Raw genomic sequence first — 71,657 nt, forward strand, 5'->3', positions numbered from 1 at the left:
GGCTGAACAGCCAGTCCATCAGCCAGGTTGTGATGTGTCAGCTCCATAGCCCGGCACGGGGAGAGGTAAGTTAGAACTTGTAATAAATTTTCCCCCATGCCAGCTGCAGGATTTTATAATCTGTTGGATTTATACTTTAATACAGATCACTGTGGGCACCATGTCACCAAGGGCAATGGTTTATGTCATGGATCAGTGCCATCTTGGATGCGCCAAAGGACCTTGAGCTTGACTACTCTCTTCTACCCTTAATTTGGAGGTTCTCGCAGGGGAAAGGGGTTGTCTGCTTTAGACCACCCCTATAATCGAGTCACCACCTTCTTGAGAGTTGGACCAGGATCTATAAGGAAGGCGATATACTTCCACCCAGCCATTAATAAGGTTACAGATATGGCAGCCAGATCTTTCTCACATCCACTGTAGTATTAGTATAGTCTATTGTTATGTTATTGACTGTAAATAAGGTAAAATGTATAAATTGCCAAATTGGTATTACCTTCTAAGCCCAGGGGAGGGGCAACTCTCCAGCCATGGCTTCCTCAAGGTTTCCTCCTCAGGGTTTTTTTCCTCACCTGAGTGCTGAAGGGTGACTCTTCGTGAGTTGAGGGGTCTGAGGATTATTTTTTTGTCATGTAATTTTAAATAAAACTGTGACCATGTGACGCCTGATAACAATGTGTTGTGTTTTTATTTTGCGTTCTTTGGTTTCATTCATTTGGCAGTTGTGGGTCCATCACATATTGCAGAACCATAATGGCAGCTACACAGCACTACCACCTGCACAATGAGAAGATTTTTTTCCCCCCTTTTTGTCAAGCAGGGTGGCGGAGTAGACAATACAAATCCTTCATGTGTGCCTTTATCCGTGGATTAAAGGGACAAATAAATCTGGGAAAAATACCGAAGCACAAGTATCACAAAGTTTAGATCAGGGGTGTCAAACTCAAATACACAGTGGGCCAAAATTAAAAAATTGGACAAAATCGCGGGCCAGCCTTGATATTTAATGAAAAGTGCATGTGGCGTTTCTGGCACTTCCTATCCTAAAGTAATTGTCCCCACATGGAAGTTACCCATTATATCCCTGAAGCAGTAGGTAATACCATAATTGTGCCCCATGTAGTAGCCCCCCACAATAGTGCCCCACAATACTAGCCAGCCCTCCCAATAGTGTCCCATATAGTAGCCAGCCCTCCAAATAGTCTCATATAGTAGCCAGCCCTCCCCTATAGTCTCTTATATAGTATCCAGCCCTCCCCTATAGTCTCATATAGTAGCCAGCCCTCCCCTATAGTCCCATATAGTAGCCAGCCCTCCCCTATAGTCTCTTATATAGTAGCCAGCCCTCCCCTATAGTCTCTTATATAGTAGCCAGCCCTCCCCTATAGTCTCTAATATAGTAGCCAGCCCTCCCCCATAGTCTCATATAGTAGCCAGCCCTCCCCTAAGGCCTCATAAAGTACCCAGCCCTCCCCTATAGTCTCTAATATAGTAGCCAGCCCTCCCCTAAGGCCTCATAAAGTACCCAGCCCTCCCCAATAGTGACTTATATAGAAGCCAGTCCCTAAAATAGTTTCTTATATAGTAGCCTCTGGCCTATGAGATTATAATATGGGCGCTCTGAGTGGCCATCCGGACCACCCATATTATAATCTGCTGCAACGTCAGGAGGGCCAGATTTAACACAGCAATGGAAAAGCGTGACGGGCCAAAAATAATGGCCCCGTGGGCCAGAAGAATTTGACATGACTGGTTTAGATGTATATCTGCAAGGTTTGTCAAAAGTGTTTTTTTTTATTTTTTATAATTAGCTTACTACAAGGGGTGTGGCAAATGGAAAAGGGGCGTGGTTTTCACACTACAGTACTCTGTCTTAACATTTATAAGCCAAAATTAGAAGCCTGTCATTAAGTATAACTTGATGTCATCCGGCAAGTCAAAAGTTATTAATGGCAGAGAGTCTCACTGCTGACCCCGCTGAGATTATATAGGTGCAGAGAGCATGACAGTCACGCTATTTACGCACTAATTCCAATAACGTAGCCCAGGGATGGGGAACCTTTGGCCCTCCAGCTGACTATGACAAAACTACAATTCCCATCAGGTCTATGATGGGGCCCAAGGTTCCCCATCACTTATGTAGCCTCAAAGACTTGGGCCCCTTTTCAGATGTCAGGAAAATCTATTCTGATTTCCTGATCCATAGGGTTCTATTAGGCACGGACATCCTTCATTTTTCATGAATAGTGTCTGAGCTGGAAAACAGGTTTGGACATTTTAGGACAGTCCTATTTTTTCGTTACGGATGACACAAAGAACCCTTAGGACCTGTTCACACTGAATAAAAGTGGCGGAAATTCAAGCTGCACCCGCACCGTGGATGCCGCTTGAAATTCAGCCTGTCACTGATTGAATGAAATGCCTCGCACCTCCGCCTAAAGAATGACATGTCGGTGGAAAGTGGAGGCGTGCAAGGCATCGCATGGAATCAATGCGACAGGCTAAATTTCAAGCAGCGTCCACCGTGAGGGTGCATTCACACGTATAGGATCCGCAGCAGAAAATCAGGGTATGTTCGCACTGAGTAAAACAGACAGAATCCCACCTGTCTCAGTGTCCCATAGCCTGTCTATCGGAGAGCGCGCTCCTCCACAGCCACTGCTCTCCTCTCAAAGAAGCGACATGTCACTTGTTCGAGCGGAGAGCGGCGGCAGAGGAGGAGCGCGCGCCCTCTCTAATTCACTCAGGACGCGACACTGAGCACTGCGGGATTTCGCGGTGGAGAGATCAGTCCGGAATTCTGCCGTATTTGACCGGTGTGAACATACCCGTGCTCTCTCCACTCATGTCACTTCACTGAGCGGAGAGCGGCGGCTGCGGAGGAACGCCTGCTCTCCCATTGAGATGATATGACACACTGAGGAAGGTGTAATTCCACGGAGTAGAATTACGCCTATTTTACGCAGTGTGAACATACCCTAAAGGAGCATCTGGAATTCCAGACATCTTTGACTGCACATCTAGAAACTGGCTGAAGTTCCAAATGCACTGGGGCAGATACCACCAGATGCTTCGACTGGCCCTTTAAAAGGGAACTAGCAGCAGGTTAGACAAATCTAATCTGCTACTATCTCTCCTATAGCTCAGGAGACACTGAAGAGGAAGATACGTCTCTTACCTTCCTCCTCGGCTCTGTTCCCGTGCTGTTAGTCGTGTTTCCCATGGTCAGGTGAGACTGTTAGGAGCACTGCCTGCCCTCCCCCCATACACCTTATACTGACTGTCAATTCCACAGTGGAACCAGTCAACTATTCCTAAATGGACCATATCCAAGCTGTAGCAATGGATCCACATCACAGATAAGACATGCTTCTTGCATGGATTTTATAAGCTCGGTATTTGATCCGTCTACACGTAACACAAATACGATCTAAGAAATTTTTATTGATTTACAGTCTTCCAAATGCAACATATCACTCCTACTGTACATCAGCCAGACATCTGTACAAACCTGAGCAAAAATAAGGCAAAAAACACACAAAAACTGGTGCATGAGTATTGTATATTAGTGAGCTGTGTGGTTTGGCAAAGCCGGATATAGCATTTATTTGAAGGGATTGCAAAATGTTCTAGAATAATCTACCAGAATCCATATAACCTAGAAGACGTGTCCACACGCATCAGCACATTACACAGTAAGATTGGAGCACACAGCTGTGTGTCCTTGTGCGTATAGTGTATATGTAATATGCAGCGTGCGGACACCCACCCCGGGTTCCATCTGCTGCAGGAGAGGCGTACATAGACTATAAGGCCACGTTAAACCATAATGGGGGAAGATACAGGCTATGGTTACAGGAGGAAACTGCTCAAATTTAGATTGAGTATAGGCGTTCTGGCCTGAAATATCCCTTTAAGTGCACAGCAGTAAGATTAAAGGGGTACTCCAGTGACTTTTTGTTCTTTCAAATCAACTGGTTTCAGAAATTATATATATTTATAAATTACTTCTATTTAAAAATCTACAGTCTTCCAGCATATACCAATTCCTGCGGTATGTCCTGTAGGAAGTGGTATATGCTTTCCTGTCTGTCACAGTGCTCTCTGCTGCCACCTCTGTCCATGTCAGGAACTGTCCAGAGCAGGAGAGGTTTTCTATGGGGATTTGCTACTGCTCTGGGCAGTTCCTGACATGGACAGAGGTGGCAGCAGAGAGCACTGGGTCAGACTGGAAAGAAATAACCACTTCACACAGGACATACAGCAGCTGATGAGTACTGAAAGACTGGAGATTTTTTTAATAGAAGTAATTTACAAATCTGGATAACTTTCTGTTACTAGTTTTATCCTGCAGGAGTACCCCTTTACAGGGGGATAGCTGCAATAATGCACACAATCTGTGCACAGCTGTGGCGCTCTTTCTAGAAGAATTTAGCCACGTTTTTCCTACTCTGTACAAACCCTTTAGTCAAACATGACAATGACCGATACTGCAGTCCGCAATAAAATTTAGCAGTTTAGCATATTTGCTAATAAAGGGTCCCAAAGCTACTAAAAATACAAGTAACAATAACAAGTCATCTATATGGCTCACACATATTGGCAAAACTAAAATATTGGTCTTGTAAAGCTGCTCCTACTGAGGGAAAGTACTCCGCCTGTACCGATTCTGCAGCAGACGGACCCCCGGCAGGATTTCCCTGTAACTGTTAAATATTTCACCTTAACACAGAACATAAAACACATGGATGAGATCAGACGGGTGCGAGGCGGGCACTGCCGCTGGAGTAAGTGATGGCAGCCGTACGATCTCCCATTGTAACAGAACCTCGTGTCTCCTGGTGGGAGGCAGGACTGTGCAGTCTCCGATGCTCAGTGTTGTGTCCACTGGATGCTCTTCAGGTCGATCCCATCTTGCACCATTTCCCATAGTGGGCTGTAAGAAACAAAGTTACTTCTTCACCAAGTGATACAGCAACATGGGAAGCGGGGGGGGGGCGATGACGGCACATGCCTTCTATCCTCTGCCCCTTTTACACCTAATAGCCCTATTTCACGGAACGATTATCGTTCATAGACTCGCTCCAACGACCGCTCGTTAACGAGCACGTAACGATTTTTTTAAGCGAACGATAACACATAATACGTGTGGGAACGTGAACGATATCTGTAGTGTAACGATTTTTTTGCGGCCGTTACACCGTTACATGGTCGTTTAAAACGTGGGGAAATGTAGGTAGACATTTGAAGAACGACTGAAAGATTTTTTTATTCAACGAAAAGATTCGCGAATTACTGTTGAAAAACCAAAGATTTTTTTTCGACATGTTGAAAAGAAATAGTGAACGACTCAACGACGATTTCGCTGTTGCCGTTCGCTCGTTTACAGCTATTCCACAGAACGAATATCGTTAACGAGCGGTCGTTTGAACGATTTTATGAACGATGATCATTCGAAAAAGTTCCGTGGAATAGGGCCTTTAGAAATCCAGAGAGATTTTCCTGATGAGGAAATAGAGACAGATTTCCAGACCCATAAGGTTCTATTGGGCACAGACACCCTTCGGGATTTTTCTTGAAGGGTGTCCATGCTGAAAACTAGGCCTGGAAATTATAGGACTAAAGGAACTAAAGGACTAAAGGAATTGTTAGTCTCACCATGGGCAGCAGTGTATCAAATGTTAAGTTGAAATTGAATACCTCTTTAATCCTATATAGTAAATGATACACAATATCCGGGACTATCAGTAAAATGAAAACATGAAAGCTGTCACTATGGGTGTACCTCATTTCTCTGAGCCTTTTCACCTCTTGGATGCATTTATTAACTGTATAGTCCACCTCTTCTTCTGTTGTAAAACGACCGATACCAAATCTTTAAAAAAGAACAAAAACACCAATCGGTAACAAGTTATAATAGTAATAATAACAGCCTTTATTTCTATAGGACTATCATCAGCCAGCTCTGCAGGGCCCCAGAATAACATAGGAAGGTGTAGTGTGTCTATAACAGATGGAGGCTTCCCCAACTAGTCATAGCCCTACAGTCCATAAAGGAGAAATCCAATTAAAATTTTTATTTAAGTATTGTATTGTCCCCCACAAGTTATACAAATCCCCAATATACACTTATTCACTGCACTTACTACTGCATGAAGGCTGCACTTCCTGGATAACATGGTGATGTCACTTCCTGGATAACATGGTGATGTCACTTCCTGGACAACATGGTGATGTCACTTCCTGGACAACATGGTGATGTCACTTCCTGGATAACATGGTGATGTCACTTCCTGGATAACATGGTGATGTCACTTCCTGGATAACATGATGATGTCACTTCCTGGATAACATGGTGATGTCACTTCCTGGATAACATGGTGATGTCACGCCCGACTCCCAGAGCTGTGCTGGCTGTGGCTGCTGGAGAGGATGATGGCAGGGGGACACTGAGGGACACAGGGCACTGGAGGGACACTGAGCATCCCCCTGCCGTCATCCTCTCCAGCAGCCACAGCCCGCACAGTCCTGGGAGTCGGGTTGTGACATCACTGTGTTATCCAGGAAGTGACATCACCATGTTATCCAGGAAGTGACATCACCGTGTTATCCAGGAAGTGACGCCTTGATGCAGCAGTAAGTGCAGGGAAAAAAGCCCTTTATAAGCATTTCCCGTAATAAGTGTATATTAGGGATTTGTAAAAGTTTTGGGGGGCAATATAATATTTTCATAAAAATTTTCACCAGACTTTTCCTTTAACCTATCTATACCATACAGGTAATAAAAATGGCTGTTATCATCTGTCACACAGGATTCTATATGATTGACTTCATATTTTACAGTGCAAACCCAAATAACTGATAGATAATATAGATAACTGATATAAAAATACATTAATAAAAAAACAAAACCTGATGGAAGAGTGAGCCAAATCCTCATCGGCTCCAATGGCTCTCAATACATAGGAAGGTTCCAGCGATGCGGATGTACAAGCACTGTGGACGAAATCACACCATGTTACTTATGACGTTCACATAGGGGGTTAGTATACAAGGCCCTGAATCCACTGTATATAAAATTCTAGAATACGCTGCAGTTGTCTCTTATAATACAGCGTGCACGGACATTACATTTACTTCGTACCTTCCAGATGAAAGAGCGACGTCTTTTAAAGCCATCAGCAAACTCTCCCCCTCCACATAGGCAAAGGAAAGGTTTACACAGCCTGAAGAGGAAACGCGTGTTAGATATACAGCATATATGTATACACACTATATAGGGGAGATTTATCAAACATGGTGTAAAGTGAAACTGCCCCTAGCAACCAATCAGATTTCACCTCTCATTCCTCACAGATTCTTTGGAAAATGAAAGGTGGAATCTGATTGGTTGCTAGGGGCAGTTTCACTTTACACCATGTTTGATAAATCTCCCCCTATATGCATATATAATGTACACAGCTACACTGCAACTTAGGTCCATATATGCAGGAAAGTCTGCAGCCTTGTTTTAACCCTTAAGGACACAGCCAATTTTCTTACAATGATATGTAACTTGTATAACTTTTATTTTATTTGATGGCTTTTAACAAATTAAAACCTTTTAAAAAACAAAATATTCTGTAAAATTGCTCTATTCCTATCCTTATAACGCTTTTATCCTGTGGTCTATGGGGCCATAAGATGTCATTTTTTGCGCCATGATCTGTACTTTCTACTGGTACCTTGCTCGCCTATATGCAACTTTTTGATCACTTTTTATTACAATTTTTCAGGATTATTTTTGACAAAAAAAAAATCTGAAACTTCGCACTTTGGTATAATTTGCGCTTATGGCGCTTACCGTCCAAGATCAGGAATGTGATAATCTCATAGTTCGGGCAATTACGCATGCAGCGATAACAAATATATGTATTTATTTTTATTTATACAATGGGAAAAGGGGGTGATTCAAACTTTTAATATGGGAAGTGTTTTTTTATTATTATTGAAAATACTTATTTAATTTATCTACATTAACTTTTAGCCCCACTAGGGGGCAACGTTGTACACTTTACAGATTTTTCATAGGATTCCATGTAGTGTAAAAAAAAAAAAAATATATATATATATATTATAATATATATACACACACACACACACTACACAGAACACATTTTTTCTACAGATTGATTCTAAGGGCTGCCGGGAGGTTACGAGGTAACGGTGATCAGGTTTCCCTGATCGCATACAGGGCAGACTGATCAATCAAAGACAGTTAAGGACATTTAAATGCAGCTGTCAGTTTAGACAGCTGCATTTACATGTCTAATAATGGCCACGGTACCCAGATGCACATAACAGCCAGGAGCAGTGGGATACAGAACGGGGTCACGGTGCAACCTCTCTCTGAATCCCGGGAGTGGACCCATGCTGGTACGGCATGTGTCCTTAAGAGGTTAAAACAAAATGTCAAAAAGTTATACCGATTTGGAATTTACTTCAATTTAAAAATCTCCAGTCTTCCAGTACTTATCAGCTGCTGTATGTCCTGCAGGAAATGGTGTATTATTTCCAGTCTGACACAGTGCTCTCTGCTGCCTTCTCTGTCTATGTCAGGAATACACCACTTCCTGCAAGACATACAGCAGCTGATAAGTACTGGAAGAGTGGAGATTTTTAAATAGAAGTATCTTACAAATGTGTATAACTTTCTTGATTTGAAAAGAATTTCATTCTTCTGCCGGAGTACCCCTTTAAAGCCCCGGACCACATACATTACAGCGACAAAACACACTAACTGGGTTAAACAGACAGATCTCTTTTTACCTGGATACCGCTGCTCAGGGTCTCCATTCAAGACAACCTGTGGTATATTGTCCATTATGTTCTTTACCAGCTTTTGAGACAAATAGGTGATTCTCTTGTGGTCATACTGTGGGGATATAGACGTTACAAATCACAAAGCTTCAATGACAAAAAGCCAACAATGGGAAAACAAATGACCACAATATATGTATATATACACCTGTACTTAGGGAGATCTATAAGTAGCCAAGTATTTTATCATCAACATTGATGCATCAGTATATAATAAGAAGCTTTGCCTATACATATATAAAGCTACATCTAAAACATACTATACATACAGATCATATACCTCTAACTCTTGCTCAGCTACTTCACAGGCTGCTCCAAAACCAACAGTGAGTGGAGCGGGCACGGTCCCGGATCTCAGACCCCTCTCTTGCCCTCCACCACTTATCAGGGGCTCCAGTCGTACTCTCGGTCGCCGACGAACATAAATGGCCCCGACTCCTAAAGTGTCAACATAACAGACAGGTCATGAATAATCATTTCTTTTCTTATTATCTTAGGACAGATATAGGTTTATCCAAAGCATGTTTAAAGGGGTACCAAACAGTTATATAGATTTGTAAACTACTTCTATTTAAAATTCTCCAGTCTTCCTTTACTCATCAGCTGCTGTATGTCCTGCAGGAAGTGGTGTATTCTTTCCAGTCTGACACAGTGCTCTCTGCTGCCACCTCTGTCCAGAGCAGGAGAGGTTTTCTATGGGGATTTGCTACTGCTCTGAACAGTTCCTGACATGGACAGAGGTGGCAGCAGAGAGCCCCGTGTCAGACTGGATGGAATACACCAATTCCTGCAGAACATACAGCAGCTGATAAGTACCAGAAGCGTTGAGGTTTTTAAAAGCAAGTAATTTACAAATCTGTATAACTTTTAGACACCGGTTGAGTACTCCTTTAAAACGAGTCATTGTAGATTTGCCTACTACATCTGCTGGATGTTTGTTCCAAGAATCTACTACTCTTTCAGTAAAACAATATTTTTTTGTGTGTGAACTTTACAAGTCCTAACATTTTGCAATCATTTATTTTTATTATTTCAATGAGTTCTCCTGCTCCCAGGGCGGCGCTCCCCCTCGCTGTCTTTGTGCTGGAGATAACAGCCTTGGCCCCGAGCATTAGGGTTGCCAATTCTGACTGTTATACAAGGACGGCCTGGGGCCCAGCAAAGGATTTCATAACACGTTAGGGCACAGCATAGGTATTCCCAGCAGACAGCTGCTCATCTTGTATGCACAGACAGCACTATGTTATGTAGAATTATTACACCGCATTATAGCTCTAAAAACATTTCAAGGGAATGTGTCATCAGAAAATGACTTATCATTTAAATAATGTTTTTATGTTAAACATATATTTTTAAGAATTTTTGGTGAAATTTTTTCTAATTTTTCATTTTTCTATCTATATTATAAAATAATCCTGATATCTTGCAGTTCTCATTCTCACCACTGGGGCTAAAACTAAGCTGAGACTTCCTGCTGTGTCTGTGGTAATAGGAGGGAGGAGGCTGCTGTAAAGTGATCTATATAGCATTGCAGCGCCATGTGACACTAGTAGATAGAGGAGACAATAGCAGCTCCCTGTGGAATGACCTCTTCACAGGTCACAGAGCGCGCTCAGTAATGTTTCACATTCATCTCAAGGGGACAGAGTCTGTTTATTGCCGTCTATGTCCATAAGTCTTGCTGTAAAGCATGTCACTAAATGCTGTTAAGAACAACCCAGGCAATATGGCCGTCCCCAGAACAATGCACAAAAACTCATATAAAAAAAAATTACAGTCAGAAAATAGAAATAGACTAAAATAAAAGAACAAGTTTTAGTATTAGGCTATGTTCACAATTTGTATTAGACCGGGCCGTTCCGTTCACTGAATTGCGGCCGAGAACTGACATGTGAGTTATTTGCGGGTCCGCATGGGATCCCGGCCGGAGCGTATACGATGGCCGGGATCCCATTGAAGTAGAGGCAGTGTTCACAGGCGCATAAAGTACGGCCGTTGGCGTACTTTTACGTAGTGTGAACATAGCCTTAATCAGTAAAATAAAATTTAGGTGATACAGTCCCTTTAAATATTACAAATATTCTAACTTTGGGATGACTTTTAGAAAGAAAAATTGACTTAATAAAAAAAGCATATTCCATAGAGGCGGAGAAGTGTCAGTCCCTTGTTGTACGGGTGTGGTGTATCAGTGCAGGCACGGCGTACCTTTAGGACCATAGACCTTATGAGCGCTTATACTCATCAAGTCGATCTTCATCTGATTGACATTCAGGGGTATCTTCCCTACAGCCTGTGCAGCGTCTGTGTGAAAGAAGACTTTTCTGGAGCTACAAAGATATCCTGGAGACAAAGAATGGGATTGTAGTTATACATCAGATCTGATACCAGAGAGAACTTAAAATTTCATCTACTGATAAAGGGGTACACTGGAGGAAAAGAACCGTTTTTAAATCAACTAATGCCAGAAAAAGTTATATAGATTTGTAATTTACTTGTATTTAAAAATCTTCCAGTACTTATCAGCTGCTGTATGTCCTGCAGGAAGTGGTGTATTCTGTTCAGTCTGACACAGTGCTCTCTGCTGCCACCTCTGTCCATGTCAGGAACTGTCCAGAGCAGGAGAGGTTTTCTATGGGGATTTGCTACTGCTCTGGACAGTTCCTGACATGAACAGAGGTGGCAGCAGAGAGCACTGTGTCAGACTAGAGAGAATACACCGCTTCCTGCAGGACATACAGCAGCTGATAGGTACTGCAAATAGAAGTAACTTACAAATCTGTATTTGAAGTTGATTTGAAAACATTTTTCCCTTTAACACTTAAGTTCGGCTTACATATACGATACACAGTATCGCCTAGGCCAAAAGAGTGTGAGTGAGTGCACAGTAACAAGCTACTCCTAACAATAAATCCATTGGTTATTGTTATAAAGTACAAAGTTGAAAATTACCTATGTCCGCTATAGGTTGCTTCACTCCGATTTCATTGTTCACAGCCATGACAGAGACCAGGCTGGTATCCGGCCGTATGGCATCTTCCAGAACCTGCGAGAAGCGATCGCTACACGTGAGAATACCGTCCGTGATTATAGAAGGCAAAAGAAACAAACAAATGTAAGTGACCAATCACCTTTAAATCCAAGAGACCGTTCTTCTGGACCGGCAGGTAAGATACTTGGAATCCTTCAGCCTCTAGGGAGCGGCAGGAATCCAGGACGCACTTGTGCTCGGTCTGAGTGGTGATTACGTGTTTTTTCCGAGACTTGTAGAATCTGGCGACACCCTTCAGGCCACGGAGAGAAAGAACAACAAATAACAAAAATATATATAAAAATAAATCATTACACCCTAAATCGGATGGACTGAGAAGATATTTTTTTAAATGTGTTTTTAAAGGGGTATTCCCATCACCTAAACGTTTGTTAGCTGATAAGAAATGCAAAAGAAATCTATTCGTCAAACGCATTACATTAGCAAAGTTGCTTTCTTTTGAAGTTTGGCCCCTTTCTCTCGCTGTCATGTTGCATAGGATCCCGACCATTGCTGTCAGCTATGAAAGCGGTGGCCGGGCAGTGACTGGGACTGGTGGTCGGAAGCAGGTAAGAATGATTTTACTACTTTTATGTCCCCCTCTGACACATGTCTTGGATTGTCCCTGGAAGCAAGTGTAATGTTAGAAGGAGAATCTTAAAGGGGTTGTTTACCAATTTTTTTTTTCTTTTAGGTCAACTGGTCCCAGCAAGTGCCAGAGATTTGTAATTTACTTTTATTTAAAAAAACATCAGTCTTCCAGTACTTATCAGCTGCTGTATGTCCTGCAAGAAATGGTGTATTCTTTCCAGTCTGACACAGTGCTCTCTGCTGCCACCTCTGTCCATGTCAGGAACTGTCCAGAGCAGCAGCAAATCACCATAGAAAACCTCTCCTGCTCTTCAGACTGGAAAGAATACACCATTTCCTGCAGGGCATACAGCAGCTGATAAGTACTGGAAGACTGGAGATTTTTTTTTAATTGAAGTACATTTCACATCTCTGGCACTTTCTGGCATCAGTTCATTTGATTTTTTTTTTTTTTTATGTGAACCCCCCCCCCCCTTCAGAGCTGAGCCATTCTTTATGGGGCTTCTAACTATTTCTATGTTCACAAACCGCATCGTTTGTTTTTTTTTTAACACAGTCAATAAACAAAATACATCCTTGGAACTCCCATACTGCTGTTAAAGGGGTTATCCAGTACTACAAACCATGGCCACTTTCTTCCAGAGACAGCACCACTCTTGTCTCCAGTTTGGGCGGGGTTTTCCACTTAGTTCCATTGAAGTGAATGGAGCCTAATTGCAAACCGCACCTGACCTGGAGACAAGAAAGGGGCTCAACACAATGCAGTGTGGTCCAATGGAATCGTAATAACTTGAAAGGATAGACGTGGACTGTACCAAAACAAATATCTCTTCTTTATTAAATGATCCAACAGGTCACATGGTGCAGACAACACAATCAGGCGACAGCTGTTTTACACGTATTGTGCTTTTTCACAGCCCTTTTTTTTTTGCACACCCAAAAACGTGGTCAACCGTGTTTTCGTGTACACACAAAAAAAGGTGCATTTTGATCCTTTTTTATCTTTTTTTTTTTTTTTTTAGAATGAAAAGGCAAATGCATCCGTTTTCTGCATAAACGGATAAAAAAAAAAAAAACGGATTGCAGAAACACAGTGTGAACCCAGCCCTATACAACATGTCATGATAGAAAGTCAAAATAAAACAAGATTTCGCCCAATAACTACAAAAAAGAAAATCTTCTTTTTCAGCTTTAATATCCAACATACCTTGAGAGCGAGATTGTTCGACTCGGTTGCGCCACTTGTGAATATGATCTCTCTGGGATCGGCTCCGATCAGGGAGGCCACTTGCTGCAGAAGAAGAAGAAGGACTCATCAGACAAATACTTATTACATCTGATAAATACAAAATATAAAGTATCCATAGATCTGGACCCTTCAGCCGCTGCAAAACTACAATTTCCATCATGCCTGGTCCAGGCATGATGGGAATTGTAGTTTTGCAACAGCCGGAGGAAGTTTCCCCATCCCTGCTGCAGGTCTCACCTCTCTAGCTGTCTCCATCGCCTTCTCGCTCTCCCAGCCATACGCATGGGTCCTGGAGTGCGGGTTCCCATAATAATTCACCAGATAGGGCAACATCCGGTCCAGTACTCGGGGATCCTATCATATATAACGGTATAGCAGAGTGCACCGACAGCCATTTATTTATACAGCATTATTTTTGGAAAAACTCATAGCCACATCCTAGAGACATGTTTGATCAGATCGATAATCGGACGAATCTGCCCTATCCGGCCGATTATCGTTTCGTGTAATAAACACAATGATCAGACGATGACAATGATCGTTGATATAGGTTTGGACCTATAATTGTCGGGCACCGACCGCGCATTGCTACATGTAATAGTGGTGTGCGGCCGGCAAGTGCCGATATGCAAAGTGCATACATTACCTATCCATGGTCCAGGGCTCCTCCTGCGCTCTGCAGCTTCACAGCGGCCTGTCTCAGCTGACAGACCGCTTAGCCAATCACAGGCCGGGACCGCCGCGGCCAGTGATTGGCTGAGCGGCCTGTCAGCTAAGACAGGCCACTCTGAAGCTGTAGCGCAAGGGACCCGGGGAGAAGCAGAGCGCAGGAGGAGCCCTGGACCATGGATAGTTAATGTATGCAGTTTAAGCAAGGGCTGCAAGGATATCAGTAACGATGTCTGTGCAGCCCTTGTTAAATGATTATCGGGCCGTGTAACAGGCCCAGTAAAAGAGCGCCAATCTAGCAGATCGGCGCTCATTTACAGTTATTCTCGGGCCCCTATCCCCCCGTGTAGTAACACCCTAAGAGTCTTGGTGTTCAGGCCACCACCGATCTCTCCCAACTCTGTTCTCATGGCAAGAGATGGACGTCTATAGAACGTCTATGGGCCCATCTCTTACAGCAAGTCAGGGAGTGTGGTGGGGTCTGAGCACGTCATGTGACGTCCCCATTAACTACCCCTAACTTCCCGCAATTAGGAGAGAAGAGCTCAGCTGAGCGCTTCTCCTGGCTTGTTCTAGTGATGGGTGGGGGACAGATCACCCAGACCCAGATGGACAGGTCAAAAGTTGTGGTTTTTTTAATGAGGGGGACACCTTAGAACCCCTCCTGTACTATTTGTGATTACGTTTATTGAAACTCACCAGTGGACTTGTTGCCTGAACGTCCATATACAGCGGCCTGGGCTCTGGCTTCTCCAAGTGCTTTTCATTATGCCAGTCTGTAAGGAAATACATCCGTAAGTATAATACCTACTGCACTGCACAGACAAAACAAATGACAGTCTTAGAGGGGAGGAGGGTTAGTTACAGCGGCCCTTTAAAGGGGTTGTTCACACAATTATTTTTTTGTGTTGGTCCTAGAAAGTGCCAGAGATTTATAATTTACTATTTAAAAATCTCCAATCTTCCAGTACTTATTAGTTGCTGTATGTCCTGCAAGAAGTGGTGTATTCTTTCCAGTCTGACACAGTGCTCTCTGCTCCCCCCCTCTGTCCATGTCAGGAACTGTCCAGAGCAGCAGCAAATCCCCATAGAAAACCTCTCCTGCTCTGGACAGTTCCTGACATGGACAGAGGTGGCAGCAGAGAGCAGTGTGTCAGACTGGAGAGAATACACCACTTCTTGCAGGACGTACAGCAGCTTATAAGTACTGAAAGACTGGAGATTACTAGTACGATTTACATTTTCCGGAAACGGATGCAAATACGGATGAGTTTATACGGACCACGGAGTAAAAATAGCCGGAGGTTTTGCGGTCCGGAAAGATGACTGAACGTGTGAATGAGGCCTAAGCCATTTGTTATAGGAGGACTCCGATTAACCCATTGTAGTCCTGATTCCTCATGGCTGATGGGAAATGTTCAGGCTACTTGTGTGGACTTGTATAATATCATGTGCAGGATGACTAAGCGAGATACAGAACAGCGAGCACGGATTACTATGTGATCACTGCAGGACTGGATATTTCCATACATACATTATATATACAGGGTGCAGGGCGCCTGGGTTTTTGTTGCACTCGCATAACTATTGGGGAGCACTGACCTAAATCCCCCCAGCGGCCCCGACCATGTGATGTTACTGTACGTCTGTGCTGGATTATCAGATTGTCTGGATTCATGGACACTAATTCAGTAACTTTCACTGGACTGATCCATAGATGGGGGCTCAGTGACGGGGCAGTCTCCTCTGGGGGGGGGGCTCAGTGACGGGGCAGTCTCCTCTGGGGGGGGGGCTCAGTGACGGGGCAGTCTCCTCTGGGGGGGGGGCTCAGTGACGGGGCAGTCTCCTCTGGGGGGGGGGCTCAGTGACGGGGCAGTCTCCTCTGGGGGGGGCTCAGTGACAGGGCAGTCTCCTCTGGGGGGGGCTCAGTGACGGGGCAGTCTCCTCTGGGGGGGGGGCTCAGTGACGGGGCAGTCTCCTCTGGGGGGGGGGGCTCAGTGACGGGGCAGTCTCCTCTGGGGGGGGCTCAGTGACGGGGCAGTCTCCTCTGGGGGGGGGCTCAGTGACGGGGCTGTCTCCTCTGGGGGGGGGGGGCTCAGTGACGGGGCAGTCTCCTCTGGGGGGGGGGGGGCTCAGTGACGGGGCAGTCTCCTCGGGGGGGGGGGGCTCAGTGACGGGGCAGTCTCCTCGGGGGGGGGGGGCTCAGTGACGGGGCAGTCTCCTCTGGGGGGGGGCTCAGTGATGGGGCAGTCTCCTCTGGGGGGGGGGGGCTCAGTGACGGGGCAGTCTCCTCTGGGGGGCTCAGTGACGGGGCAGTCTCCTCTGGGGGGGGGGCTCAGTGACGGGGCAGTCTCCTCTGGGGGGGGGGGGGGCTCAGTGACGGGGCAGTCTCCTCTGGGGGGGGGCTCAGTGACGGGGCAGTCTCCTCGGGGGGGGGGGGCTCAGTGACGGGGCAGTCTCCTCTGGGGGGGGCTCAGTGACGGGGCAGTCTCCTCTGGGGGGGGCTCAGTGACGGGGCAGTCTCCTCTGGGGGGGGGGCTCAGTGACGGGGCAGTCTCCTCTGGGGGGGGGGGGGGCTCAGTGACGGGGCAGTCTCCTCTGGGGGGGGGGCTCAGTGACGGGGCAGTCTCCTCTGGGGGGGGGGGGGGCTCAGTGACGGGGCAGTCTCCTCTGGGGGGGGGGGGCTCAGTGACGGGGCAGTCTCCTCTGGGGGGGGGGGGGCTCAGTGACGGGGCAGTCTCCTCTGGGGGGGGGGGCTCAGTGACGGGGCAGTCTCCTCTGGGGGGGGGGCTCAGTGACGGGGCAGTCTCCTCTGGAGGGCTCAGTGACGGGGCAGTCTCCTCTGGGGGGGGCTCAGTGACGGGGCAGTCTCCTCTGGGGGGGGGCTCATTGACGGAGCAGTCTCCTCGGGGGGGGGGGGGGGCTCAGTGACGGGGCAGTCTCCTCTGGGGGGCTCAGTGACGGGGCAGTCTCCTCTGGAGGGCTCAGTGACGTGGCAGTCTCCTCTGGGGGGCTCAGTGACGGGGCAGTCTCCTCTGGAGGGCTCAGTGACGTGGCAGTCTCCTCTGGGGGGGGCTCAGTGACGGGGCAGTCTCCTCTGGGGAAGGGGGGCTCAGTGACGGGGCAGTCTCCTCTGGGGGGGGCTCAGTGACGGGGCAGTCTCCTCTGGGGGGGGCTCAGTGACGGGGCAGTCTCCTCTGGGGGGGGCTCAGTGACGGGGCAGTCTCCTCTGGGGGGGGCTCAGTGACGGGGCAGTCTCCTCTGGGGGGGGCTCAGTGACGGGGCAGTCTCCTCTGGGGGGGGCTCAGTGACGGGGCAGTCTCCTCTGGGGGGGGGGGGCTCAGTGACGGGGCAGTCTCCTCTGGGGGGGGGGGCTCAGTCACGTCCTTCCTAAGTAGCAGTTACCTATAGATGTATATACCATTACTATCACTCACAGCAGAATGGTAACACAGGTCACTATATACCTCTCTGTACACATTATTATACCAGTATAGTATATACCACACCTCACTATTATACTGTCTAGTATATACCATCACTATCCCACCAGTCCTGTATATACCATCACTATCCCACCAGTCCTGTATATACCATCACTATCCCACCAGTCCTGTATATACCATCACTATCCCACCAGTGCTATACACGTCCCTCCTCCCCCCCGGTCGGTCCCGGCGCTGTACCCGTCTGCTCCCCGCGGCTGGCGGCTCTGACAGCCGGGCCCCTCGTACAGCTCCCCGCGGGCAGCAGGCTCCTCAGTGCGGCCCGGTACAGCATGTCTCCCGGCAGCTCGTTTGTTGTGTAACGGGGCTCGGGGGCGGCGTCACCGGCTACAAGAGGAGGGGAGCGGGAGCGGACAGCTTCCGGGGAGGGCGGAGCCAGCCGGGCGTCATCAGAGAGCTGCGGCCTGGAGCGCCCGACACAGCAGAGGTGAGAGCGGCCGGGGGAGCGGGTCACGGGGGACACACGAGTGGGGGAGGTCGGGCTACAGCTCGCCCGCCATCACCGGGGGCCCGGGAGTACATCATGTGATAGCAGTAACGTGTGTGTCACCGTTATGGGGGTCACGTGGGCCGCTCTCTATTATATAACGGGAACAGATTATTATATTGTTACTGTAATGTTTCTTCTTGTTGGTCTGATGTGTAGTAATGGGCACCCCCTGCTGCTGCACCCTCTGCTCCCCTATATCCTGTGTGTAGTAATGGGCACCCCCTGCTGCTGCACCCTCTGCTCCCCTATATCCTGTGTGTAGTAATGGGCACCCCCTGCTGCTGCACCCTCTGCTCCCCTATATTCTGTGTGTAGTAATGGGCACCCCCTGCTGCTGCACCCTCTGCTCCCCTATATCCTGTGTGTAGTAATGGGCACCCCCTGCTGCTGCACCCTCTGCTCCCCTATATTCTGTGTGTAGTAATGGGCACCCCCTGCTGCTGCACCCTCTGCTCCCCTATATCCTGTGTGTAGTAATGGGCACCCCCTGCTGCTGCACCCTCTGCTCCCCTATATCCTGTGTGTAGTAATGGGCACCCCCTGCTGCTGCACCCTCTGCTCCCCTATATCCTGTGTGTAGTAATGGGCACCCCCTGCTGCTGCACCCTCTGCTCCCCTATATCCTGTGTGTAGTAATGGGCACCCCCTGCTGCTGCACCCTCTGCTCCCCTATATCCTGTGTGTAGTAATGGGCACCCTCTGCTGCTGCACCCTCTGCTCCCCTATATCCTGTGTGTAGTAATGGGCACCCTCTGCTGACACACACTTGCAGATGTATGGATGTCAGACGTCTGCTTTATCACTATACAAAGATGAGCTCTAATCTGTAGTTAGGCCCCTCTGTGCGCCCCCCCGTACAGTAGTTGGGCCCCTCTGTGCGCCCCCCCGTACAGTAGTTGGGCCCCTCTGTGCGCCCCCCCGTACAGTAGTTGGGCCCCTCTGTGCGCCCCCCCGTACAGTAGTTGGGCCCCTCTGTGCGCCCCCCCCGTACAGTAGTTGGGCCCCTCTGTGCGCCCCCCCGTACAGTAGTTGGGCCCCTCTGTGCGCCCCCCCGTACAGTAGTTGGGCCCCTCTGTGCGCCCCCCCGTACAGTAGTTGGGCCCCTCTGTGCGCCCCCCCGTACAGTAGTTGGGCCCCTCTGTGCGCCCCCCCGTACAGTAGTTGGGCCCCTCTGTGCGCCCCCCCGTACAGTAGTTGGGCCCCTCTGTGCGCCCCCCCCGTACAGTAGTTGGGCCCCTCTGTGCGCCCCCCCGTACAGTAGTTGGGCCCCTCTGTGCGCCCCCCCCGTACAGTAGTTGGGCCCCTCTGTGCGCCCCCCCGTACAGTAGTTGGGCCCCTCTGTGCGCCCCCCCGTACAGTAGTTGGGCCCCTCTGTGCGCCCCCCCGTACAGTAGTTGGGCCCCTCTCCATAGTACTTAAGGGGTTGTCCAGCGTGGGGGCTATTTTTTCATATGGCTGGGGAGGAGGTGGCTGAAAGAAAAGACATTCCCGCCGCTGGAACTGGGGAGGTGAGTGAATGTCTTTTCTTTTAGCCACCCCCTCTCCAGCCATATGAAAAAATAGCCCCCACGCTGGACAACCCCTTTAGGCCCCTCTCTGTTCCCCCCATATAGTAGTCAGGGCCCCCTCTATGCACTAGATGTTGAGGTCTTTGTTGGACGCTCAAACCCAAGTTACTGCACTTGATTTCTGCTCTGGCTAATGAAGAACTTAGGCTGCAGTTTTGATCAGGCCTTCCATCTATGGGGTGTCCCTAGACTTGCTGACCGCACTTAGGCGGGGCTTTGGATTACGTGCTGTAATGTTCTGGTTGCTCTCTTCTACAGATGCCAGTTGCAGTCGGTGGGCCCTATGGGCAGTCACAGCCCAGCTGCTTTGACAAAGTGAAGATGGGTTTCATGATGGGCTTCTCAGTAGGCATGGCGGCGGGGGCATTGTTCGGCACTTTCTCGTGTTTAAGGTGAGTGAACAAAGTGCAGTCGATATCGCTCCTGATCAAAGTACAAGATGAAATAAATATTGCCCAAGTCACCCGAGTGCAAATAGATGAATAATGTTAGGGGAAAAAAATCAATGAAAAGCAAGTGTAATTTTACTTGTATAGCATGCTGTAGATGGATTATCTCTATAATTAGAAACCTAACATTAGAGAAAGTTTAAAGGGGTACTCCGGGCAGGGGGCTTTTTTTCTCTATGGCTGGGAAGGGGGTGGATGAAAGCAATGACGTCCAGGTAGGTGGATATCGTTGCTTTTATCCACCGCCTCCCTGGCTATAGTGAAAAAGAACACTCCTGCCTGGAGTACCCCTTTAAAGTGACTGTACCGCCAGGCCCAGGCTGAAGCACTGGAGGCGGGCCCATCCACCCTTAGTGGGAAGAAACCCCTGCCCCTCCATGACGTGACTCCATTAGAATCAATGGAACCCTATCATAGAGGGGCTAGGGTTTCCTCCCATTAAGGGTGGGTCGGCCGCCTCCAGTGCTTCAGCCTGGGCCTGGTGGTACAGTCACTTTAATATATACCTGCTGTTATATACAGTAATAAAGAGCCGATGCTTACCTCTCTGTGCTCCTGCGGTGTCTCCAGGTCCAACTTGTCTCTGGAGTTACAGCCAGCTCAGCTTGTCACTGGCCACGGCACTGTCCCTTCTTAGGCCCCGTTCCCACTGAGCAAAGCTAGCGGAATTCCGCGAAGGAATTGTCCGCCACGGAATGCTGTTAGCCTCCCACTCATAATGGGAGTCTATGGGAGGCGCGCGCTGCTGCTCTGTACGCGCTGAAGAATGAACATGTTCATTCTTCAGCGCGGAGACAGAGAAAAACTCACACAGATTTTTGTGTCTTCAGCAAAAAGCAGCACCTTAGAACTAGGGGAAGGAGACTGATTAGGTAATTATGGAAGGAGTTTATAGTCTCACAATGGGCAGCAACATATAAAAAGTTATGTTTAAGCTGAATACCCCTTAAAGCTCCCCCTCAAGTAGGAGAGCCCTCACACAATTGAATTGAAGGAAAACCCATAACCCCCTTTGTAAGCATTTAGATGCCATCATCTCATCTGACTGCAGCATTTTAGTGATTAGTTGAGATCTGAGTTATCTCCAATCCTGGCTGCTTCATAGTGAACAGCAGACACCCACTGTATATGGAGAGCACAGTATGTATGCCCTCCCAGTATGTCCTGTATTTATACACAGGTATTCTCATTTAGCTTTGGCTGTCCAGGCATGATGGGAGGTGTGGTTGTGCAACAGCTGGAGGGCCGAAGGTTCCCCATCCCGGAATTAGGGATTAGTGGAGGTCTGACCACTGCTGATAGAGCAGAGTGGTGGTCGGTAACCTAGACACAGAGCTGACAACAATGGGAGGGAAAGAGCAGCATATCAGGAGGAGGAACGTTTGCTAAATCACTGTATTCGTTGAGTCCTACAAGTATAACTATATAATTATTGAGATGGGACTATCCCAACTCACTGGAGACTTTCCCTAATTGAGCGCTGTGGATATAAGACATCATTAAATGGACAGGACTTTTGTTTTACAGATTCGGAATGCGAGGACGTGAACTTGTTGGCGGTATTGGGAAGACCATGATGCAGAGCGGCGGCACATTTGGAACGTTTATGGCCATTGGGATGGGGATTCGATGTTGATCTACCTGTAGTTAATAAATCTCTGCACTTGTGCTCACACCGGGTCCTAGCGTCATTATTGCGCCAGTGTCTTATATTATGGGATGAAGTTAAAGGGGACCTGTCACCCCCAGCTGCCAGGGTGAAGCCTGACCCCCTCCTGGTGGAGCTCCTTAAACATACCACTTCTCGAAGTCCTGTACCGCATCCCGCTGCCGAGAAATCCCTGTCGTCAGCCGTGCGCATGCTCACCAGAGATGAGCCTGACGCCATAGAGAATGCCCACACTGAGAATCGGTGACTGAGGCAGGACTGACTGCCTAAGTGGGTAGTTACTTTGGGGCAGTGAAAAAGCAAGAAGTCTGGAGATTCAGGAAACTGGAAGCTGCGGGGGCACAGGGACGGGTAAGTATGGAGCAGTCATTCTCTATGGGCGTCGGACTCGTCTCTGGTAAGCATGCGCCCGGCTTCCGATGGGGATTCCTCGGTGGTGGGACGGGGTCTGGGACCAGAACTTCGAGGAAGGGGTAAGTATAAGGGTCTCCACGGGGGGGTTGGCAGACTTCACCCCAGCAGCCGGGGTGACAGGTCCCCTTTATTCCAATGTCTCGCTCACTACTTACTTGGGGGCTTTTGGTTCTGTACAACTTTGAGACCAATAAAGGTTTAATATAATGACCTAAAGAATTTCTCTTCAGTTTGACCTATGACCTAGCTGTTGTCACCTTTCTTAGCACATCTACACTGTGTATGAAATAAGAATAACCCTTTTAGGTTTCATAAATATGAACATTTTAAAGGAGTACTTTTGGGCAACAGTGAAAAATCTAGGGAGATGGAGGATATAAATCATACTTACCTGTCCCTGTGCCCCTGCAGGTCTTTTACCATCCAGGCTCCTGAATTTCCAGACTTGTTTTGTCACTGCCCCAAAGTACCTACCTGCTCAGGCAGTCAGTCCTGCATCAGTCACTGATTCTCTCAGTAGGCGTTTCTTAGCTGGGGATGCCACAGAACTGGGAGAATGGGAATAGGTAAGTATGATTTATTTTGATACCTCTGGATTTTTCACAGTTGCTCTTAGTACCTCGATGTAGTTTAGTAAAAATGGACGGCTTAGGCTGCATTCACACGTCCGCAATTTTGCAGACCTTACGGACAGGAAGGCAAGTAATGATTAGTTCCTTGCAGCGGGGAAAAAAGTTTGACTCTTTCATTACAGTGCTGTGGAGATTTGAACAAACATTTTTTCCCCTCTGCCGGCATTACATTGATACTTCATGCCGGGCGAGGAACTAATCTATTGTCTTTCCCCGTCCACAAAATAGCAGATGTATGAATGCATTCTTAGGGCCCTATTACACGGGACGATTATCGTCTGAAAAAGTGAAAATTATTATGTTAATTTGTTTTCCCTAAGACCCATTGGCATCACAACATTGGGGTGTTATCGCCCCTGCGAGCCCCTGGGACGAAGGAATATTTAATGAATATTTAACAGTAAACCTTTTTAATCTTTATTACTCCTCCCCCAGGAAGTATAAATAGACTCCACCTCCCCACACACCTCAGTCAATTATAAAGCATATAACATAGGGCGGGTGTCTTTTGATGCCAATGGGTCTTAGGGAAAACAAATTAACATAATAATTTTCGCTTCCCTATCGTCCCATTGGCATCACAACATTGGGGAACTAGCAAGAATGCTCCTCAATGGGTGGGTTCTCGATTATAGCTGCAGACAATATTGATCTTGCAAACGTAGTTCTTGTCGCACAAGACGTGTCCAAGCGATAGTGTTTCACAAAGGTCGAAAGGGAAGACCAGGTTGCTGCCTGACAAATCTTCTCCAAGGGCACAGCGGCACGCTCAGCCCAGCTAGAGGCTACTGCCCTGGTCGAATGAGCCTTAGTGAATTCCGGAGGAGTGAGATCGGCCATCGTGTAACAAAGCGATATGGCATCGCAGATCCACCGAGATATTGTAGGCTTCGATGCTTTTCTTCCTTTATTCTGACCAGAAAAAAGTACAAAAAAATTTTCCTCCTTGCGAAAAGAAGCCACTCTGTCCAAGTAAATTCTTATTGATCTTGATACGTCAAGAAGAGAAAGATCCAGTTCTTCCTGAGCTGATCCGGCCGGCGAAAACACGGGCAGTACCACTGATTGATTAATATTAGTAACAGTGGCTACCTTTGGAAGAAACCCTGGAAGAAATCGCAAAACGACCTTGTCCTGAAAAATCACATAAGGCGGAGAGGAACCGAAAGCCTGCAGTTCCCCTACTCTCTTGGCAGATGTAACTGCCAACAAAAACGCAACCTTAAAGGATAGAAATTTATGATCTGTTTCTTCCAGAGGCTCGAATGGTGGAAGACATAGGCGTCTTAGCACCAAGGACAAATCCCAAGGGTCCGCCTGTCTGACTATGTTAGGTCTTAATCTTGTGACAGCCTTGATGAAGTTCTTGATCTCCATGAACTGGAATAGGCGTAAACTTAGATGTGCTGAAAGGGCCGCTATTTGGACTTTGATGGAAGCAGGCTTGAGTCCTCTGTCAAACCCCTCTTGTAGAAATTCTAAAATTTGAGGGGTGGAACTCTTTGTTGGATCAAATCCCTTAACAGCACACCAATCCTGGAAAATGCTCCATATTCTTAGGTAAGATCTATTTGTGGCTGCGCTGCGTGCATGAGAGAGAGTCTGCAAGACTCTCTCCGATAACCCAGGCTCTAAAATGGCCCCTCTAGCCTCCAAGCCGTCAGGTTGAGGCTGTCCAGGTCCCTGCAAAGATGTTGCCCCTGGACTATTAGGTCTGGATGGCGAGGCAGTTTCCACCATTTCCCTCTGCTCATGATCATGAGCAGGGAAAACCAAGACCTCTTCGGCCAGAAGGGGGCCACCATGATCACTGATGCTTGGTCGATCCTGATCTTCGTCAGTACTCTGGGAATCATGGAGATTGGTGGGAAGATGTAGGCTAGTTGAAAATCCCACGGAATTGTCATAGCATCTACCACCGTCGGGTTGTCCGATGTGTACAGGGAACAAAACCGCGTCAGTTTGGCATTGTTTGCTGACGCCATGAGGTCTATCTGAGGAAGTCCCCAACGATGTGTTAACTGAATGAACACTCTCCTTGAAAGTGACCATTCCCCTGGGACTGTAAGACCTCGACTCAAGCGATCTGCTAGAGTATTGTGTATTCCCCTGATATGCATTGCAAATAAACTGGACACTCTGGTTTCCGCCCATTTGAAGATCTTCTCCACTTCTCTGAGAAGTGAAGGGGATCTGGTACCTCCCTGCTTGTTCAGGTAGGCTACACAGGCTATGTTGTCCGTCCTGATTCTTACCGCTTGGTGAAGAATGGCAGGAGTAAAATGAAGAAGAGCAAGATAAATTGCCCTGAGCTCCCGAATGTTGGAAGGAAGAGCAGATTCCTGCGGGTTCCAGATTCCCGAGACCGTGTTGTGTAAGAGATGAGCACCCCAACCTGTCCCCGAAGCGTCTGTTGTTATTGTCAACCAATGTGGTTCTGATATTGAAGCTCCATGTCTTACTTGCCTCCACCACATCAGGGACTGCCGCGTTGGTGTGGACAGGATATGTGTTGCATCTAAATCCTCCAGCCTTCGATTCCAGACTGCAAGTACCTCTGTCTGGAGGAGTCTCATGTGCCACAGTGCCCACGGAACGGCTTCTGCTGCCGAGGTAAGTAGACCCAGGAACCTCATTAGAGTTCTTATAGACACTTGACGCGGAGGGATCAGAAATTGTGCTCCTGCCTGGATTCGTTGTATTCTGGGAGCGGAAAGAAACAATTTCATTTGAAATGAATCTATTAGGAAACCTAGAAAAACCTTGGTCCTGGATGGGGTAAGATCTGACTTCTCGTGGTTGATAAGCCATCCTAGCTGTTGCAACATGTCCTGTACATAATTCAACTGCTGACTCAGAAGATTCTGAGTCTGAGCCATAATCAACCAGTCGTCTAGGTATGGTATGATCTTTATTCCCTGCAGACGGAACAAGACCATCATTGAAGACACAATTTTTGTAAATACGAAAGGGGCAGAGGTTATCCCGAAGGGGAGAACCCTGAATTGTAAGTGCCTCACCTTTCCTTGAAGTTGTATCGCGATCCTCAGATACTTTCTGTGAGCCTCCAGGATCGGAACATGGAGATATGCATCCTGAAGATCTATGGATGCCATAAAATCCCCTTCTTGGAGGACTGATCTTACCGATTTTATACTCTCCATGCGAAACTTCTTTTTTACTAAGAATCTGTTTAGATAGCGCAGATCTATAATAAGCCTCCACCTTCCGGATGGCTTGGGCACGAGAAATACTGGAGAGTACACTCCCAGACCAATCTCTGCCGGCGGAACGCTCTCTAAAGCCCTTATGGAAAGAAGATGAAGAATCTCTCTTTCTAGAACCGTCTGCCTTTCTGGAGCTAGTTTCCTTGATAGGAGAAACCTTGGGGGAGGAAGAAGAGAAAAAAGAAGAACATAGCCACTGCTTATAATGTTTATTACCCATTGGTCCTGAATCAGTTTTTTCCAGGCTGGGAGGAATAGGGTTCCCTTACGTCCCATTGGCATCACAACATATGGGGTAAATTCGCCCCTGCGAGCCCCTGGGACGAAGGAATATTTAATGAAAAAATAACAATTAAATTTTAATCCCCTCCTCCATGAAGTATAAATAGGCTCCACCTCCCCCTAGACTTCAGTCTTTTTTTACTTCGTCGCTGTTAGCCCTAGGGGACTTTGTCCCTCCTCCGTTTTTAGGCTTTGTTAACCTGTTGCATTCAGGTTTTCTCTCCAGGTAATGATTGCTGGGATGCCGCTGGAGCCGGTGTCCAGGTAGTATCCTGATATTTGCTTCTGCAGGTCTTAGCTTTTAAGTTTTTCTTACCTAGTGCGTCTTGGAACGCACTCTGCGTGTCACCCGAGCCGCTGGCTTTTCTTCCAGTCGTGTTCGACTGTGGAACGCATCAGCGCTGCGTGCGTCTCAGCACTGCGGCGTCATGTCACTTCCGGGGGCCGGCAGCGGCGTGCGCTCTCTGCATGCCGGATTAGCTGTGTGTTCAAGGCAGAAGGTAAGATGTTGCTACCTCTAGGTCTGGCTGTCTTCCTCTGGAAGGATTTTCTGTGGCTCATTTGGATCTAATAGAAAACATCTGAGTGCAAAGTGCTGTGATCTCTCTTCTATATACTTAAAAGTAAGTGTTGCTGCCACCTAGTGTCTCTTTCCGGTATCACTCTAGCCAGGCTAGTGGTTTATATGTATTGTAATACATTGATTATTTGCAGATGTCTGAAATGGAGACCAGTCCTGCTGCTGGCAAAGACCTTCTAAGGAAGCACTTCATGTGCCGAGTGTGAGACTCCACTACCTGACGGCTATGGATACCGTAGGAGGATCATTTTTTCCAGATAAGATTCATCCTTTCTTTCATAAAAATATTTATGAATGCCTAAAAATATTTATAATGCCTAAGTACGCTGTCCTTCATGCAGACCTAAACCTATGAGGAGCCTGATGTTCAGGATGTAGTTTTATGGGTCAAGGACTATGTGCAAAAGACTTTAGCGGCTAATGAGAATCGCCGCCCGTGTCCTAAGTTAAAGACCAAATGGAGTATTTTTCTCTCTATTCCCACCCTTTGAGTATATTACTTTATGGCTGTAGGATTATGGTCATTTTCAGTTTTTACTGTGATTGATGAAGTTAAGTCATCATCTTCTTCTGAAACCTCTTCTACTTCTGAAGATGAGAAAGAATTATTCAGGGGGTATTTCACAGCTGATAGAATTCACAAGCTCTGCTAAGCTGTGCAAGCTGAAATACACCCTGAGGAAATAGAAGAGGATAGGATTGGTCCTCCTCAAAAAAGCCTAGGGCTTTTTCTGTGGGTAAGACTTCATTGTCTATGTTACAGGCGGAATGGAAGGAACCGGAAAAGGCTCCGGGTTTGAGCAAGAGGTTTAAGACCTTATATGTTCTCAAGGAAGAACAATGTAAGGACTGGATTGAGCCTCCAAAGGTGGACCCGGCCATAGCCAAACTGTCGAAATGTACTGTGCTGCCTGCGGAGGACGGATCCAATCTTAAGGATCCGATGGATAGAAGGGTGGAGGTAGCCCTCAAGAGATCATATACGGCAGCGGCAGCCCAAGGGGCAGTCTCCATTTCTTCTTTGAGGTTTCTAGAAGCCTAAGAAGATGGCTGGCCAAGGTCCAGGAAAATTTGGAAGGTAGAGCTAGCAGGGACAAGGTCCTTCGCTCCTTAAAAAGGTCATTATGGCCATTGACTTCCTCTGCGATGATCATCTCAGGGAACCAGGTTAGCGTAAAAAAACTAGTACGCTCTCGACCGCTGCCGAAGGGCGCTATGGTTAAAACCCTGGGTTGGAGATGCTAACTCCAAAATTCAGCTCTGTAATATGGAGTTCCAGCCAGGTAGGCTGTTTGGCTCTGAGCTGGATAAATTAATGGAGGAATAGTCTGACAAGGAGGGGAAGTCCCTACCATGGTCCTATAAGAGCGGTGATTCCTTTCGCAGAGCAAAATCTCCTCAGCAAGGCAAAGGGAGATACCAGTACAGAGGTCGAGGAAGAAACTATTCCAGAAGAGGTTCCGGGAAGCAGCAGAATAAGGACACCAACAAGAAACCAGACTTCTGACGCAGAAGCTGTCCAGTGGGAACACGTCTGAGTTTGTTTCTCCCTGCCTGGCAGCTACCTGGTCGTCTTTGACTACCTTTGTGAGATATTTCAGGCTGGATACTTCTTTCTTGTCAAGAACAACCTTTGCAAGATCTGTTCTTAATGCGGACGTAATAAATAACCCGCCCATTGGGGATAATGCTTGCTAATTCCCCATATGTTGTGATGCCAATGGGACGTAAGGGAAGCTAAAATTATTATGTTAATTTGTTTTCCCTGAGACCCATTGGCATCACAAGACTCCCTCCCTGTGTTTCTTTATAATTAGACTGAAGTCTAGGGGGAGGTGGAGCCTATTTATACTTCATGGAGGAGGGGATTAAAATTTAATTGTTATTTTTTCATTAAATATTCCTTCGTCCCAGGGGCTCGCAGGGGCGAATTTACCCCATATGTTGTGATGCCAATGGGTCTCAGGGAAAACAAATTAACATAATAATTTTAGCTTAATCGCCCTCCCACTGGAATACTTCTGGCGTCAGAAGTCGGGTTTCTTTGAATCTTTATTCTGCTGCTTGCCAGTTGTTCTCCTAGAGTAGTTTCTTCCTCTCCCTCTATACTGATACCTGCCTCTCCCACGTTGAGGCGACCTTGCCCTCCGAAAGGACTCACGTGGTTTATACGAGAGTGGTAGAGATTTCCCCTTTTTATCAGATAGCTCCTCCATGAGTCTATCTAATTCGGAACCAAACAACCTTCCTGGTTGAAATTCCATGCTGCATAACTGGAATTTGGAATTAGCATCCCCAAACCAGGGTTTTAACCAAAGCGCTCTCCTACCTGCAGTGGAGAGAGCCATAGTTTTTGATGCCAGCCTGGTCCCCTGGGAAGCTGCGTCACAGAGGAAATCTATGCCCATATTTATTTTCTTGAAGGAGCGAAGGACCTTGTCCCTGCTCACTCCTGACTCCAGGTTTTCCTGGACTTTGGCTAGCCACCTTCTGAGGCTTCTAGAAACCTCGAATGAAGAGATTGAAACTGTCCCTTGGGCAGCGCCCGCAGTATAAGATCTTTTAAGGGCAACTTCAACTCTTCTGTCCATAGGGTCCTTTAGATTTGACCCATCCTCCGCCGGCAAGACCGTGCGTTTAGACAGTTTGGCTATTGCCGTATCAACCTTGGGAGGTTCTATCCAATCCTTGCTTTGTTCCTCATTAAGAACATACAAGGTTTTAAACCTTTTGCTCAGGACAGGAGCCTTCTCAGGCTTCTTCCACTCTGTCTGTAGCATAGACATAGAAGTCTCCCCCACATAAAAGGCCCTAGGCTTTTTTGTGGAGGAGGTACCCTCTTCCGCTTCCTCTGGGTGGATCTCCGCCTGCACAGCTTTGCGAAGCTTATATATTCTATCTGCAGTGAAGTATCCCTTAAACAGTTCTTTTTCGTCCTCTGAAGTAGAGGAAGACTCAGAAGAAGAGGAAGATGATCTCTTCTGATTAGCAATCTTCAATTCAGACCCCTAGGGTAGGAATATATATATATCAGAAAACTGACCCAGAGAACATACTCAGCAATAGGAGACTTACTTACAGGCTGAGAAGTAGAGGGAGAAACACTGCGTTTGCTCTTTTTCTTAACCTGACGGTTATCATTATTTTCAGCAAGGGTCTTTTGGACATAATCCTTGACCCAGATGACCACGTCCTGAACATCCGGCTCCTCATTAGGTCTATCCACCGGTTTAGGACGACAGGATGTACATCGTACTGCAATAATATTTATGCATAAATACGTTGCTAATAAAAAGAACCAAATCTTATCTGTGTCGCAGATTCCCTACGGTATTCGTATCCGTCCGGGAGAGGAGTTTCACAGTCACCGCAAGTGAAATGCTTTCTTTTTGACGGTCTTTTTATAGAAGGGCTGGTATCCATTTCCGACATCTAAATACAAGAGGTAAGTTAGTTTAATAGACCTAGTCCATAACCTGCAAACTCTACTTTGGCCACAAGGTGGCAGCATAGTACTTACATTGTATTCACACAAGTGAAATGCTTTCTCACAGATGAACTCAGGATCCACTGCTTTGTAGAAATCCACACAGCAGCACAGATCAGATGATCTGCCTGCTGTACCTCTGCAGCCTCCTTATATAGTGAGGCTGCAGCTGAAACGCGGCGCACGCTACGAGGCGCCGCCGGAAACACGGAAAAACCAGGTGGAACGCAATTTGCGTTCCACCTGACGTCACTTCCGGAACCCAGGTCCGGAAACCGGAAGTGCCGCGGCCGAGTGGAACGCATGTGCGTTCCACAGCAATCGGCCACAGAAAGAGACACACAGCTCTTCAGCAATGTGCCGGATTCATCCTGAGGCACCTCTATTTACCTCTACCGAGGTCTCCAGCGGGGTACATCATCGAACACCGCCTACAGGTACCTGAAAAGAGAAAAACAGGGGGGGGAGGAGGGATAGTCCCAAAGGGCTACAGAAACGAAGAAAAAAAGACTGAGGTGTGTGGGGAGGTGGAGTCTATTTATACTTCCTGGGGGAGGAGTAATAAAGATTAAAAAGGTTTACTGTTAAGTATTCATTAAATATTCCTTCGTCCCAGGGGCTCGCAGGGGCGATAATACCCCAATGTTGTGATGCCAATGGGACGATAGGGAAGCGTTGTTTGAATTTTTAATGATCGTTCTTTGTAATTGCAGGCAATGAATTAAAAAAAAATAATTTGTATGTTTTAGATCTGAACCTAAAATTATTGTTAATCTTTTGCTTTAAAGAGTTAGTTGTTTTTTTTGCAGAAATCAATAGTCCACGCGATTTTAAGAAACTTTGTAATTGGGTTTATTAGCCAAATCTGCCATTATCTGAATGTAAAAAGCATTTTCCCAGGTCCCCCCCTCCTTCCCATCCACTGCAAAAAATCTGAAAATTCTGACTTGTTGCATGAGTCGTACCCTGTCTGCTCTAGGGAGGGGGGAGGGGGGAGGGGGGAGGAGGAAGGAGAGAGTTAGCCGATAGAGGATTACAGGCACAGAGCTGGGTGACAGCTGTAATCTGAGCTCAGACAGGTCAGTGCTGACTGTCCCTGGAGTGGGTGAGGGATTTGTAGATTAACTCTTTGTTGTCCTGATTTGGTCTTTTATTTAGCTCTCTCCATAGGAGAACAATGAAGACGGGGGGAAAGCTTCAACCTGCTTTTTCATGATAAAAATGCATTTTTGGCTAATAAACCTAATTACAAAGTTTCTTAAAATCGCCTGGACTATTGATTTCTGCAAAAAAAAAAATTCACAACAGTGACACTTTAACCCCTAGACGACCCAGGGCGTATAGTTACGCCATGAAAGTCTGTCCCCAGACGACCTAGGGCGTAACTGTACGCCCTGGGTGTTTCTCCCGCTATGAAGCGCGCTCCGGAGCGGAGCGCGCTTCATAGCAGGTGGGGGCCGGCTGCAGTGAGCAGCCGGGACCTCACCGGTAATGACACGCTGCAGCGATCGCGGTGCGACCGCGGTGTTTAAGTGTAAGTGACGGGGGGAGTCCCCTGTCACTTACCGATCGGGACCCCCGCAGTGTGACTGCGGGGGTCCCGATCGGTAAAACGGATTGCAGGAGGTCTCTCACCTGCCTCCATGCGGTCAGATCGGCGATCTGGCCACTAAACCTGCACAGGCAGGCTCAATGAGCAGATCGCCGATAACACTGATCAATGCTATGCCTATGGCATAGCATTCATCAGTGTAGAAATCAGACTAATGTATGTAAAAGTCCCCCAAAGGGACTTCAAATGTGTAAAAAAAAAAAAAGTTAAAAACACTAACACACAACCCCAAAACCCCTCCCCCAATAAAAGTTGAAATTACCCCCCTTTCCCATTATATAAATAAAACATATAAAAATAAATAAATAGATAAACATATAATATACCGTAGTGTGCGTAATTGTCCGATCTATTAAAATATAACAAGCGTCATTGCGAATGGTAAATGGCGTACACGAAAAGAGGGGAAAATGTGCGCGGATTACCGATTTTGTTACATTATATATTTAAAAAAATTAATAAAAAGTGATCAAAACGTCCGATCTTCACAAATATGGTATTAATAATAATTAAAACTAGAGATCATGGCGGAAAAAATGACACCCCATACAGCCCCGTAGGTGAAAAAATAAAACCGTTATAAGCGTCACAATAGTCCCATTTTATTTATAATTAATTGCCCAAAAAAAGGATTTCATTTTAAAAAAATAACATTAGAGAATCTGTGTAACCTGCATATGGTTGTGTTCAGACTGACCTATAGAATAATTGTATCATGTCGCTGTTACCATATAGTGTATTACGTAGACACAGGAACCCCCCAAACGTTACCACATTGCATTCTTTTTTGCGATTTCACCAATTTATATCTTCATAAATAATATATTTGGGATTCCATCATACATGTTATGGTAAAATGAATGACGCCATTACACAGTACAACTATTCCTGTAACAAATAAGCACTTACATGGCCTGTAGATAGAAAACTGAGAGTGCTAGAGCTCTTAGAAGGGGAGGAGGGAAAAACGGAAACACTAAGATCAAAATTTGCGCGGTCCCCTGGGTCATTTTGGGCCTGGTCCTCAAAGGGTTAATCCCACATTTGTTCACTAATCATTTAGTGTAATTGCCCATCGTTTTGCTGGGATCAGAAGGAATAAACAATCATAGTCACGATCGCAATAGTTAAAATAGGACCCTTAAGTCCCTATTCCACGGGCCGACTGGAGGAGCAAACGAGCGCTGTCAGATCGTCTGGGCAGCGCATAGCATATAGCAGCATCTGCTGCAAACGCTCCGATTCCACAGAGCAACGGCAACAGATCACTGCTATATGAGCAGTTGGTTTTTCAACATGTTGAAAAAAAACCCGACGGTGATGATCACTCAACATGAATGATGTCGGCTGATAGTTGCCTTCTATTCCATGGGACTTATCAGCGATAATCGTTCTGTGGAATAGGGCCTTGAGTTGCTAGCCATCTTTTGCCTACACTAAGTGATCATAGCACTTTGACCACATGCTTTTTTCTGCCACCTCTGACCCATGAAGCATGTACTGGAGCCTGCTGAAGTTGCCCTGTGAGATGTCAGAATAGCCTTAGCATGAAATCTTAAAAGGAGACCTGTCTCCCCCCCCCCCGTGCCGGGGTGACAGGCTCCCGATTCCTCTATACTCACGTGATCCTGCTGAGTCCAGCTTCCTGAGCCGGTCGGGTCATGAAGATATCAGCGCCCGAAGCGTGCGCTGACAGCAGAGTCAGCCGCCCATAGAGAATGAATGGGGAGTCCGATGCTCCGTCATTCTCTATGGGCATCGGACTCTCCTGTCAGCGCACGCAGGGCTTCGGGCGCTGATATCTCAAGTGACCCGACCGGCTCAGGAAGCGGGACCCGGCAGGATCACGCAAGTATAGGGGATCTAACAGGGGTCCAGAGTGGAAGGAAAGCGCTATGCATCAGCCATTGTTGCATTTGGTGGTGGTGTTACAGCGTGAAGGGTAGGTGGGTCTAGTCCATACAAAACTGCCCTACACTTTGTGAATGGAATGGTGACGAGCCCATACTACATGATCATTCCACTCGTTGTGCCTCTGTATGAATAACACAGCCGCCTAAAGTATTCTTCATGGAGGACAATGCTCCATCTAATCACAGTCGCATTAGAAAATGACTGGGGAACCTCACACGCTGCACTTTCTCCAGACACAAATCTCATAGATAAACCTATAGGATCAGCTGAGTCACTGTAGAGGTTCATAACTCTGTTCCCCAAAGCCTCAATGACCTGAGGGCTACTCTACAAGAAGAGTGTGATGCCATGCCTCAGCAGAGCATTAGGAGACTTATAATTAGCATGAAATGTCATTGTCAGGTGCTCAAGAGCACATGACAAGTTAGAGGCATAGACACATTGTTGGGGTATACCCACCACTGGGGTTGGCTTTTGTTTCATTTAAGTATGTGAGATGAGGAAATCACCGTGGAGGCTATTACTTCTATACCCCATGATATAATAATAGATTATGAGTCAGTGTTCCTCAGTCAGTTTGTTCACACTGAGCAAAAGTGGCAGAATTTCAAGTGGCGTCTTTGATTTAATGGAATTTCTCGTCCGCCACCTCTCTCCACCCAAAGAGTTGACATGTCTAGGCGGAGAATGGAGGTGTGAGAAATCCCGTTGAATGAAATGGGACAGGCATAAATCGCTTGAAATTCTACTTTATGTTTGCAAAGTGGTAAGACCCTGCAAGTTCACAGTCCCTTTTGATTTCACACTAGCTTGACCTGGTAAATACACATCTAGAAAAGCAGCCAGATATTTAATAAAAGTCTGGTCTGTAAAGCTACAAAAGCCTGACTCCTATAATACCATCACAAAGGTTATCTGGCAGTAGAAAAAGCAGCACTCTGTCCTCAGGTTGTGTTTAGCATAAGCATTTAAAGTGTAACTATCATGTTTGGATTTCTTTTTTTTTTTTTTTTTTTTTTGCACAAGTCAATAGTACAAGCAATTTTAATGAACTCTAAAAGGTTTTACTAGGCAAAAAAACAAACTTTCTGTACTTAAGCAGCAATTTACCAGCCTCCTTATCACTTATCTGTGCATTATCAGGCATATCAGTCTTCATTACAGAGAAGCAAGTGAAGACGGGTTCTGCTGTGTACATTATATCCTATAGAGGGGCCGAGGAAGATGAGTGAACAGGAAGAGGAGGAATGAAGGTCAGCTGTTTGGAGACTGTCTGGGCACCTAAGGTCAGTGCTCATCTAGGAACTTGCTGAGAGAAGATTGCAGGATGTAGTGTTGTGCAGGGCTGCCTTTTCTCCTCTGTGCTCCCTCACCCCCTCCCATCTCCATAAAGCATAATGGACACAAATCCTTTTTCTGCAGTGAGGCAAGAGCTAGGAAAACAGCTTGAGTACAGAAGGAAACACTTACTAAATAAAAGAGGATTTTTTACTCACCGTAAAATCTCTTTCTCGTAGTCTTCATTGGGGGACACAGATACCATGGGTATAGGCTGCTGCCACTAGGAGGCGCTGACACTAAGAGAAACAAAGGAAGTGACTCCTCCTGAGCAGGATATACCCGCCCACAGGCACTGAGCTAAACCAGTTTGTACAAGAGCAGTAGGAGAAGTCAAGAACAGGTAAAGTAGGAATAACACCAAAAACGGAGAAAACTACCATACCGAGGAAAAACCCCAAAAGAAAATGGGTGGGTGCTGTGTCCCCCAATGAAGACTACGAGAAAGAGATTTTACGGTGAGTAAAAAATCCTCTTTTCTCGTGCGTCTTATTGGGGGACACAGATACCATGGGACGTCCAAAAGCAGTCCATGGGGTGGGAAAGATAACCGCTAGACAAGAGCGCTTGGTGAGAAGGCACAGAATAGCACCAACACAACCATCAACTAGGAATAGAGCAAGGGATGATGCTGAATGCATCAGAGAAAACCCCTACAGGTCCGCAGCAAAGGAAAAAATGTCTAGTCCCTGGAGCAACGTGCTGCACGGCAGACAGAGTGGGTTGTGTCCGTCCTGGAAGCCAGCAACATGATGTAACATCGAGTCCAACAGAACTAGTAGGCTAGATGTGGGGAAAAAAAGCAGACGCCCAGCCAAGTGGGTGACCACAGGCGGCAGGGACTTACTCTGAGGTAGAATAGAATAAAAGGCAAATACAACCATGACGGGAGAGACTGGAAAATGTTTCATGGCACATAGAGGTCTAAGGCGTCAAATAAAGGAGAGAGAGGACTGAGCGTCTCTCATAGAAGGTGCCACATGAGATGCAGGAGAAGCTGCGTCCTTGACTATGGAGCTGGGAAGAATGGCCAGGCTGGAAGCTCCATGGGCCTAGGAGTACAGTCTTCACTGAGAAGACAAAACTTGAGCACAAGAGAAGCCATGGCCTATGACATGAGTTATCCCATCTGAGAAACACATGTTAATAAGAAGAATCAAGCTGTCCAAGCATAATGCAGTCCAGGGAAGGAAGGAAAAACAAGATCAGAATCTTGAGTAAGTTGTCCTGGAAGGAGTACAGTAGTACCTGGTACCCCGCAGTGCCCGGCAGAAAAGAGGAGCAGAGGAAAGCCGGTAAGCCGGGGAAAAAACAACTCCATGGGCTGTTAGAGCCTTAGAAAGGAGGTTGATCATATAAAACACTCCGCTCCAAGGAAGCCTAGAGGTACTCGAGAGCCTGGAGTCCCCGAAGAAAACTGTCAAGGGAGGTCAAGGTAAGGCTGATGGGCATGGGAGTTGTCACAGGACAATGGGCACAACAGGTAATACATAGACTAGAGTCCATATGTAAACTAGATCCAGAAACCAACGCCTCAAAGGGTGAGCAGAGACGTTGCTTGGTAAGAGCAGAACAGCAAATGTAAGTCCTGCCAGAATGGGCCAGTGAACAACCCTGTTTCCAAGGAGAGGAAACCCTTAAGGGATTAAGTTCTCAAGGAATCCACATGGGAGACAACATAAGGGAGGGGGATGGCCAGTCAACAACAAGACCAAGGACAAGGAATTCAAGCAGGAGTGCTCATAGAGGCCAGTGAGGGTCAGAAACCCACACCTGCCTGTCGGAAGAAGCTATTACGGAATAGCAGTCCTCAGGAGGATACTTATACTAAATATTCCATCCTCCTGGAGGAGGGAAGGGCTGCTTGAAGATTTTCTGACTGAGTGGTAAAAAACCAAACCCAGGATGGGGGGGTCATGCACAACAGTGCATTAAGCCAGGGAGAAGGAGTAATGGTGTAAGCGGGAGCACTGCAAAACCCTGAACTGAGAGCAATGCTTCATAGTCCATATGGCCAAGCAAGGACACCTGGAAAAGCTAGACCACGAAGAGACCATACACCTATGCTTAGGATGGTAGAGAAACAGTGCAGGCAGTAAACATGAAATCCTCACCCTGTGACACTGCAGCTGCCTAAGAGAGAAGACTAAATACTTGCCATGTTGGCCATAGGCAGATGCAGAAGGAGAAGTCCTAAAGTAGCACTGTGATAGACATGTAGGCAATTGATGTCCTACATACACCAGGGGTAGAAGAAACCCTTTACTGTTTTACCTGAGGAGCAGAGAGGCCTCACTTCATCCAGATCAAAGAGGGGACGGCCTAAGCAATTCAAGCCATACTACTGGGGAACAGCCAGCGAGACAAATGCCAGAACATGGTAGTTATGCCCAGACAAAGGACAGAAGAACTACCCTGACAGTACCAGGATGAAATAGTGACCGGATCTGTATGCTGCCGGCCACTCAGAGGACCAGAGTATGAGAGTCCAACAGTCCAGGGGCAGGTAAAGCGAGGGGTTCTGTACCTCGTGTAGTGGGACACGTAGCAGGATGCTTGGGCTTTAGAAAGGATACAGCCCAAGAGGAATACAACAAGGTTACGCTGCCTGAGAGCAGGTAATGAGACTTGTTAGTGGAAACATATAGAAGACAACATGGTGTAGTAACAAGTTACCCCATGATGATCCCCTGAAGTGACAGGCACAGATCATGGAAGTCCTACGAGGATGAAAGGTAATATACAGGGTAACACGAGCAGAGTAGCTGCAAGCAGTAAGTAACAGAAGACCAGCATTCAAGAGATACAAATACCTGGACTGGAAGCAGGTAACGTGCCTGGTCAGACCTGTAAACAGAAGCCTACAGTGTGTGCCCTGGGAGCAGGGAAGAGATCAGGACTGTGTCCCTATGTAAATGAGGACTGGATACGAGAACTGCCCAGCATCACCAGGATAGTGAGCAAACCTGAAGGTTGTGTATTACATCGTGTAACAGAATACCACAATCTGTGCACACCGAACTACAGGTAATGTAGTTGGAGCCATATCATGCAGCAGAGGGGAGAGGTCTGAATAACCTTGTACCACCACCTGGGAGGGGGTAACATGTCCAGTTCTATGTCTGTGACATCATGTAGTAAAGGAATCTATGTCATGAAGATGAGAGGCAGGTCTGAAGCACCGCCCGCTAATGGGTGATGTGAGTGACAGGACTGGAAGCTCTGAGTAACACCGGAACAACGACTGGCAATGGGTGATGAGTCTGGTCCCATAACCTGTCTAACAAACCATGTAGCAGACGGTTCTGTTGTGAGAGCACAGGAACACAGCATAGTAATAGGTAATGTGTCTGGTTCCATGTCCTGCTTGCGACATCATTTAGCAAAGGATTCTGCCTCAAGAACACAGTAGTCCCCTTAGGAACGGTAATGTGTCTGGTCTCATGTCCTGCTTGTGAAACCATGTAGCAGAGGGTTCTGCTCAGAGATAGTTTGTCAACGAGTAACGTGTCTGGTTCCATGTACATACCGTGACACTGTGTAGCAGAGGGTTCTGCTCAGGGCACAGATACACTGTCTGGAAACAGGTAACATGTCTGGTTCCGTGTACTTACCATGATACTGTGTAGCAGAGGGTTCTGCTCAGAGCACAGATACACTGTCTGGAAACAGGTAACGTGTCTGGTTCTGTGTACTTACCATGACACTGTGTAGCAGAGGGTTCTGCTCAGAGCACAGATACACTGTCTGGAAACAGGTAACGTGTCTGGTTCTGTGTACTTACCGTGACACTGTGTAGCAGAGGGTTCTGCTCAGAGCACAGATACACTGTCTGGAAACAGGTAACGTGTCTGGTTCCGTGTACTTACCGTGACACTGTGTAGCAGAGGGTTCTGCTCAGAACACAGATACACTGTTTGGAAACAGGTAACATGTCTGGTTCCGTGTCCTGCTCGTGACACCGTGTAGCAGAGGGTTCTGCTCAGAGCACAGATACACCACCTGGATAGCGGGTAACGTGTCTGATTCCATGTACTTCTCGTGACACCATGTAGCAGAGGGTTCTCAGAGCACAGATACGCCACCTGATAGCGGGTAATGTGTCTGGTTCCATGAACATCTCGTGACACCATGTAGCAGAGAGTTCTCAGAGTACAGATACACCGCCTGGATAGCGGGTAACGTGTCTGGTTCCATGTACTTCTCGTGACACCATGTAGCAGAGGGTTCTGCTCAGAGCACAGATACACCGCCTGGATAGCGGGTAACGTGTCTGGTTCCATGAACTTCTCGTGACACCATGTAGCAGAGGATCTCACTGAGGGCACAGAAACACTGTATGGTGATGGGGAATGTGTCTGTGCGTATGTGGTTGGAGGGGAACCAGAGTGTCTGTATATAAGTATTAATGTAATCTTATATATATAAAATCTGACACAGAGGTGTCAACCAGCACCAAAAATGCTGGATCTGCAGACCAAGGGTTGCTGGAACATTATATGGAACATTGGCCATAATAAAACATGATGCAAGCCATTCTCATATATGTAATGGTGTAATAACCACTTCCACCAGTAGGTGGCAGGAGAGATGCATCAAGTGTCCCAAGCTGCTGGAATAGAAGGGTAGTGTGTGTGGTAGCTCCATCAGGAGACCGCACACACACACATGGCAGGGGGAGGGGGAAGCAGCATCCCTCAGTGCAGGCTCTGGAGAGAGCCAAAAGGGGGAATGCCACGGTCCGCGCTGCACCCGAAAAGGGGCGGGGCCTACCGGGAGGGGGCGGAGCATCTTACTGTGAAGGCTCCACGGAGAGCCACAGGTAAGATTAAGGTGGGATGCTGAGGCCCACCCGACTCCCGAAGGGGGCGGGGCCTGCCGGGAGGGGGCGGAGCATTCCAGTGCAGGCTCCACAGTTAAGAAAAAAGGCGCAATTCTCCGGGCCGCGCGGCACCCGGAAGGGGCGGGGCTTACCTGAGAAGGCGGGGCATCCCCAGAGCAGGCTCCAGTGAGAGCCAAACATAATGAGAGGTAATGAAGAGGGCCGCGCAGCGCCCGAAAAGGGGCGGGGCATATCAGGAGGGGGCGGAGGTAGCCCTGTGTGTACTCTGGAGAGCCACAATATAGGGAAAAAAGGGCAGGATGCCGCGGCACCCGGTAAGGGGCGGGGCTTAGGGAAAAGGGGCGGAGCATCCTTTAGTATGGTCTCTAGAGCCACATGAAAAGGAAAAGTGCGGGAAGCTGCGGCCTGCGCAGCACCCAGTCAGGGGAGGAACATCCCTCACAGTGGCACCCAGAGAGACACTAATAAAAATAAAATGGTGGAGAGGGCTGGCCTGCTACCGACTGAGGGGAGAGGAGTATCTGCCTGGGGAGGGCTGCAAGTGACTGGAGAGGGAGAGCTGCCTATGTGGAGTAAAATGGCGGCCTGGGAGGGAGGGCAGGGGGAATATACTCACCTATATAGGAGCACATACTCACCATTGTCGTCTTCAGCCGGTGGGTGCCTCACCTTAACGCGCCAAGCTTTGGGGGGCGAGGCGGGAAGGGGCTGTGCGGATACAGAGTCCGCAGAAAGGCGACCAGATAGTCAGACTGATCTGGGGCCCTGGTGTCACGTTGCCGGCCGGTGGCGACCGAGGGGTCACAGCCCATTTACATTTATGGTCTGTTCCCTGGTCGCATAGTGGGGGGATCAGGGTGAGTTTTAGATAACCCACCGTGCCCAAGAATCCATAGGACCTAGAAGGAAAAAAGAAAAACCAACTAACTAAACATAAAGGAAGAAACTGGTCTGGAGAACCCAGACCTGTGTCTGCCTCCTACTGACACTAAGCTAAACTGGTTTAGCTCAGTGCCTGTGGGCGGGTATATCCTGCTCAGGAGGAGTCACTTCCTTTGTTTCTCTTAGTGTCAGCGCCTCCTAGTGGCAGCAGCCTATACCCATGGTATCTGTGTCCCCCAATAAGACGCACGAGAAAACCTATTACAGAGTTTCTTAAAATTACTTGTACTACTGATATTTGTTTTCTGAAAAAGGACAGTTACGCTTTAAGCTCAATTCATTACAACTAAACTGAACTGCAAAACCCCAAATCCAACCAGACAAAGGTGATGCAGTTTCTGGAAGAAAGCTGCCATGTTTTTCTAAGCCTGTATAATCCCTTTATTTTTGCACATAGCTAACATTTACATGTTTCCATTTACCCCCTCATTGCAGTTATGGATTCGAATAAAACTTACACATACGATTTGTTTCAAAGGATTTTTATTTGAGAGCTTCTTTACAAAGATACTTGAAATATGAAAGTTGTTGGATAGAAATATTAAGCAGTCTTGTCAAACACACTAAATTAACAAAAAATAAAATTATTTTTAGAGCTCACAGAGCTTAAAGAGCAGGAGATTATATGCAACCAAACAAAACGTCCCTGCGTCCCCTGGCAGCCGTCCGACACAATAGCTGGGTCTTAAAGCATAACAATTCCTGCCTTGGAACACAGGTGAGATTTTGTTTGGTATAGAAGAAATACCAGAACTATGTACAAAATAAATTTCACAGATATATGAGACTTAAAAACTGCAGTTCTGCATTTCCCTGCTTTTCCTCATTTGCTAACTTCTTGAGAAACGTTAAGCACTAACTTCTTCCAACGTTTGTAACAGAGGTCCTGATTTTAACTCCCCCCACCCACCACACAAAACAGGTCAGGTTTTTTTTTTTTTATTTCTTCCATTTGCCTCTTTTCTTTTTGCTGTCCTTGTTATCTTGGACAGTAAGGCAGCACAGCAAATTAACAGGCTGAATGCTGGTTAGCCAATGCACTGCATTCATCCATTTTTAAGGTTTTTAGATTTGTACACAAAAAATTACATTACACCCATTCCTTTCCAACTTCAACTAAATAAAACAATCCCTACAACACTCTCTCGAAAAGTTATGTAAATCCTATGTACAAAATATTCTGAATCAGAATCATCGGCGAACGGGAAAGAGCAGCTGAGTAGATGTCATGGAATCTGGGAAGAGGCTGTGATAAGTAGGAAGAGGGACGTATGCAGCAGTGATCATCTTGCCTACAGGGTAGAAAAATAAAAATTTAAGTTAAAGTAATGTAAAGGTTTTGAGAAATAAATATATAAAATATATATAGCACTGCAACCTGGAGCAGTGCTGCTTTGCTTATCTACACACACACATATATATATATATATATATATATATATATATATATATATATATATATATATATATAATATATATATATATATATATATATATATTTTTTTTTATTATCATTTTATTTAATTTATTTATTTTTTATAGTAACTTACCAGCAAACCACCTTCCATGCAAAGCATTAACTGCTGCAATTGCAGCTGCAATGGTTGGACATTTAACATAAACATTACCCTGTAAAACAAAGAAAAGATTTTAAATGATAATGCAATCATCTTAAAGGTTAATTTTATTTAATATAAAGCTATTTGATAAGACACACAAAAAAAAAAAAAGGAAACGGCCGCAAGCTCCAGATATTCATGATTCACAGGTAATACTAGTTATACCATAAGGCAACAGATTAATCTCAATAGCAAGAAAGTGAAAACACTATCATTACATCACTGTACTAGATACCCATTCACACTAGAGGCCTATTGCCTATTTCAGTCACACCCATTGCACACAAGTCCATATCAAAGCATCCAGTCATGTAGGCTGTAAGTAGTCAAGTACAAGGTCACGTGGCAAAAGATCAGAACAGGACTACAAGTGCCATCTAACTTAAAAGCATTGCCTGATAAACATGATACATCTCCACTAACCCCTAAAGGATGCATCCAACTTTCATTTTTATGTTTTCGGTTTCCCTCCTTATGCTTCAAGTATAGGCAGTGCACTCTATGCAGTCGTAAAACACAGCCACTTATGGGGACAGATTCTCATTAGGGTCTAAAACCAGAACCTACAGAAACTTACCTGTGGTGAACTCTTGTCTACATAGATGTGAACGACTCCTCCATGTTTGTTGCATTCTTCAATTACATCATCTTTTATCTCCGTGTCCCAACCTGGCTCGTCTTCCCTAATTAAAAAAAAAAAAAAAAAGAAAGAAGTGTGAATGATACCATATAGGTTCACATCCAAACAAAGGCTTAAAAGACTTCTCTGTGAAATTGGTGAAAACTATTTTCAATTCTGGTAAAATGAAAGCTGAGCTGTGATTGGCTGCTGTATGCAGTTTTATAAGCCTAGCAGTTTTACCTAGGCAGTGTCCACACATTGCAGCCATGTTATTTTGCATAAAAGTCTCTTTAACACAATACAGAACTATATATTAGTGTAAAAATAGCTCAGTTTTATTGGACAATAATTAACAGGGCAAAAAAACAAAACAAATCACTTACGTTTGTGGGTTGAACATGTTTGACAGCTGGAAGCATTGTGTAGCAAGTGGCTGAGTGGTTGCTGGGGCTGGTAAAGTGGATGAGGATGATGATGCCGACGATGATGATGATGATGCCAGCGTGGTTATGGCGGCAGCAGCAGCAAGAGCTGTAAAGTACATAACACGTTATCGATCCCAGTCCTTTACAAAGAACATGCACATTTATTCACACTACAAAAAGACTAACAAGAACTTAACACCTACTTGATATGCAACATGCAAAAAAAAATAAAATCCAAAATTCTACAAAAAAAAAAAAAGCCAAACAGTCCAAGAAAAGAAAACAAACTGCACTATTATGCTTAACCCCTTATCCATAGAATAGGATTAGGTGACAAGACGGGGTGAAATGTGCTACTGTGCACTTCACCCAACCCAAAAAAAATTCTTAACTTTACTGTCTGTTTGATGTCAAAAGCTAGTGTGTCTGTCACTAAAAACTTGCAGTATCAGACATGTCAAGAGTTATTGATCACTGCTGAGACTCGCTCTGATCAGAAGATAGAACCAGGGAGAGATCGTAGCTGCACGTAGCACTCCATGGCTCACTGAGCTGTATGTCAATATTAGCAATTTAAGTCTATGAGAAAATATTTATGGAATGAGGGGCTGGGCGGCCAGAGGGTCTCGCTGCCACACTATCTTCTGATATGTCTCAGCAGTTAGGCCCACTGATCAATAACTAACTTGTCTGATGAAATGTAAAAGTTATTTTTGGTGACTGTCCATTTAAACATAGAAATATAGAAGATTGTCGGCAGAAAAAGTCTGCCCTTTTAGTATTTTCTTTATCATCATCTTAGGATAAATATATGTCTATCCCAGGCGTGTTTAAATTCTGTTATTGTTGATTTACCAACCACCTCTGCTGGAAGTTTGTTCCAGGTATCTACTACTCTTTCAGTAAAATAATATTTTCTCACATTGCTTCTGATCTTTCCTCCAACTAACCTCTTGTCCTCGAGCTCAGTTTTTTTTTTTTACTAAAAACAATTCCCTCCTGAAACTTATTTAGTCCTTTAACATACTTAAAGGTTTCAATCATGTCCCCCCTTTCCCTTCTTTCCTCCAGACTATACAGATTCAAATCTTTAAGTCTTTCCTGATATGGTTTATGCCTTACACCCTCCACCATTTTTGTAACCCGTCTTTGGACCCGTTCAATTAAAGTTAAAGGGGTATTCCGCTCAGATAATCATCCCCATCCTGAAAACAATTCATTCTATACTTACCTTTTCAGTCTCCTTCCCACAGTTCTGAACCTGCTGCTTTGTGCTAAAGACTCAAAACTGTGTGTAAGCTGTTCTCTCAGTCTACCCCACCTGCCTTTTGAGACTGCTCATGTAAACAGCTGTCTCTGCACTCTAATGCCAGGAGGGTTAGTCACAGTAAGGTTAAAAGCAATTTGACTTCATATTAACCCTTCAGGTATTACACAGTGCACACACTGCCAGGCAGGTATCTGGTAACATAAGCAGTCTCAGTGGTGGGGCGATGTGGAGAGAACAGCTCACACAGTTTTCTGTGTTTTCAACAAACAGCAGGCTCAGAACTGGCGGAATGAGACTGACAATTATGAAAGGAATTGTTAGTCGACAGGAGGGAGGGTGAATCGCTAAGTATTTTACCCAAGTTGAAAACCCCTAAATGTTAAATGAAAAGTTAAATGACAGTACTGCTTTAAAAAGGCATAATATAACTGTGCTGGCTTTATCATATATAATTGCAACCAAATATTACTAGACAAAGGGAAAACATTTTTAAAGAGAACAAACCTTCACTTTGTTGAGTAATTCTTGACTGAAGATCTGTATACAGAAAAATGAAAACTTTATTAGCCAACTTAAAAGACAAAAAAAAAATATTTGTGGAATTACAGTATACCTCAAGTAATATAGAACACTTAGTGCAGGAAAACCTAGTTTGTACTGTGTCTAAACAGCAAAAGTAGAGATAAGCGGATTTACAGTAGTGCTTCGTTCTTATTTGCATTCTGCTCATCAAGCTGCAGGCTTTAAAGGGGTTATCCAGCGCTACAAAAACATGGCCACTTTTCCCCCTACTGTTGTCTCCAGTTCAGGTGCGGTTTGCAATTAAGCTCCATTTACTTCAATAGAACAGAGTTTCAAAACCACACCAAAACTGGAGACAACAGTAGGGGGAAGTGGCCATGTTTTTGTAGTGCTGGATAACCCCGCTCCGCTTCATGCAGCTCCTCCTCGGGTGCTAGGCAGGACTGAATACAGGAGCTGCATGGAGCAAAGCAGACTTCAAAGCCCTCAGTCTAAAGAATTGAATGCAGATAGGAACAAAGTGACTTGCTTTGCTCCTATTGTAAATTTGCTCATCTCTAATCAAGAGCATCCTCTGTCCTGTCTTTAGTACTGGAGCCAGCACTGTATGACGCAGAATACATAAAGGAAACAGGAGCCCAAGAGAGCAGCACCTCTCCATTACTGAAAACACAAAATGCCCCCCCAAAAAACAGGCTACAGCCAGGCTGTGTAGCTCTTTTGAAAGTAAATGTCAATTTCATACCTGCAACAGCGCCAAAAGCCAAAGAGCCACTCATCTGCAATGCTTGCTGTGCAGCTGGAGGTATCTGCAGTCCAGTGCCTGCCAAGGAAAAAAAGATATTCATAAAGTTGTATATACATACTTTGTATACAAGTTCTTTTATAACCACTCTAATTATAGAGTAGCAAAAAGCAGAAAACCCCCAAAAACAGCAAAACAGTGAATTTCCTTATAATACCAACCTTCTGCAAGCCTTGCCATCAGCTGAAGTCTTCCAGTTGTACCAAGGTCTATTCCAGTTCTTTCAAGCTCATCACTATCCAAAAATGAACTGGCATTTGAAGCATCAGTACGCTCCGTTACGTGGCCAACCTTCATAGGACGCCCAGCCAGTTCAAATCCATTTAACTGCTCCAGAGCTTTTTTGGCACATTCAGAATCGGAGAACTAAAAATGATAAAGGAAAAACTATTAGCTAAACTGTATAGTCTATAACTCATTTTATTACCAACACTTGTAAATGCAACACTTACAGTAATAAAGCCATATCCCTTTGAGCGACCAGTTTCACTATCCATCATAAGCTGTATACTCTCAATCTAGAAAAAAAATATATATACAGATTAAGTTTGATAAAATAAAAGCCACAGCAAAAACCAGAGGATTTTCCTTTTTGCACACACTCACTCTGCCAAAGGGTTCAAAGATCCCACGCAGCATGTCTTCAGTTATGTTAAAATGCAAAGATCCAACATATAACCTCATTGGTCCTGCAGTGCCTTTCTGCAAATTATTGGCCATTGCAGCAGCTCTGTTCTTCTCTGCCTGTAAACAAAATGAAAGCACAAGCATTAGAATAGTTACCACAGTCAACTGATGTATGTTATAAGCGTGCACAGTACCCTGTGCACAAAGCGTTTAGGCCAATTATTTCTTTGAATTACTGCCAATTTTAGTGAGGACATAAATTAAACAGTTTCCTACATTCTATGGATTTCTTGCCCTAAAATGGCTTTGAATTTTCCAAACTATTAATGGTTTAACTTAAGGGATTGTTTGGTTAGGGGAATAGGGAAGCACTTTATGTTTGGAATCTTTTCAATAAAGAAAATCTTGTTAAAAAAAAAAAAAAGTTTAACTATAAAGTATGCATAAGCATGGTACTTACCTGAGAAGCCTGCACAATTATGGGGACTCCCAAGACCCTTTGTCCTGTTAAACCAATTGCTAGGGGTACAGAGCTAACATCAACAAACTCGACATAAGCTATCCCTTTAGAACGCCTGGAATTTCTGTCCGATATCATCCTCACATCACGAACCTAAGAAGCAAGGTAAGAAATTTTTCAAAATTTAAGTCAATGTATACAAAAAAGTCAATTTAAAAAAAACAAAAAAAAAAACAAACAAAAAAAAAAACACTGTTTCCTTACCTTGCCAACTGTTGAGAAAAATTCTTCTAGGTCTCTTGGACGGATCCTTGCTGCCAGCTGCATACAAAACACAGTGCGAGCATCTCTCTCTTCTGGTGTTAGATTATCAATTGGTCCTCTGAAAAAAGTAAAGGTAAAGGAGGAGAGATTAATACAGAAACCATTTAAAGGGAACCAATCACACACAAATTGGCCATAAAGATAAGGAAACGTGCTGGTACATCAGCCAGCACGCTTCCTAACCATCCCCCTGTCCCCTCCGTCCCATGAACATTCAGCCCGCAAAGTTAGTTTAATAGTGTCCCGCGCTGTATGCAAATTACCATGTAAGTAGTCAAGGTGGGCGGGCGGCTGGTCAAGTAGTCCCGGTGGGCGGGGGCTTCGTCATGTAGTCACAGGCTCCTGGGCCGCCTCCGGTGCTGTAATCACGCCCCTCCGGGCGTGTTGTAGAGCGGCTCCTGGTGACGTCACTCGGGGGGGCCGGCATTGCACGTCGGCCACGCCGACGTCTTTACTAAGCTGCGCATGCGCAGTGCAGCCTGAGGAGACGCTGCTGTACTGCACTTGCGCGGCGTAGTACAGCAGCGGCTTCACCCACTGTACTGCGCACGCGCAGCTTAGTAAAGACGTCGGCGCGGCCGACGTGCAATGCCGGCCCCCCCGAGTGACGTCACCAGGAGCCGCTTTACAACACGCCCGGAGGGGCGTGATTACAGCACCGGAGGCGGCCCAGGAGCCTGTGACTACATGACGAAGCCCCCGCCCACCGGGACTACTTGACCAGCCGCCCGCCCACCTTGACTACTTACATGGTAATTTGCATACAGCGCGGGACACTATTAAACTAACTTTGCGGGCTGAATGTTCATGGGACGGAGGGGACAGGGGGATGGTTAGGAAGCGTGCTGGCTGATGTACCAGCACGTTTCCTTACCTTTATGGCCAATTTGTGTGTGATTGGTTCCCTTTAACAGTTTGTGCAAATTATTTACAATCTTTGATCCATATCTCATTAAAAATAAATGCGTTATGTGTTCAGTGATTTAGTGTCAACTACTACAAGGAGATCTGAAAACGCTATTAGTGAGCTATATGATGGGACATACCTCACTGGGCTTTTCTCTCTCTTTTGTGGACTTCTGCTCTTTGAACGACGCCTTTAAGGAGAAAAAACATTTTTTTAACATGTTATCAATATGTCCAGTCAACTCTCCAATGTACTCCCCATGCAAGCAAGCAAACAGTTTTAGCAATTTGAACCAGACAGGGTAAAAAAAATTTACAATTTGGAACAGTTTATTTTAGCCATGGAGAATTATATAGTTTACTGGTACTTAATTTATTAGCAAAAGACAGAAATACAAAAATAATCAATTTGAAGTGTGCTTGCTTCTACTAAGGCGGCACATTCAGAGGGCTATATTGTTTTATATTTTAACAGTCTAATGACATGAACAAACATCACAGTCCTGCAGTTGGGCCTTGACTGTCTTGGTTCAGGTAATCAGACCTGTAGTTGCACAAGCACTTGGGGCTATATTGTTTCGAGAATCTCTTACCCACAGCAAATTGGGTCTAATGCTTACTAAATACACACAAGGCTGAAGTCAAAGAACACAAGATTTCATTTTTTTTCAGGAGTCAAACGCTATGCTGTTCCCACCAACAATCCTGATAAGAAATAGGCCTTATGCACACGTTCCGTAATTTACGGATCCGTATTTACGGATCTGAGTTAGTGCACATTGATGTCTATTGGGCTATTCACACTATCAGTAGCAGAAATGGATGAAAATCAATCCTGAAAAAAAAAAAGAAAAAAAGGACATGTCCTAGTACGGACCCTGATTTTTTTTTTTTACGGATCCTCACTGAAATCAATTTTTTACGGATTGTAACATGTTGGCATCCGTATTTCCGCAAAAAAAATACAGATGAAGTGCATTGAAAAGCATTAGAGTAGTAAAAATGGATTTTCGGAAATACGGATGTCCAATCCGTAATTTTTAGCGGGTTGTTTCAGGACCAGAAAAAATTACTGAACGTGTGCATAAGGCCATGGGCTGCAGCACAGCATTACTTCAATCCTGCAAAGTTGTTCCCCCAGCCACATGCTACACTAGGAATTTATAGAGTATCAATCACCCTTCTCTCCATCCATCCCTTACTTGGTTGAAATTGATGGGAGTGTACAGACTATGTAATTATGTAAGTGACCACCACTGATTCTCAGAATTTTTAATTTTAACAAATTGTGCTAACCTTAGCTTAACGTTGTGTGGTACTCCCATTTTGCCTCGCATGGAGCTGCCAAATTTCGGTCCAGAACTGTAAATGAAAATATACAGTTAATATCTGTAATACAAATTATTCTAAAATACAGTTAAAAATTTCTGAATGCATTCTCTCAACACCCACTTTGCATATAACAATTTTTTTGACTTAAAAAAAGTTTAGCTAAAAAGTCATATAGCCCACAGTTAAGGCGTCTAGACTGATTATCTTGCTACTCAACACAGCAAGAGATCTGTCCAGCCATTCATTGCTGCAAAGTCCTCTCTTCTCCTGCCCATCACCACATGCTATTGAGGTGTCACACAAATAATACCACAAGCGGTATAATAGAGCTGTGCGAGTGCACTTGGGTGTAGTAAAGCTCATTGAATTGAAAGATTGAGCCCTAGGTATAAATCCATCCATAGGACACTCCTGAAGACCTGTTACATATTGCACTTAAGAGACTATATGTAACCATACAGTTATGTTCTGCTAATCACGCCTTACACTCACCGCTTTATACAAAGGAACAGTGGTCAAATAAATTAATTAGCATGGTGGATGTAAAAGACTGACATTATGAAGTACACTGCTACGTCCAATAATAATGCAACCAGTCTCCCACTGACTGAAATGTTACTATTGTATTTGGTTAAGAACAGGTTAACTTAACTCCTTTGGGACTGGAAAAATTAGCATTTTCTTCTTTTCCTTCTCACAATCTTATGACCATAACGCTTTCCTTTTTCTCCATCTACAGAGCCATATTAGGGCTTTTTTGCTGAAAGAACTGTACCTTGTAATGAATATATCTATAGCTATATATCTAGATCTTTGTGATGGGGAGGTGTGTTGTTTCATTTATAGGTCTACGGAGCTGTTTGGGGGTTGAGACAGTGTTGATGCACCTATAGCAAAGAATCAATGCCAAAAGGAAGTGCACTTTAAACAGACCATGTGTGGTTCATAAATCTTTCAAGCACTTCATCCTTGGCAATAGTCTTCCAGCCAGTAACCAATGTTAGAAGAGTGTTGAAGTAAGAAAGTGTCTTGTTCTTGTATGCTTTCTGCATCAATGCGATGACATACTACACAAGCCTATATACATACTATGGACTTCGGTAACGGCCTCTGAACCGTCGCTCTTTGCTCCTTGACCGACTTCTCTTCCGTTCTTTACTGCGACTGCGTTTCCTTTCTCTGCTTTTACTTTTTTTCCTCTCCCTGCTGCGCTTCCTTTCCTTGCTCCTGCTACGCTTCTTTTCACGGCTACGACTCCGGCTTTTACTTTTCTTTCGCCTTAAAATTCAAACAATATTTTAGTAATAAAAAAACTTTAAATTTCAGACAAATGTGTTATTAGGGTTCATGATCACTTCATTGTAATAAAACCTGAAACAGTGTGCCATTTTCAGAGGGATATGCTCTGAGCCCTGCCAACCAGGCATTGGTGGGATATGCTGGTGTCTATGATAAAAGGGATTTTGATGAATTCTATTTAAACAGAACCCTTTTTTGGTTGGAAAGAAAATGCACCCACTGAGCAATATAAACTATTTTGCTTCCATTTCACTTTTCATACAAACTAATACAGTGCTAATGTTAGTCTATGGGACTATTCACAAGTGCAAACTTTAAAGTAAACCTCTCTCGATTTGCATGCAGCCTGCTGTTGCCAGAATATCAGAATACCATGGATATGTCCAGTGCGTGCTAATTCCCTGGGCATGGATAGATCCATAACAAAAAAAAAAAAAAAATCTGCTGGTGAGAAGTGACTGCATGCCGTTTGCAAAAGGGCTGCATCATGACAGGAATGCTTTAATCAGTTCAATAGATTGAAAAAACAAAGTAAATCTATGGAGGGAGAATAAAATATGGGCATTTCCCTATGTAACCCCTATGGGTGATCTGTATTGCAGCTAGGTTTGAAAATAGGCTATTTTCTAGGCAGGAAAATAAACTATCAGTATTTATGTCACAAACACTGATGCAATCCCGATAAAATAATTGATATCTGGCAAACAGCAAGCAAAACGTGCACTAGAACAAGGATACCCAGGTCCAATGTTTCAGCAAAAATATTGTAAGATATGAAAGCGAATTTTATAATGAGATAAAAGATCAGTAAAAAATTCCATTGAGCCTTCACCAATCTATCGTCAATGACGTTAAAAGTCAGAAGTCTGCACACAGTAGGGAAGATCAGTCATGGTGGCTCAGTTGCCCCTAGCAACCAGTCAGATTCCACCTCTCATTCCTCAGACTCATTGGAAAATAAAGGTGGAATCTGATTGGTTGCTAGGGGCAACTGAGCCGGTTTCACTTTACACCATGTTTGATAGATCTCTCCCCCCCCCTCCCCCCCCCCCCCCCCCCCAAGATGTTCTCTCCAGGCTCTGTGTTGTGAGATGGACAGTCACATGTAAGCCAATAGGGATGTCCAGGCTGGGGAGAGGAGCATCTGGCAGCACAGTTGTCTCCCCACTGGTTGCCCTGATCGGTCATGGTCTGAACATTCAGACCTTGTCCAATCAAAACGTGACATGTCAAAAGTTTTTGTTTCTAATGACAGGTAGACGCTAAAGGGGTATTCCAGTTTTTCTTAGAATGTAGTGCCAAGGTAAGGAATAATAGAAATAAATGTAATACTTACCAAGCCCTAGTTCCCCCCACAACCCCAATTCATCTCCGTTCAGCCCCACAGTTTGTCATCTTCCTGCTTCTGAGACGAGCAAGGACCTGCTTGCTTAGCCAACCCCAGGCTGAGATCACCACTGCAGCCAGTCACTGGCAGAGCAGGAAGGTCCTGCTCCAAACTGGTGTCACAAGCATGAACGTAAGATTGGTAGGCTGGATAGAGCTGAACAGAAGCTGCAAGAGACCGGGCCTGTTCAAGTCCTGTTTTGAAGACGTGTGTACCACAACAAGTCCACCACGTCTGTGCATCATCTTAGAAGGCCATTCAGATATATAATAAGCGAGATGCTGCTAAGAGTTCATTCAAAACTACACTGGATAATATGCAAAGGATTAGTAAGGTATTAGAACAGCAACAAAAGACCAAATATGAAACAGTGGCACCTACTTCTTGCTGCGCTCCTCATGTCCATTGGCACTGTTCAGTTTGTTCTCGTCCTAAGCAGGGTTGATAGAAGAACATCATGAGGGCGAAGAGGAAATAATTCAACAGGGGCAAAGGGTAAAGGGGATTGGAATGAGAGAATAAAAAAAAAATTTAATGACTAAATAACTAAAAAATAAAAATCTTGTGTGTGCGGCTAAAAAAAAGAAATATACATGGTAACTTGTTTTAAAAGCTCCACTACAATGTCAATAGAAGTCTATAAAAGCTACAAATATCTAGTGCAATTTGGTTTAGTTTTCTATACTTTTCATGTAGTAGAGCATCCTGTGACTGTAAATGCTGGAGTTTTGTCTACATGTGGAAAGTTGTATTGATTTAAACACTGGTCCTTAGGGTCAGTACCAAGGCTATCGTTTGCCTAAGCCCAAAGTGGCCACGCTAGCAGCAACCACTATCCATTTCCAGTGACCGATGCCATTCCTTTGATCTTCGCCCATTTTCGTTGGTGGGTTGGGACTGTAAGAGCTTGATGCCACCTCTGTCACACATCTCGCCCTGAAGCAAACAGGGATTCACACTGCTTTAGTAACGTCGACTCCCAAGAAAAATCAGCAAATTATGTACCTGTCAAACCTAAACATTTCCCTATGAACACGGAAATATCCGTATTTAATAAAGGCTCAGGGAGCCATTGCATTATGCCCAGTATCTTCATTATGAGGGGGTAACTGCCAATACATAAAGAAGCTTATTAAAAAGTGATGTGGTTAAAGTACCACAATCCAAACACAGGCATTTCAATGCATAGCCTACAACATCACCTCAGTCATACTGAGCTTTTCTATGCTTTTTCTGCATGCAAATTACAGGTTAACGGCCCAAACATGGTGAGGATCAGTAGATCTGCATTTCCAAAACAGGAAGTTTGCATTATGGCTACAAAGTAACATATGCACCAAAAAGAGTACACGAAACCAGTGTTACAAAATGTTGCTGAACTTAAAGGTACAGTACAGCACAATAGCCATCAGGTCATTTAATAAGGGATAAAATACAAAAATAAAAAAAAGATTTAGAGGGAGATCCAAGAATCTGGCCATGTTTCTTTATTCAAAGGCTGGATGCTTCCCATGTCAAACTTTCCACCAGTTTTGTTTCCACTTTTAGTAATTAAAAAAAAAATATATAAAAATGACAAAATATATTGAAATTTGCAGATTAGAATCTGCTTGAACTGCCCTGATCTTTGGTGAAAGTGGATATTCTTGGAACCCCATTTCTTTCCCAAAACCACTCTATTCACCTTGTTGCTAAGCCAAACCGAAGCTCGGCAGTTCATAGGCAAGTCTTTTTACCTAGGGGACCACGGTACAGCGATACGTCACTCAATTACTACCTTATGATTGACAGTTCACACTGGAATCAAAGGTGAATTCATGGGAGTAGAGGTGATATATCGTTAGGCAAGTCTACAAAAAGAGATAGATGGGCATTTATTTATCACGCTGAAGTCAAACTACTGCACAAAATCATCACATTCACAGAAAATATTTACTTTTCAAGTTATGTAACATCTCCAAGGGATAAGTCACCAACGCTCCAGGGGGGTTAGTTAACATTTTTGCAGTAGTTTCAAGTAATAACTAAGGTTGAAAAAAAAAACAAAAAAAAAAAAAAAACACCATGTGACAGATCTTTCTCACCTTCCGGTAGGGCGCTTCCAGCATTGCTTCTATATCAATGTCATCAGCCATTTTGGTTTATCTAAAAAGAAAAGAAAAGATAAAAATGTAAACTGAGAAACTGATGAAAAACCAAAAACAGGAGCAAACTATTATTCAACAGCAATATATATATGTATATGTTATATTTAATTTTTTTTACTCCCATTTGTAACATTTGTATAACAGTCTCATCTGTATGGGGAAAGTGACTTCCAGTCCACATTATAAACTGGTGTTGAGCCACCACACAGGGAATGCAGGCAAGGGGCTCATTTGAGATGGGATGGTAATGAGAAGATAGGCAGCCACATAAGAATGATCAGTGCTGCTAGTTACCAGCAGAGTAAAAGAAAACAATCCCTGGAATGTTTCTTTGAAGGGGAAGTCCGGCAATTTAAAAAAAAACAATGTCAGCTGGCAGGAGGGAACAGAATAAGGCTAGGTTCACACTGCGTTTTCAGCATCCGTTTAACGCATCCGTTTTTTGCAAAAAACGCATGAAAAACGGATTGCAAAAAACGGATTCATTTGTGTGCATCCGTTTTTCCATTGACTTCCATTATAAAAAAAAACGGATCCGTTTTTTTGGCGGACCAAAACGGACCAAAAAACGTTGCTGACCCTATTTTTTGTGGACGTTAAAAAAAACGGATCCGTTAAACGGATGCTGAAAACGCAGTGTGAACCTAGCCTAACCAAGCACTATTTACCTCTTCCCGTGTCCGTGAAGCACTGCCCCACTGGCTCCCGGACCCCCGCCAGAAGACATCCTTACCCTGAATTGTGACAACGTGATGAGTCGGGCTAAGGGTACTATTACACGTAACGATAATCGGCCCGATTCGGCCGATTATCGCTCCATGTAATAAATACAACGATCAGCCGATGTCAACGATCGGCTGATTGTTGATATAGGTTTGGACCTATTTTCCTCCGGCGCCGACCGGGCACCACTACGTGTAATAGCGGTGCGCGGCAGTCGACTGACGATATACATTATTTATGTACATTCCAGGGCTGCTGCTGCGGTCTTCTCCCCGGGTCCTGCGCTCTAGCTTCAGAGTGGATTGTCAGCTGACAGGCCGCCCGGCTAATCACAGGCCTCAGTGGTCCCAGCCTGTGATTGACAGGCCACTCTGAAGCTAGAACGTGCGGGACCCGTGGAGAAGACCACCGCAGCAGCAGCCCTGGAACATGGATAGGTATTGTATATAGTTAAGCAAGGGCTGCAAGGACATCTGGCGCTGGACAGGGACGGGTGAGTAATGGTGGTCATTATGCTACCTCCCAAACTAGTGCAGACTTCTTTAAAATGGTATTCCCAACTCAACCACCAACTGGCCAGTAGGGGTCCGACAACAAGAAATGTTCAGAAGCCCCATAGAGAATGCCCAAAGCACTGGCCCTGTACTAATCAGGGAGACCTTTGTTGTGGTCATTCCCTATCCAATGCACACGGAGATAACTTTTTAAATAAGGAATACTCCATGTTGTATAAATGCTACATATGACTAGAGATCAGGAATAATGCATTACAACATAAGGCTTTCTGACGTAATCTTCCAGCACAGAAAGTTATTTATCTTGTGGTTCACAGCAATTTTATTGTGCAAATATTTCACAATTCACAAGTGTTACACATCACTTCCCCTGCTGACAAATGCAGAAGGGGGGGGGGGGTTACAGATTTATTTTTAACCAATTTTATTTTTTTTAGTTTAGTTCTTCCAGAAAACAACAAGGGTATTGTGTGTCCCAGAAGACAATGCTACCTTACAGAAACCTCTGCGGAGACTAAACACATTGTTACTACTCGTTTTGCAAACATGAGTTTTCGTCTTGCAGGCAAGTGACTCACAAAGGGCAGGCATCTCATTTCCATATGTGTATTCCTTGTCCCAGGGATGGGGAACCTTCAGCCCTCCAGCTGTTGCAGAACTACAATTCCCATCATGTCTTGGCAACCAAAGCAAAGCCTAAAGACATCCCTACCCTATCCAATGACTAGAGAGATAATATTTGGAGTTGGGAATACCCGGTGTTGTACAACTGCTAGATTGCTGTAAACCATTCCTCCTGATCTGAATTCATACAAAAAGTTCTACTCCAGAAAAACAATGTTTCTTTGTCAAATGAGGGAAATACTTTGGTTTAGTTTTGGTGTTTAGTGGGCTACAATATAACACCACAAGCGGATTGTGTCGGGATGTAGACATGTCTGAACACTGCCGGGTACTTCACAGCAAATTTGACTAAACAAACATGGCTGCCTTCAACAGTAGCACACCTGTCCACAGATTATGACGGACACCACAGCTCAGCCTTGTGCTGCATTTCCCACATGCCCCCATATGGTCGTCAATTGTCAGTCCCAGCAACACTGCTGTTATTGTGACCGCATGAGGCCTGGGTTTCTGCATCATGCTGTGACCGCAATATAGGAATGCAGCCTAACCCCAATTAATTTAAAGGGGTTTTCCAGGAATTCGTCATTGATGCTGGCTACCTTCAAGCTAGGCTATGAGTGTTATTTGTGGTTACTTTTACTTAATTCTTCTTATTTTGCACATTGTGACCCCTATAGGGTTATGACCTTCGGCAGAACTTACAGAGGGAATACAGCCCCCTTCACTGATCTGTGCCTGCACCTCAGTGATCACATGACTGCCGAGATGGAAGAAGGAAGCCTTGTGGCGGAGCTGTGTACACAGTGCTAAGTATACAGCCATCCGTAATAAACTGTCTGCCCTCTCTGTGGGGGGTGGGATCCGCCTGTGTCTCCCCTCCTGCGGCTGCAGACTCTGCCAGCACACACCGTAACCACCCTGCAGAATCACACATGGATCAGCTATATATATATATATATCAGTCTTCCAGCAATCCACAAGTTATCTATATAACAAAAATATCCAAGTCCTGCAAACAGATGTCTCGGCTGTAATTTTCCACTACAAGTTAACGCTCTCTCCACATAGTGCACGCTCCAAGTTTTAGACGTCAGTAATATTTTCTAAGCTGACATATGCTCCGCTGTACTTTGACCTTGCTATCTCTTCCAGCAAGCAAGCTTACAAATCGCCCTTGGAACTTTACATCCAGGGCCCTCATAGTTGCACTACAGCAGATAGTTTTGCAGCAATGGCCTTGCTTTATGTCACACACTAAAGGTCCTATTACACTGAGCGATTTTTAACGATAATCACAAACGAGATTGTTTATCATTAACCATATTACACAGAACAATAATAGTTACAATAGTCACTATGATTGTTTATTCCTTCTGATCCCAGAAAAGCAATGGACAATGTGCAATTACACTAAACGATTAGTGGAAAAAAGCGGAACTTGAGCAAACGAACGTGGAATTACAGTGAACGATTATTTTAGGTTCAGATCTAAATAAACGATCAACATCCGAACGATTTTTCGATTGCATCCTGCAATTACACAAAACGATTTTTCGCACGATAATCGCCCTGAGTAATAGGGCCGTAAGTCTAGAAATCACTTTTACAACCTTGTAGACTGTAAGGTTATTCACTGTACTTTTATGCCCCAAAACATTCCCATCTCAAGTAGTCACGGGAAGAAAAAAAAACCTGCAAATAAAGTGCATTGCACGCGCCCTGCTAGCACTCTTGGCTTCATGGGGCGTCTGAGAATTAACACATGGCAAAGTTTGTAAGGGTGAAGCATTGGCCATGGGTGTATTTCAAGATAGTGGGGTCCCAGCAGTCTGCCCACTGCTGATCAGCTGGTTACTCCCTATCCCAGGAGGTAGGAACCTTGGCTTTCCAGCTGTTACCAAACTAACTTCCATCATGCCTGAACAGCCAAAGTTTTAGCTTTGGCTGTCCATGCATGATGGGAGTTGTAGTTTTGCAACAGCTGGAGGGCCGAAGGTTCCCTACGCTATGAATAAGGGGGTCCAAGTGGATCAGCAGAAAAGTACATGTGCAGACGCTCCAGCCCCTTATACCTTGGGACTGCCCAGGGTAGCTGGTATCCTGGCCATATTCAGCAGACGGGCATATGTTTAACCTCAATTGCATTCATTGGGGTCAGATGATCAGATGTATGTACCCTATGGCTAGGTGGTAAATTATGATGGCATTACCCCTTTAACTCACAATACTGAACTAATATCAACAAAAACTACAAGGACAGCAAGTAATCAGCTCAGTGTTCACCAACCTGTTGCAGAACAACATCTCCCAGCATGCCCCTGTAGCCAGTTCACTCCATTAGCTGCTCACAATCAGGGAAGGGGGCATTAGGGCAATGCAGTGATGGCCACAGTATGGAGACCAATATAGAGGAAGGTTCATAACCATATGGAAGTTACATAATCTAGCTAGTCACGTGACACCACATACAGAATACATGGGATGAGGTAGAAAACCCCTCATAGAGAAGTCTATATGGCAGCATAGGGGGCAGAGCAATGTCATATGGCAAAGACACGTGCTGAGGCGCAAGCATATGGCAGCTGCGGGGTCACCCGTCCTCACATGGAGGGGCTCTGTGAGGTGAAGCACAGACCGCAGACAGACGCCATCACTGACAAGACATGGCGGACACACAAAAACACACACACTAGAGACAGACACGGACCCGACTCCACCTGAGGAAGAGCAGCGAGCGAGCGACTTACCTGAGGCGCGCCCCCGGGAGGCTTCTCGGGCTGACCGCTACTGCTAGGCCTCAGGGCCTTGTTTGTGCTGAGAAAGAAATGGCGCTGAATCTACAAAGAGAACAGGGCGTCGTTACTGGCGACCAACGCGTGTAACAGAGGACGGAGAGGAGACACAGGAGGAGGGGAGGCCGCAGCCGGGAGTACACAGCGATACTGGGGAGGGTGACGGGCCGTGTAATGGCAAACCTGCGACTCCCCGAAATGGCGGCGGCCAGGCTCCTTACACCAGCACGGGGTTTCCAGGAAGACCAACCAGGGGCGGCGTGACGACACCAGCGGGGCGGGGCCGGCAGGAGAGGCTCTTCGTCAGCAGCAGGGTTGTGGGCGGGGCGTAGTTTTCCCGCCTCTGGGCGCGTGAGGCGCGGCATGCGGAAGTGGAGGGAGGTCTGGCTGTGTGTGGAGTTGCTATGGATACTCACCAGTCAGTGCTGTGGGAAAGCTTGATGCCTATTATGTCAAGTGTCGCTTTTTTGTTATGTGGTATATATTGGTCTGCACTGCAGTGTTTTTTGTTTTTTTTCTCATGAAGTTATACTCTATTCTAGGGATGGAAAACACCTTCAAACCTTCCAGCTGTTGCAAAACTACAATTCCCATCATGCCTGGACAGCCGAAGCTAAAGCTTCGGCTGTCCAGGCATGATGGGAATTGTAGTTTTGCAACAGCTGGGAGGGGAGTCGCCAGTTTGATAACTGCGCCATAGAGAATGAATGGAGTCGTGCACATTGCCACTTTGCTTCAGATCAATGGATCTATTATGCTGCGTTTACACGAATTTGCGCTATAACGATCGAATTCGAACGATAATCGTACGTGTAAACGCAGCGAACGATCATACGACGAACGATACATCGCGCATTTTGATCTTTCAACATGTTATCAAATCGTCGTTTGTCGTTCGCAAAAAAATCACAAATCGTTCCGTGTGAACAATTGTTTGCCGATTTAACCAATGTGTGAGATAGGCTTAAGCGATCGCACAACGAATTTTCTGTACGATATATCGTACCGTTTAAACGCTGCTCGTTATGAAAAAAAAATCGTTACTCCGACGTCGTTAATCGTACGATCGGGCCAATTATCGTTACGTGTAAACGCACCATTACACGGATCGATTTTTAACGATAAACGATCGCAAACAAGATTGATTATCATTAAGATGAAATCGTTCACCATATTACACAGAACGATGGTCGTTATACTGCGTTTACACGGAACGTTCAAATTTTCGCAATAACGATCGCATTTGAGCAATAATTGTTCCGTGTGAACACAGCAAACGAGCTAGAAATCGCTCATTTTGATCTAACAACATGATCTCAAATCGTCGTTCGCTAAAAATTTGCAAATCGCTTTGTGTAAACAGTCTTTCAAAGATTCACCCTATGTAAAAGACGGGCTTAAACGATCTTAAAAACGATCGCAATAACGATTTTTCTTACGAATTTTCTAACGATTTTTCTAACTATTTATTTGTCTAAACGCTGATCGTTATAAAAACCAAACCGTTGCTTCAAAATCGTTAAACGATCGATTGGGCGAATTATCGCTTCGTGTAAACGCAGCATTACTCTGATCGTTTACTCCATCTAATGGTGCATTTACACAGACAGATTTATCTGACAGATTTTTGAAGCCAAAACCAGGAACAGACTATAAACAGGGATCAGGTCATAAAAGAAAGACTGGGATCTATCCTTTATTCAAATCCATTGCTGGCTTTGGCTTCCAAAATCTGTCAGATAAATCTTTCTGTGTAAACGCACCCTAATGCTGGGTTTACACGGAGCGATAATTCGCCCGATCGTACGATTAACGATTTTGAAGTAACGATTTTTTTTTTAGAACGATCAGTGTTTAGACGGTACGATATATCGTACAGAAAATTCGTTTTGCGATCGCTTAAGCCTATCTCACACATAGGGAAAATCAGTGAACGACTGTTTACACGGAACGATCAGCGAATTTTTTACGAACGACGATTTAAGAACCTGTTAAAAGATCAAAATGAACGATTTTTCGATCGTTCGCCGCGTTTACACGTACGATTATCGTTCGAATTCGATCGTTATCGCGAAAATTCGCCCGATAATCGCTCCGTGTAAACCCAGCATAAGGGTCCATTTACACAGAAAGATTATTTTACAGATTATCTGCCAAAGATTTGAAGCCAAAGCCAGAAACAGACTATAAACAGAGATCAGGTCATAAAGGAAAGACTGAGATTTCTCCTCTTTTTAAATCCCTGGCTTTGGCTTCAAATCTTTGGCAGATAATCTGTCAGATAATCTTTCTGTGTAAATGGTCCCTAAATGCAAACGATTAGCGATAATTTTAGGGCCCTATTCCACAGGACGATTATAATCGTTAAATCGTTCGGAACAAAACAATAATCGTTTGGTTGAATAGCAGTTAATGATTAAACGACAAACGACTAATCGTTGATCGCTTAATAATGGTACTTTTACACGGTGCGATAATTCGCCCGATCGCACGATTAACGATTTTGGATGAACGATGTTTTTTTATAACGATCAGCGTTTAGACGGAACGATACATCGTACGGAAAATTCACTATGCGATCGTTTAAGCCTATCTCACACATAGGTGAAATCGCTGAAAGAATGTTTACAACGAACGATCTGCGAATTTTTTGCGAACGATCAACGATGATTTGAGAACATGTTGAAAGATCAAAATGAACAATTTTTTGCTCGTCGTTTGATCGTTTGCTGCATTTACACGTACGATTATCGTTCGAATTTGACCGTTATCGTCCAAAAACGAACGATCAATCGTCCCGTGTAAAAGGACCATAAGACCTGGACCTATTTTTATTGTTGCTCGTTCACAAATCGTTCGCATGGAATAAGACATTGTTCGGCCGCAAGAATGATCATAAGTAACGATCACTGTTCCGTGTAAACGGGTTAACGATTTCAGGTCGTTTCCAATAGCGGTCGTTTGAGATTGGTGATCGTTAACGATTGTGCGAACGATAATCGTCCCATGGAATAGGGCCCTTATGTTCAGATCTAAATCAACGATCAACGACATATGAATGATTTTTTGATCGTTGCCTGCAATTACACAGAATGATTATGGTTTAAATTCTAACGATATAGCGATTTTTCGCCTGATAATTGTCCTGTATAATAGGGCCCTTAGGCTGCGTTTATGCAAAAAATTGATGCATCCATTTTGATCTGTTTTTCTATTGACTTTCATTATAAAAATGCTGAAAAAAAATGTGTTTTGATCCATTTTTTTTTTTTTTTACATTGAAGTCAATGGAAAAACGGATGCACACAAATGCATGTTTTTCATCCATTTTTTCCAAAAACTGGATTGCAAAAACGCATTGTGAACCCAGCCTTACAGGGTATAACCCCATTCATTGGCTATGTAGTATACTATAGGTCACACATATTCAGAAAGTGTTTCGATACAAGGGATCCTGTAAAATATAGCATGCAAAAGACCTACATAGACTGGTCATAGTGCAAATAAATACTATATATGTGTATAGATGCTTTTATAGTGCATAGCCAATAAAGGACTGTGTTACACTCATTATATGCTATATGCACCTGGGCTGGCCTAGTCACGTAGATCCTTAAAGAGCCTCAACCATAGTGGGGGCAGGGATGTAGGTATGATCACTGGATCATTCCTGTGGCTCTTCTATTGTTTGTGCATGGGGAGATATATGAACAATGAACAATGTGCTTATCACCTGCAGAAACAATGGAATCAGCTGACAAACCAGTGTTTGGTTGTTGGCAAATCACTGGGCCTATTAGAGTGTGAAGTTGCAGTTTCAGTGCAGTACTCAGCGTTTTCAATTAAATTATGCACTACTGTTATAGGACCACATAGACAATAGGGGCCTATATGGCTTATAACCTACTTGTGTCATAGGGCCCTTTTTACACAGGCCGATTAAGCGTTCCTAGAAACGCTCATTCGGCCGATAATCGTCCTGTGTCAGGGTAGCTTCATACGTACCAACTCGCAGCGTTAATAACGCTGCGAGTCGGCTAGGTCCTGGCAGATCACTTTCATTACATACACCCAGTGGTCTGAACGACTGCTGCGTGTATGTAATTCTGCCGGCCGCTTAACCCCTTCAGCTGCGCCCGGCGCCCGCTCTGTATACATTACCTGTCCGCGCTGCACGGGGTCCCGGCGTACTGCTCTCCCGCCGGGCCAATCAGTGGCTGCGGCAGGGCAACACACTGATTTACATACACGCAGTGGTCGTTCAGACCGCTGGGTGTATGTAATGAAAGTGATCTGCCAGGACCTAGCCGACTCGCAGCGTTATTAACGCTGCGAGTTGGTATGTGTGAAGCTACCCTCAAAGTGTCAGCAATCAACTAAAGACCTGTTATGCTGCGTTTAGACGGAACGATTATCGTACGAATTCACACAATAATGAACGAATTCGAACGATAATCGTACGTGTAAACGCTGCCAAAGCGACGAGTGAGAAATCGTTCATTTTGATCTTTCAACAACTTCTCAAATCGTTGTTGATCGTTTGCAAAAAATTCGCACATCGTTCCGTGTAAACAGTCGTTCGCCGATTTAACCAATGTGTGAGATAGGCTTAAGCGATCGCAAAACGATCGCAAAACAAATTTTCCGTAAGATGTATCAATTCGTCTAAACGCTGATCGTTATGAAAAAAAATGGGTAATGGTACGATCGGGCCAATTATCGTTTTGTGTAATCGCAGCATTACACCAAGCAATTATTGGCCGTGTGTAGCTGATTATCGGCAGTTATGGCTGATAATCACTTGATGTAATGGTGCGTTTACACAGAGAGATTTATCTGACAATTTTTTTAAGTCAAAGCCAGGAATAGATATGAGAAGAGAAGAAATCTCCATCTTATAAGCATTTCCCATAATAAGTGTATATTGGGGATTTGTATAACTTTTGGGGGCAACACAATACTTTAATTTTTGCCGGACTTCTCCTTTAAAGAGCAGGAAAACACCCGATCATCGGCTGATCGCATCTTTTGACTGGCATTAAATGTATCGGCCACTTATGTCTCTCTGTGTAAACAGGAGAGGGTCTTCCGATAACAATGAATGTTAATGGCTACAGGAACCATGCAGTGATCTTTCCCGCACCTTGTACAGGCACCAGCAACAACCTTGCTGATCAGCGCTCATTTGCAGCCGAAGGCCCTTAGACACAGAATCCACAAAATTTCCAATCGAAGTATACCAGGTCCCATGAGGTATACAATGAGAATCCCTCCCATAGTTCTCAGAGCATGTTTTTATTGTTGGGTGTACTTTTAGAATGCTAATATTACACTTTTAAAGTATGTTAATCCCTTTAACTATCACAATCAACCTGTAAGACTTTGGGTTCAGACTTTACATTTTACTGCTGTTTTACCCAACAATGGTTTCAACCAAAAGCCAATGATATAAACAAATACACTGTTTTTTCAGTCTGGGTTATTGTGTCTAAGAAATCGGGATTGCTGAATTCTGATACGTGCAAACATAAAAAGTATAGAAGACACTACAAAATATATACACTTCGAACTTGTGTTGCTTTTTTTCATGAAGAATAGCATTTTCACATACATCTTAAGGTTACAAACCCACTTGCCGGATCTGCATCGAGTCTCCATGCTGCGTTTTTGCAGCGAGACTCGCTGCAGATCCCGGCCCTATACTTTTAATGGCAGACAAACACGCAGCAGGGATGTACATCCCTGCTGCGAGTTTGTCTGCAGCCCACCCCATTAACCCCCCGGCCGCCGGAGCTGATACTTCACCTGATCCCGGCTCCGGCGGTTCCCGATGTCTTCAGCAAGCCGGAGCGGGGACCAGGTGAAGTATATGCTCCAGCCAGCCGCCCGCAGCCCCGGCCGCCCGATCGCCCCCCCCCCCCCGCAGCCCCGGCCGCCCGATCGCCCCCCCCCCCCCCCGCAGCCCCGGCCGCCCGATCGCACGCCCCCCCGCAGCCCCGGCCGCCCGATCGCACGCCCCCCCGCAGCCCCGATCGCACACACGCCCCCCCGCAGCCCCGATCGCACACACGCCCCCCCGCAGCCCCGATCGCACACACGCCCCCCCGCAGCCCCGATCGCACACACGCCCCCCCGCAGCCCCGGCCGCCCGATCGCCCCCCCCCCCCCGCAGCCCCGGCCGCCCGATCGGGGCTGCGGGGGGCCTGTGTGCGATCGGGGCTGCGGGGGGGCGTGCGATCGGGCGGCCGGGGCTGCGGGGGGGCGATCGGGCGGCCGGGGCTGCGGGGGGGCGTATGTGCGATTGGGGCTGCGGGGGGGCGTGTGTGCGATTGGGGCTGCGGGGGGGCGTGTGTGCGATCGGGGCTGCGGGGGGGGCGTGCGATCGGGCGGCCGGGGCTGCGGGGGGGCGGGCGGCCGGGGCTGCGGGGGGGGGGGGGGGGGGGGCGGACGGGGCTGCGGGCGGCTGGCTGGAGCATATACTTCACCTGGTCCCCGCTCCGGCTTGCTGAAGACATCGGGAACCGCCGGAGCCAGGATTAGGTGAAGTATCAGCTCCGGCGGCCGGGGGGTTAATGGGGTGGGCTGCAGACATCCCTGGGATGTACATCCCTGCTGCGTGTTTGTCTGCCATTAAAAGTATAGGGCCGGGATCTGCAGCGAGTCTCGCTGCAAAAACGCAGCATGGAGACTCGCTGCAGACCCGCCAAGTGGGTTTGTACCCTAAGGCTATGTTCACACTACGTAAGTTTACGGCCATAGCGCGTTCCATGAATAAGCGTCCGGAGACTTACGTAGTTTGCCTATAATGGAAAGTATACGAAGTACGGCGGCACAGTTCACACTACGTACAAACTTACGCCTGGATTGTACGCGGCGGCGTAAAAAATGAACCAGGCCATTGTTTGCGGACGAAAATGCCGTAACTTACATGCCGTAACTTACATGCGGTCCTGTACGTAGTGGTGATTTCTTCATTTTTGCAGCTTTTTGTGCCAATCCAAAAGGTTCTGTGGGGTTTCCGGGGCTAGGCAGGGCTTGACATCCCGCTGTGAATATGTGCTTTAACCCTCCGCTGTCTGCAGCCCCGCCGCCGCTTCCCCTATCCCCGGCCGCATCAGCCCATCCCCGGCCGCATCAGCCCATGCCCGGCCGCATCCAGCAGCCCGCCGCACGCATCCCCCATCCCCAGCCGCATCAGCCCATCCCCGGCCGCATCAGCCCATCCCCGGCCACATCAATCCATGCCCGTCCGCATCCAGCAGCCTGCCGTCCCACGCATCCCCCATCCCCGGCCGAATCCCCCCATCCCCGGCCGCATCCTGCAGCCCGCCACCAAGAGCAAACAGTACCTGCTCGGCGGCGCGGCTGCAGTGAGGCTGCCGGTTCCGGTCCCGCTCAGATCAGCTGAGCGGGACTGCCGCCTCACTGCAGCCGCGCCGCCGAGCAGGTAATGTATGCTCTCGGCGACGGGCTGCAGGATGCGGCTGGGGATGGGGGGTGCGGGCGGCGGCAGGCTGCTGGATGCGGCAGGGGATGGGGGGTGCGGGCGGCGGCGGGCTGCTGGATGCGGCAGGGGATGGGCTGATGCGGCCAGGGATGGGGGATGCAGCGGCGGGGCTGCAGACGGGGGGGGGGGGGGGGGGGGGTGTTAAAGCACCTATTCACAGCAGGATGTTAATCCCGCTGCGAGTATGTGCTATCATAGGGGTGAATGATACCAGATCTGCAGCGGTTCTCGCTGCGAATCCACAGAACTGAGATCCGCTGCGGATCCGGTAGGTGTGAAGGCACCCTAAAGATTCACAGCAAACAAATTATACTACCCACCATCTGTCTTCACATCCAGCGAGGACGCTCTAATGTCCGTGTAAAATATTGCACTCATTCTCCTTGTAGGAAATGCCGGGGGTTGATTTAGTTGTCTGGGACCAAACGATTTGGCAGAGGCCCAAGGCTTATTCAGGTAGTCCTCCTCCCATTTTCCCATGTACTAATATTTTAATTCTGACTCTCCTTGGGCGGCGTTTAGGAGAAAGTAAAGCCCCTATTCCACAGGCCGACTGAGAGGACTTGCTCCTCGTTCCTCGCTTGCTGCGGCAACAGCGAGCAGGTGAGTGCGGGAGGGGCCGCAGGGGGGCTACCCGGGTGATAGAGTATAGCGGCGGTCTGCTGCCACCGCTCCTGTTCCATGGAGCGACGGCAGCAGATCATTACTGGATGAGTCGTTTGTATTTCAACATGAACAATGCCGGCTGATCGTTGCCTTCTATTCCACCAGACGATTATCAGCCGAGTACGGCCGATAATTGTTCCATGGAATAGGGCCTTAAGGGCCCAATTACACCAAGAGATGTCTGACAGACTTTTATAGCCAAAGCCAAGGAATGTATTTGAAGAGAGGAGAAATCTCAGTCTTTCCTTTATTACCTGTTCTCTGTTTATAGTCTGTTCCTGGCTTTGGTTGCAAAAATCTGTCAGACATCTTTTGGTCTGGTTTACATCAGCTGCCTCAGAGGGGAGGGGGGAGGAGGGGGAGATTGAGCCTAATCCCCACCATGACTTTGTTGTTTTTTTTAAAGGGCTTGTCCCAGCATAGACATTGATTACAGTACTGTGCACAAAATTTAGGTTATCTTCTACAAATTCCCCAGTGTAGCAGAGTTTGGCTGTTCCTGACCCAGTTTGAAGCCTTTAACACAGCTGTTTCTGTAATGGCCCTATTACACGTCAGCTAATTGCTCGCTTGCTCCTTTTTCCCTGCTTGCTGTCGGCGCTATTTCATGCACCAACAGCAAGCGGGTAAGAGCAGGGGGGAGTGGGAGGGCTCCCTGGACGATCTTTAGATCTATAGGAGGTAGCGGCGATCTGCTGCCACTGCTCCTATCGCACGCAACGATGGCCAGCCGACTGTTGGTAGCAGGATCGTTTTCAGTTCAACATGCACAATGTCAGCTGAATGTTGCCTTTTAACATCACCTATTTCACCAAGCAATTATCAGCCGTAATGGCCGATAATCGGCCACCCACAGCTGCTAATCGCATGGTGTAATAGGGCCTTAATAGCTAATTATTAACCCTACTATTTTTTAAAGAATTTTTATTTTTTTCACACCTTTTGCACAGTACTGTATACTAAAAGTTGGTGACTAGAATAAAGAGTTAGTAGTGCCCTGCAACATTGTGTTTATACTGAGACAATTTTTTTAAAGGGCCCCTATGATTTGAAACTTTAATAAGTCAAATGTTTTGATCAGGGTTAAAGCGTAACTGTCATGTTTTTTTTTTTTATTATTGCAGAGATCTGTAGTATAAGCGATTTTAAGAAACTCTGTAATAGGTTTCATCAGCCAAAAAAGCCTCCTTCTGTACTCAAGAAGCAATCTCCCTGCCTCCCCCCCTGACTTCTTATCTGTGCATTATCAGGCAAACACGTCTTCATTACAGAGAAGCCAGTGAAGACGGGCTCTGCTCTCTCCATTGTAAGCCTATGAAGGGGGGAGGGGCCGAGGGAGATGAGGGAGCAGGAAGAGGTGACATGAAGGTCAGCTGTTTCTAGACTCTTTGGGCACCTAAAACGCAGGATTCTGGGGTCAGAAAGGTCAGTGCTTATCTATGAAGTTACTGAGAGAAGATTGCAGGGTGTTGTGCTGTGCAGGACTGCTCCGTGCTCAGTCACTCCTAACAGCCCCTCCCCTCTCCATAGCCACATAATGGAGACAGAAATCCTGCTTCATCTGATGTGAGGGGGGAGGCTGGGAGATTGCTTTTTCAGTACAGAAGGAAACTCTTTTAGTACATAAAACCTATTACAGAGTTTCTTAAAATCGCTTGTACTGTTGCTATTTAATGTTTTCAGAAAAATGACCCTGAAATGACAATTACGCTTTAAGCTAAGCACTTCTCTCCCCCATTTCACTGCTCTCCCTGCCTTAGGTGGGCTCCATAAAAAAGTATTCCAGTACTTATCAGCTGCTGTATGTCCTGCAGGAAGTGGTGTATCCTTTCTGCTGCAACCTCTCTCCATGTCAGGAACTGTCTAGAGCAGAAGCAAATCCCCATAGAAAACCTCTCCTGCTCTGGACAGAACCATAGTGCATCACTGTTTATTTTAAAAAAGCAGGGACACCTGGTGAATGATAGCCGTTCCTGCTTTCCATGTGTTGTCTGGGTATCTCAATTCTATTTTCCTGATATACTAGGCACTGTACTGGATTTTTTTTTTTTCTTATTTTGGGTTGACATTTTGAGCTGATTATTAAGTTTGTATAGAGTTACAGGTAGGTCACCTTGCATTTCCTTAAAAAACGAAAAGTGAGATAAAAGCTGAAAAAAAAGGAACTGAAATTGGTGTTGCTTCTAGTTAACCATTTTAGCTGTGTACAGTTATGTGGTGAGAGTGACCCCTTTAGATTATTACCTGTGGCCATGCTCATGTACATCAGTACATCACCTAAAGCACCATGAACAAGTGTTTGATAAAACTAATTCCACATAGGATGCAATGTGTGGCAAGGCCACTAGGTGGCAGGATTGTTACATACAATTGATATTTTAATTGGCTACAAAGTAAAATGATAGGGAAATGTTTCTTCTTTTTCCATAGCTTTATCATTCAAGCATCTCAACTATTATTCACAGTTCATTGACTATTTTTCTTGAAAGACAGGAAAGCCCAGATAGAAACAGATCCTTGCAGAGGGCTCCTATAGGATTCTACAAATCCGGTACCACCGGTAAATATTTTTTATATATTTTATATATATATATATATATATATATATATATATATGTGTGTGTGTGTGTGTGTGTGTGTGTATATATATATATATATATATATATATATATATATAGTGCATCATAGGTTATTATTAGGGAATAATGTAGAGGTACTTGTGTATTCCCTGTCCTTTTAGCTGGGTTCTCAGTCATATTTGTTCATATTTCCCCAATAAAATGATTTCCTAATGCTGCTCCCCCATGTCCTCCTACTGCGCCTCCATGTCCCCGCTGAATAATCCAGCCTCCACTTCCATGACAGACTCGACTCAGGGGTGACAGCGCACTCAGCTGATCAAAGACTGAGACAGGACAGAGCCGTGGTCAGTCAGTTATTGGCTGAATGGGCTGTCACAGCTGAGACGAATCTGTCATGGACGTGGAGGCTGGATTATTCAGCGGGGACCCTGAGACGCCATAGGAGGACACCAGGAGGCACAGAGGGGTAAGCATAGCTTCTTTATTGTTTTTTATACATAGTTTCCCTAGTCGAACAACCCCTTTAAGCACTGTGAGTCGGAATGATGAGCACATGGCAAAGTTAGAATATTTAATTATTTAAAGGGGTTATCCAGCGCTACAAAAACATGGCCACTTTCTTCCAGAGACAGCCCCACTCTTGTCTCCAGCTTGGGTGGGGGTTTGCCGCTCAGTTCCATTGAAGTGAATGGAGCTTAATTGCAAACTGCACCTGAACTAGAGACAAGAGTCGTGTTGTCTCTGAAAGAAAGTGGCCATGTTTTGTAGCACTGGATAACCTTAAGGGTACAAACCAACACACCGTATAAGCAGCAAATACGCAGCAGATCTGCAGCAGATTTGATGGTGCAGATTTGATGCTGTGTTCAGTTATTTAGATCTAATCTGCTGCGTATTTGTCGCGTATTTGCTGCGTATCGCAGCAGTAAATACGCTGCGTATACGGTGTGTGTGTTTATACCCTAATGCAAAATGAAAAGCAGTAAGTTCCCACATCATGCTGTACTGGTAAGCCATAATGCGCAGGGGCTGTATAAGGGGAGCTGAGCTCGCTTCATAGTGAGTGAGAACCAACTGTTTTCCCTGACTGCAGGACGACTCATACGTATGGCCCTATTACACAGAGCAATAATCTGCAGAATTAGGCCGAT

The 71,657-nt window shown here is 45.7% G+C and overlaps 3 protein-coding genes across 5 annotated transcripts; 1 reads left to right on the forward strand and 2 right to left on the reverse strand.

Moving 5' to 3' along the window:
• Positions 1 to 4,180: 4,180 nt before the first annotated feature.
• On the reverse strand, positions 4,181 to 18,389 carry NFS1 (NFS1 cysteine desulfurase; the record flags this gene model as incomplete). The annotated part of the gene is made up of 13 exons (XM_069952627.1): positions 4,181 to 4,936; positions 5,786 to 5,875; positions 6,913 to 6,996; positions 7,145 to 7,226; positions 8,809 to 8,914; positions 9,140 to 9,297; positions 11,065 to 11,199; positions 11,809 to 11,902; positions 11,988 to 12,140; positions 13,686 to 13,769; positions 13,965 to 14,081; positions 15,096 to 15,172; positions 18,083 to 18,389. Coding segments are annotated over 13 exons (1,551 nt in total), but the record flags the coding sequence as incomplete, so codon positions are not given.
• Positions 18,221 to 22,082, forward strand: ROMO1 (reactive oxygen species modulator 1). Its single transcript, XM_069952628.1, has 3 exons — positions 18,221 to 18,329; positions 20,219 to 20,352; positions 21,937 to 22,082. The coding sequence occupies exons 2-3, from the start codon at positions 20,219 to 20,221 to the stop codon at positions 22,043 to 22,045; spliced, it is 243 nt and encodes an 80-aa protein (XP_069808729.1). The 5' UTR covers positions 18,221 to 18,329; the 3' UTR covers positions 22,046 to 22,082.
• A 19,733-nt stretch (positions 22,083 to 41,815) lies between these two features.
• On the reverse strand, positions 41,816 to 60,036 carry RBM39 (RNA binding motif protein 39). Of its 3 annotated transcripts, none has more exons than XM_069953558.1 (18): positions 59,935 to 60,036; positions 59,707 to 59,796; positions 55,032 to 55,092; positions 53,329 to 53,378; positions 51,351 to 51,539; positions 50,226 to 50,291; positions 49,070 to 49,120; positions 47,964 to 48,081; positions 47,700 to 47,852; positions 47,219 to 47,356; positions 47,065 to 47,130; positions 46,774 to 46,978; positions 46,553 to 46,630; positions 45,790 to 45,822; positions 43,974 to 44,121; positions 43,546 to 43,651; positions 42,900 to 42,978; positions 41,816 to 42,641 (listed from the first exon to the last, which is right to left on the reverse strand). In XM_069953558.1, the coding sequence occupies exons 3-18, from the start codon at positions 55,080 to 55,082 to the stop codon at positions 42,541 to 42,543; spliced, it is 1,632 nt and encodes a 543-aa protein (XP_069809659.1). In that variant the 5' UTR covers positions 55,083 to 55,092; positions 59,707 to 59,796; positions 59,935 to 60,036; the 3' UTR covers positions 41,816 to 42,540. The 3 variants fall into 3 exon arrangements, with proteins under 3 accessions (XP_069809659.1, XP_069809660.1, XP_069809658.1); XM_069953559.1 differs by adding an exon at positions 54,632 to 54,797 and having other exon boundaries at positions 59,707 to 60,003; XM_069953557.1 differs by having other exon boundaries at positions 59,707 to 60,003.
• Positions 60,037 to 71,657: the final 11,621 nt, after the last annotated feature.

Source organism: Dendropsophus ebraccatus, chromosome 14 (genome assembly GCF_027789765.1).
Source record: "Dendropsophus ebraccatus isolate aDenEbr1 chromosome 14, aDenEbr1.pat, whole genome shotgun sequence".
NCBI lineage: Eukaryota > Metazoa > Chordata > Amphibia > Anura > Hylidae > Dendropsophus > Dendropsophus ebraccatus.

What these genes read in the sequence shown, in the direction of transcription:
- RBM39 (XM_069953558.1), bottom strand. Translation starts at nt 55,082, where the DNA reads ATGGCTGATGACATTGATATAGAAGCAATGCTGGAAGCGCCCTACCGG. An exon ending in GGCCGTTACCGAAGTCCATA is followed by an intron (nt 50,292 to 51,350) that starts GTATGTATATAG and finishes TTTCATTTACAG; the next exon opens with TTCTGGACCGAAATTTGGCA. An exon ending in AATTACTCAACAAAGTGAAG is followed by an intron (nt 44,122 to 45,789) that starts GTTTGTTCTCTT and finishes TGTACTTTACAG; the next exon opens with CTCTTGCTGCTGCTGCCGCC.
- ROMO1 (XM_069952628.1), top strand. Translation starts at nt 20,219, where the DNA reads ATGCCAGTTGCAGTCGGTGGGCCCTATGGGCAGTCACAGCCCAGCTGC. An exon ending in GGCACTTTCTCGTGTTTAAG is followed by an intron (nt 20,353 to 21,936) that starts GTGAGTGAACAA and finishes TTTGTTTTACAG; the next exon opens with ATTCGGAATGCGAGGACGTG.